We start from the raw sequence: 50,890 nt of genomic DNA, 5'->3' as shown, positions 1-50,890 counted from the left end.
TCCGGCCCTCCCAGCCCCGTGCGTGCGCGGCCCCGCCGCCTGCGTCACTAGGAAGCGCGCGCCCGCGCCGCCGCCGCCGCCGCCGCCGCCGCCGCCGAATCCCCAACAAGGAGCGAAGCCCGCGGCCGCAGCCGTCGGCCGCCGCCGCCGCAGCTCCCGACGCCGCCGCCCCCGCTGGGCGCCGGAGCAGGCCCGGCGCGGCCCCAGGTAAGCGGCGCCAGCGCGCCCGCGGCCCCCCCGCAGCGAGGCCTCTCGCTCCGCTCACGCGCCGCCGTCCAGTCAGGGGTCCCTGCGGAGCGTCAGGACGTTACGGCGGGGGGAGGGGAGGGCCGGGGGAGGGGCGGCCGCGCGGGCGGCGGCGTCAGGCGCGACGGCGGCGTCAGGCGGGCGGCGCGGGCGGCGGCGGGTGCGGGCGGCGGCGGCGGCGGCGCTTCCTGCCTCCATCTTGGCGCCGCGGGCGGGCGCGAGCTCGGGCTCCAGCGGCCTCCTTGGTGGACTCGTCCCGGGGGGACCACGCCGCAGGGGCCCGACCTGTAGGGGAACACCCGGCAGATACGTGACCCCCAGGGGCCGCCCCGCAGGGACCCGACCCCCAGGGACGCGACCCCCAGGGACCCGACCCCCAAGGACCGCCCCGCAGGGACCCGACCCCCAGGGACCGACCCCCAGGGACGCGACCCCCAGGGACCCGACCCCCAGGGACCGCCCCGCAGGGACCGCCCCACAGGCGGGACCTGGGTCTGTGCAGACCCCTCCCTGGTGGGGCGCTCCCCGCTGGTCGTCAGTCCTGACCTGTTCTGTTTGGTTATTTTGTAGAATTCATGCAGCAGACGGACTTTTCTGTTGAGCCAAAGTTCTCTTTCTTTGCTGACACTTCAGCTGCAACAGTTTCGATTACGTCAGTCTTGACCCGGCCGGTCAAGAATACTAGTTTTAAAATGTTTTCTTGGCCGGTCGCGGTGGCTCACACCTGCAGTCCCAGCACTTTGGGAGGCTGAGACGGGTGGATCCCAAGGTCAGACCAACATGGTGAAACCCCGTCTCTACTAGAAACACAAAATTAGCCGGGTGTCGTGGCGGGCGCCTGTAATCCCAGCTACTTGGGAGGCTGAGGCAGAAGAATCGCTTCAACTCGGGAGGCGGAGGTTGCCGTGAGCCGAGATCGCGCCACTGCACTCCAGCCTGGGCGACAGGGCGAGATTCCATCTCAAAAAACAGAAGAGGCCATGGAGAGAGGAGGGGCTGCCCGCCCTTGGGAAGGCAGTGGGGTGAGATGCTCCGTAGTGCTGCTTCTGTGTCTAAGAATCATTATCAGAGACTTGAGCTGTTTTCTGAGAGGTAACTTGTGTATATATTGTTTTGAACTTTGGTATGGTTGCCGTTGGAGAGGCTGGAATTCGGTTTTGTGCATTTACATGTGTGATACCTGCAAAACCCCGAAGCTCTGCTGAGGACCCTGGCTGCAGAGTGGCTCAGCCTCTTTGCAGCTTTTGGTGGAAGTGACTTCAGTTGCCCCTGCTGAGCTCACCTTATCCAAGTAGCTGCTCCTCAGTGAGAGTTAAACCCAAGAAGTCAGCATGGGAAATCAGGAGTATTTTAAGTGAATTATTTATTATTTTTATTTATTTATTTATTTATTTTGAGACAGAGTCTTGCTTTGTCGCCAGGCACCAGGCTGGAGTGCAGTGGCGCGAGCTCAGCTCACTGCAACCTCCGCCTTCCAGTTTCAAGCAATGCTCCTGCCTCAGCCTCCCAAGTAGCTGGGACTACAGAGGCGTGCGCCAGCACGCCCTGCTAATTTTTGTATTTTTTAGTAGAGACGGGGTTTCATTATGTTGGCCAGGATGGTCTCAATCTCTTGACCTTGTAATCCGCCCACCTCGGCCTCCCAAAGTGTTGGGATTACAGGTGTGAGCCACTGCGCCCGGCCTATTTTTTATTTTTTATATTTTATTTTTTTTGAGACCGAGTCTTGCTCTGTCGCCCAGACTGGAGTGCAGCGGTGCACTCTTGGCTCACTGCAACCTCCGCCTCCCAGGTTCAAGTGATTCTCCTGCCTCAGCCTCCCAAGTAGCTGGGATTACAGGTGCATACCACTACACCCGGCTAATTTTTTTTTGTATTTTTAAGTAAGTAGAGACTGGGTTTCACCACATTGGTCAGGCTGGTCTCAAATCCCTGACCTTGTGATCTGCCCGCCTCAGCCTCCCAAAGTGCTGGGATTACAGGCGTGAGCCACCACGCCCCACTGAAATTTTTATTTTTTAGTTATTATTGTTGAGACAGAGTCTTGCTCTGTCACCCAGGCTGTAGTGCAGTGCTGTGATCTTGGCTTGCTGCAACCTCCACCTCTGGGGTTCAAGAAATTCTCTTGCGTCTGCCTCCCAAGTAGGTGGGATTACAGGCACCTGCCACCATGCCTGGCTATTTTTTTTATTTTTATTTTTTTTTAATTTTTAGTAGAGTCAGGGTTTCATCATATTGGCCAGGCTGGTCTGGAACCCTTGACCTCAGCCTTCCAAAGTGCTGGGATTACAGGCGTGAGCCACTGTGCCTGGCCAAATTTTTTAATTTTTAATTTTTTTTTTGGAGACAGGGTCTTGCTCTGTCTCCCATGCTGGAGTGTAGTAGTGTGATCTTGGCTCACTGCAGCCTCTGTCTCCCGGTTCAAGCAGTTCTCCCACTTCAGCCTCCCGAGTAGCTGGGATTATGGGGCATGCCACCATGCCTGGCTAATTTCTGCATTTTTAGTAGAGTTGAGGTTTCATCAGGCTGGTCTCAAACTCCTGACCTTAGTGATCCACTCACCTCAGCCTCCCAAAGTGCTAGGATTACAGGCGTGAGCCACTGCACCTGGCCTAAGTGAAATTTTAAAGTGGCTTTTTTTCATGTTTGTTTAAAGTTCTTTATTTTGAAGCCTAAGTCTACAACACCAAAATTATGGTAGCGAAAAAAACATGTTTTAGAAATATGAAGGAAGTCTGTCAATGTAAATGAATTCATCATTGTAACTTTTCTGGCTGAAAAGCATCTGAAGACAGTTGTTGGAGACCCCCATGCCCTAATGGGAAGTGTGCTTGCCAGCAGCTGGAGGGGTTCCCCTGTGTGCCCACTTCCCCCACCGCCTGTGCACCCCTTCCCCCTCCGCCTGTGCGCCCCCTTCCCCCCTTAGGCGCTCTGTCCTGCTAGATGGCCACCATTTAAATTAGAGTGACGGTAAACGGCTCTTGTTCCAACTTTTTAAAATCTTTTTTTCCTTATTTAAAAAATACATTTTCCTTCCATCACTCGTTTTCCATACCCTCCTGAACAGGAAACGGGGAATATTTTCTTGTCTCCAGCCCCTAGTCTTTACTGCTTGTAGCGTTAGCGTGCAGTCCTAACTGGTGTTCTCTTGGCTCCGGGTGCTTGCTTTTCTTATACCAACCTACCGCAGCCCTCCTCACACTCACTGTGGGTTGCCCTCACTGCTCTCCCGGGCCAGGCTGGCGCCAGAACGCGTGCAGGGTCTTTGCTGCAGGTGGTGCCCAGCTCCCCATGGTTTCTTTTTGCTTCCTTTTCTTGAGAATGTGTCTTTCTCTCTCGGTGCTGAACCACCGTCTTTTCCGTTCAGATCACCTCTGGTTCTTGGTTCCTTGGATCTCTGGTCAAGGGTTAGTTCAGAGACTGGCTGCCATTTGCAATTGGTGGCCCTAGAAGTCATAGCTCTTTCTTTTCTCCCCTTTATCTTGCCTGTGGCCCTTTACCTTGGAGTTGTGTGGAGACCCATGCCCAGTTAGGAAGCAGTAGAGCCCACTGGTCCAGTGCATACCGAGACAAAAGGCAGCCTGTGGAATGGAGGAAAAGAAGCTAGGGTGGACTGAAGACCTTTTGTTCTCCTGCAAACTTCCTCTCCCTAGCAGACATTCAGAAAAATGCTCACATGCTAGATAATGTAGGTTGTGTGTGATTTAGCAAGAACCTTGAGTCCTGAAGGCACGTTTGTGCTTGGTGGCTTAGTTTGTGCTTGGTGAGTTAGTTCCGGCATTGAAGGGGTTGCAGAGGCTGGGCTGCGAATGCCTCCCCTTAGTGAGGGCAGGGCCAGCACTCTTTGCAGTGTGCCAGGTTGGGGTGGACCCATTCCTGTCCTTGGACACACTTCTTTGTTACAGTCCTAGGGACAGGTGATGTTATTTTTATATTGACAGTTATAATTTTTAAAGTTCTGGAAAATTTTCTTTTTTTGTGTGTGTGACAGGGTCTTGATCTGTTGCTCACGCTGGAGTGCAGTGGCACGACTATGGCTCACTGCAGCCTTGACCTGCTGGGCTCAAGCGACCTCCTGCCTCAGCCTCTAGAGTGGCTGTGACTATGGGCATGCACGCTACCTTGCCTGGCTGTTTTTTATTCTTTATTTATTTAGTAGAGATGGGGTGTGGCCGTGTTGCCCAGGCTGGTCTCAAACTCCTGAGCTCAACCAGTCCTCCCGCCTTGGCCTCCCAAAGTGCTGGGATTGCAGGTGTGAGACACTATGCCTGGACATGAAAAGTTGTCTTTCTTTAGAAAGTTTTTATAGTCTGTACTTTCTAGTCTATAGCTAATGCTAATAAGTCATTCTGTTGTAATAGCGTTACAGTATGTTTATTATGGTAAAATGTGCATAACATAAAATTTACCATTTTAGCTGGGCATGGTGGTGCGTGCCTGTAGTCCCAGCTACTCGGGAGGCTGAGGCAGGAGGATCGCTTGAGCCTACATAACATAAAATTTACCATTTTAGCTGGGCACGGTGGTGCGTGACTGCAGTCCCAGCTACTTGGGAGGCTGAGGCGGGAGAATCGCTTGAACCTACATAACATAAAATTTACCATTTTAGCTGGGCATGGTGGTGCGTGCCTGTAGTCCCAGCTACTTGGGAGGCTGAGGTGGGAGAATCGCTTGAGCCCAGGGGTTCTGGGCTGTAGTGAGCTATGCCGATCAGGTGCCCACACTAAGTTCAGCATCAGTATGGTGACCTCCTGGGAGCGGGGGACCACCAGGTTGCCTAAGGAGGGGTGAACTGGCCCAGGTCGGAAATGGAGCAGGTCAAAACTCCCGTGCTGATCAGTAGTGAGATCGCGCCTGTGAATAGCCACTGCACTCCACACTCCAGCCTGGGCAACATAGCAAGAGCCCGTCTCTTAAAAAAAAAATTTACAATTTTAACCTTTTTTTTGAGATGAATTTCACTCTTGTTGCTCAGGCTGAAGTGCAGTGGCGCTGTTTCAGCTCTCCGCAACCTCCGCCTCCCAGGTTTACGTGATTCTACTGTCTCAGGCTCCTGATTAGCTGGGATTACAGACGTCCAGTACCATACCTGGTTAATTTTTTGTATTTTTAGTAGAGATGGGGTTTCACCATGTTGGACAGGCTGGTCTTGAACTCCTGACCTGAGTTGATCCATCCGCCTCGACCTCCCGAAGTGGTGGGATTACAGGTGTGAGCCACTGCGGCTGGCCCCATTTTGACCATTTTTAAGTATGCAATTCACCAGCATTCAGGACACCCACAGTGATTGTGCAGCCATCACCACTGTCCATTCCCAGAACATGTCATCATCCCCAACAGAAATTCTGTACTCATTAAAGAATGACTCCCCATACTCCTCCCCAAGCCCCTGGTCACTTCTATCCTACTTTCTTTCTTCTTTTGAAATGGGTCTCACTCTGTTGCCCAGACTGGAGTGCAGTGGCGTGATCATGGCTCACTGCAGCCCTGGTCTCCTAGGCTCAAACGATCCTTTAACCCCAGCCTCCTGAGTAGCTGAGACTATCCCAGCTTTGTAGTTTTTCTTTTGGTTGTTGTAGTTTTTAATTTTCACATTTCCATTTGGTTATAACTCCTGTTTCTATACCAAGATTTTCTTTCCACTTGGTCGAGAATGTTTGGCTTTACTCTGGGAGCTCGTCCGATATCACCTGAGAGCCCCTGCATATCCCGCGTTCATCTCAGAGCCAGCTTCTTTTGTGTGTTTGTCCCTTTGCCAGGCAGTTTGATTGTTCTGGATGCTTTGACTATTATGCTATGGACTTTGCATCTTGTTTAAGTCTCACAGACAATGTAGAGTTTCTTTTTATAGCAAGAAATCGACTGGTTCAGGCTGCACGTTTTGGACCCTGTTCTTGTGTCCGTGTTCTTAGGCTGGTTTAGTTTAGAGACTTCCCAGTGCGCTGTGGATCTGCCCCACATGCGCCAGTGGGGCCCGTCTGAGACCTGGGCGGTGGTCTGTCCTGGAGGTCAGTTCTCTTCCCTTTGCCCTTTAGGGTCAGGACCACCTAAAGACTGTGTTGGGATGACCCAGGCGCTCATACACAGCTGTGTGCTGTCCTCTCTGCTCCCCTCTCCTCTCAGCGCCTCTAACACACGCCGACTCCAGGCTCCTTGTCCTCTGGCTGGAAACCAGGGGCTTTTGTGTTCCCTGTGCTGTGTAGAGGATGGAGAATGAGAGAGCAGCAGTGATTCCCCACACTCTTGGGCCGCCGTTCCTGTAGTCAGGAGGAAGATTCCCCTCTCTCCAAGCTATTTGGGCCTGCCAGGCCACTGCCACTATCACAGGGTTTTAGCCAGGGCTTGGGCTTGCTGCGGGCAGTGCCAGCAAAGACAAAATAATAATTTAAAAACCCAGGGCAGGTTGGGTGTGGTGGCTCACGCCTGTAATCCCAATACTTTGGGAGGCCAAGGCAGGTGGATCACCTGACATCAGGAGTTTGAGACCAGCGTGACCAACATGGCGAAACCCCATCTCCATTAAAAATACAAAAATTAGCTGGGCACGGTGGCAGGTGCCTGTCATCCCAGCTATTCAGGAGACTGAGGCAGGAGAATCGCTTGAACCCAGGAGGCAGAGGTTGCAGTGAGCTGAGATTGCACCTTTGCACTCCAGCCTGGGTGACAAGAGTGAAATTCCGTCTCAACCCCCCGCTCCCCACAAAACCCAGGGCATTTCACTTCTCTCTTTCTGTCTTGTATGGGTTTCCCTTCCCATTCCCCAGCAGAGAGAGGACTTCTTGGAGTGCTTTCTGCACCTGAAACTCAGTTCACAGATTGGGGCTGGCTTTGAGTTCAGGCCAGGAGAGATGGAAGACCTGGCAAGCAGGGAGTCTGCGTCCAGGGAAGTTGCTCGGAATTCTAGGCCCCTCCTGTCCTCCTGCTGTGGGCCCCATGTGGAGGGAGCGGCTCTGTGCCTTCTGCTCCAGGATTTTGGCTCATCCAGTGGGAAAGACGGGTGCAGTGCACTTACACCACCCTCGGAACCAGAGCCCGGAGTAACTCTTCTGTTACCACCTGTTTTTGTCAGGAGGTAGTAGTCTGAGATGTAAGGGTGGGTCTTTGGAGATGATTAGAGATGCCTTTTTGAGTATTGTGTTGTGCAGATGTGGAGATGACTCTGACCCTGGGCCCTGCCTTGCTTCCTCCAGGACTTGGGACCCTGGAGGACTGACGCTGCTGGCCTGGGCATCTCATCCTGCTGAGCCATGGCGACCCCCGACGTGAGCGTGCACATGGAGGAGGTGGTGGTGGTGACAACTCCGGACACTGCGGTGGATGGCAGCGGTGTGGAGGGGGTGAAGACCGTGTTGGTTACGACCAATTTGGCCCCTCACGGGTAAGCACGGGCCTCAGTGCCATTGAGGCTGATGGGGGCTCGGGTTGGGCTGTCCTTGGGGCAACTGGCATTAACGTGGGAAGGGCCGAGTGTCAGGATTTTCCTAGTTCCAGTTCTTCTGAGACTGGATTCAAATGTGTGCATAAGTAGAGAGCGAAGAAAAGCAGAAATGGCATGGGGAACAGAAGACCCAGCTGCAGCTGTGGGGAGGCCTTGCCCCCGGCACCCGCACGGCCACGGGCTCCACGTCCTGAAAGGCTGTGATTTCTCATGTGAGAGGGAGCAGTAGGGATGGCAGAGAGCTGGACTTGCAGAAATGGAGTTGAAGAGCCAGTGATTTTCTTGACATTCTTCATGAAACTGTGAGCGTTTTCTTTCTTATCTCTGTGCCAGGTGTCCGAATCAAATGTTAGTTGGCAAAAAAGCTAACATTGGCCCAAACTGCAGCTTTGTTTTGCCGCCTGTAGGTAGGACTGCTAGGAGGTGGCAGAGCTGCTCCTGCTGTGAGCTGGTATCACCCCTGCCCCTGCTGAGGGTAAGATAAAGGCACAGTCAGCCCTGGGCTACGATCCTCATTCTGCCTCCTTAGAGGGCTCTGGGGTTCTAGGGCTCTGGGGCTCGGGGGCTCGGGGGCTCGGGGGCTCGGGGGCTCTGGGCTGGGGCAGTCTTCCCGTTGGTCTCATCTTTGCTGTGTCTCATGCTTGGCACCTTCATGCTGACCTTAGCATATCACTGAGCGTGAGCTTTTGACTTTCTCACTGTTTGACAAAGGGCTTTTGAGAGGAAGACTTTAGGCTGTTGTTGACCCCTGCACGGTGCAGGTCAGGCCTCCCTTCGTGGACGGTGTGCAGGCAGCTGCCACCTGCCTGGCCCTGAGTTCCTTCCTGCCGTCCTTCCCTTGCTGTGGAGCCTGTTGGACCCGAGGCTTTAACCACCCTCCCTCCCGCATGTCAGGGTGGCGGAGCTTGATGCGATCGCAGAGCAGGACACAGACCTGTGTGGGTTCCTGGTGTGAAGTACCCAGTCTTCTCTGCCTCATCTGCAGAGCTCGTGGCCATGTCTGGAAATGCAGACATCTGAGTGGGGCCTCCCGGCTGGATGCTCACACCTCCGTCCTCCTTTTCCCTTTGTCGGCACCTTGGTTCACAGCTTCAGTGCTTCCCGGGCGTGTGTCCGTGGTGTTTCCTGGCCTCTCCCGCCCCACACACTCCATAGTGACCTCCCCAGTCTTGCCCAGAGAGGCAGTGCCCGTTTCCTCCCTTGGATTTGGGTTGGTCTGCAATGAGTACAGTGCGGCAGCGGTGACCCTTGGTCAGAGAGGGCCACATCACTTCCTCATGGTGCCCTCAGGCTGCTGCAAGGAGCCCAGGGTCATGCCTGACCTGGGGTGAGGCTGCTCTGGTCCTAGCCGAGCCCAGCTTTCGTGTCACCCACCCAGGCATCCTGGTGGAAGGGGCCTCCAGGTAGGTCCAGTCCAGTCCCATATCCAAGTCTCCTCACCTGCACCATGACACCGTGTCCGCGGTGGTGTGGTCCAGCACCAGGTTGGGACCTTCAGTATCCTCAGCTTTAGGCCTTTCTTCTTGATCTGGTCTGAGTCCCCAGACATGTGTCTTAGTCTGCTCGGGCTGCCATAGCAAAACGCCATAGACTGAGTGACCTCAGCAGGGGACATTTTTCCTTACCGTGGTGAAGGCTGGAAGTCCAAGGTCAGGGTCTGCCGGGTTCTGCTTTTGGGAGGACTGTCTGAGTTGCAGATGGCCGACTTCTTGCTGTGTCCTTGTGATGGAGAGGGAGGGAGGGAGAAAGAGCTTTCTCTTTAATTTCTTAGAAGGTCGCGGGGCCAGGCGTGGTGGCTCACGCCTGTACTCTCAGCACTTCGGGAGGCCGAGGGAGGCGGATCACTTGAGGTCAAGGAGTTTGAAACCAGCCTGGCCAACATGGTGAAACCCCATCTCTACTAAAAATACAAAACAATTATCCAGGCATGGTGGCACGTGCGCTAGTAATCCCAGCTACTTGGGAGGCTGAGGTGGGAGAACTGCTTAAATCCAGGACGTGGAGGTTGCGGTGAGCCAAGATCATGCCACTGCACTCCAGCTTGGGCAACAGAGCAAGACCCCATCTCAAAAAGAAAAAAAAAAGGTCACGGTTGGCCAGGCGTGGTGGCTCATGCCTGTAATCCCAGCACTGTGGGAGGATGAGGCAGACAGATTGCTTGAACCCAGTTCAGGACTAGCCTGGGCAACATGACAAAACCCCATCTCTATAAAAAGCACAACGCACCACCAGCTGGGCATGGTGGCGAGCACCTATAGTCTCAGCTACTCAGGAGGCTAAAGCACGATGATCGCCTGAGCCCAGGAGTTTGAGACAGCAGTGAGCCGTGACTGTGCCACTGCACTGCAGCCAGGGACAGAGTGACAGAGTGAGACCCTGTCTCAAAACACAACAAAAACCACCAGAAGGTCAAAGTGTTATTGGATTAGGGCCAACCGGTATAACCTCATTTTAGTTATTTCCTGACGACCCCATCTTTAAATACAGTCACATTGCGGGTAAGGCCTTCAACATGGGAATTTTATGGGGGACATGGTTCAGGACAGTCCCTTCCCCTAGCTCTCAGGTCCTGTAGGCAGGGGTCTGCCTCTGCTTCTCAGGGTCTTCTGTCACGTGGGGCTGAGGATAGCGTCTGGCTGGAGGGTGGAGTGGGACGTCTTTAGGTTGATCTGTCCCTTACACCTGCTGGCAGAGGCAGTTGATGCCCAGGCCTCTGGATTTAGGAGTTTGGGGTACACTGAGTGTTGGTCATCTCCCCACGGCCAGCCTCCGCCTCTCGGTCTGCGCCTTGCTGCTGATTGCATCTGCGTGCGCCCTCCCGCTCCTGGCTTCTGGGTTTATGCTTGGGAGCTTTTCCCTCTGCATTGTTGTGATGACTTCCATGAGGGGCCCATTCACCTGGGTGCTATTTTTATTTATTTATTTTTTTTTTTGAGATGGAGTCTCGCTCTGTCACCCAGGCTGGAGTGCAGTGCGCAGTGTCAGCTCACTGCAACCTCTGCCTCCTGGGTTCAAGCAGTTCTCCTGTCTAAGCCTCCTAAGTAGCTGGGGCTACATGTGTACACCACCACGTCCAGCTAATTTTTGTATATTTAGTAAAGACAAGGTTTCACCATGTTCACCAGACTGGTCTCCAACTCCTGACCTCAGGTGATCTGCCCACCTCAGCCTCCCAGAGTGCTGGGATTATAGGCATGAGCCACTGTGCCTGGCCCACATTTGTGTGTTTCATTTGCCATTTTATCAGGAAGTTTGTGCAGCTTTTAAAAAATTACACATAACTGACTGGGCGTGGTGACTCACACCTGTAATCCCAGCACTTTGGGAGGCCAAGGTGGGCGGATCACGAGGTCAAGAGATCGAAACCATCCTGGCCAACATGGTGAAACCCCTTCTCTACTAAAAAAATACAAAAATTGGCTGGGCATGGTGGCGCGCGCCTATAGTCCTGGCTACTTGGGAGGCTGATGCAGGAGAATTGCTTGAACCCAGGAGGTGGAGGTTGCAGTGGGCCAAGATCCCATCACTGAACTCTAGCTGGCGCCTGGAGATAGAGCAAGACTCTGTCTTAAAAAGAAAAAAATTACACGTAACTATTTTTATTACAAAATATATATGGTAGAAAATTACTTCATAGCTGGAATGATTTAGAAAGAAAAAAAGAAAGTACTGGTAAGCAAAAACAGAAACCATGTTGCTATTACCCAGAGACTCCTGCTGCCAGCGCCGAAGATCTTTCCAGATGTTCTGTTTATATAGGAACATATGACTTTTTCTTTCCTTAAACCTTTTTTTGAGATGGAGTCTTACTCTGTTGCCCAGGTTGGAGTGCAGTGGCATGATCTCGGCTCACTGCAGCCTCCACCTCCCAGGTTCAAGTAATTCTACTGCCTCAGCCTCCTGAGTAGCTGGGACTACAGGCGGGTGCCACCACGCCTGGCTAGTTTTTTGTATTTTTAGTACAGATGGGGTTTCATCATGTTAGCCAGGATAGTCTCGATCTGCTGACCTTGTGATCCACCTGCCTCGGCCTCCCAAAGTGCTGGGATTACAGGTGTGAGCCACCGCGCCCGGCCTCCTTAAACCTTTTTATTATTAAGTTCATGTACATGTAGAGAAGCACCCCAGGCACTCATGTTCAGCTGAATGAACCCCCGCTAAGGGAGCATGGGGCGTCGTGCCCTGGAGCCCTGCGCATGCCTCTCCTGTTCCCAACGTGAGACCCCACTGTGTGTGCAGCTTTCATTCTGGTTTGGCTTTAATGATCTTTGTCTTTCCATGTTGATGAATTTTCCTGTCTTTTAATCCTCAGTTCAAACTTAAATTTCTTCCTATGTTGGCCAGGCCTGATGGCTCCTGCCTGTAATCCGAGCACTTTGTGGGGCTGAGGTGGGAGGGTTGCTTGAGCCCAGGAGTTGAGACCAGCCTGAACAACAAAGCAAAACATCAGCTCTACAAAGAATACAAAAATTACTTGGGTGTGGTGGCGTGTACCTGTGGTCGCAGCTTCATGGGAGGCTGAGGCGGGAGGATTGCTCCAGCCTGAGAGAGGTTGAGGCTGCAGTGAGCCAGGGTCGTGCCACTGCACTCCAGCCTGGGTGACAGGGTGAGATCCTGTCTCAAAAGAAAGAAAAAAAGAAAGATTTCTTTTCCCCCAAAGTGGCTCTTATTGTAGGTTTGTCCCAACCAGAGACCATCCCATTTAGTCCTCGCATAGCCCATTTAGCGTGTCACTCAGGAAAGTCTCTTTCATGAACTGGCTTAACGAGGAGACAGGGCCAGGTGTCCTGCAGTTGCACCTCTGGGCTCAGAGGATCACAATTCACTACAGCAACTGAGTGGCGCCTGGGCTCCAGTCTCCAAAGCCTAGGTCCATCTGATGGAGAGGGTGTTTTCCCAGTGTGACAGGTGCAGGGTGGCTTTCACGTCCTAGGAGAAACCTGCACTCTTTCCTCCCCCTCCTGCCCAGACCACCCACATTCTAGACTCTCACACCCTAGAGAGGTCTCATGAGCACTGTCACAGGAGCATCAAGGACACTGGGGTTACCCATTTGAAATGTGGAGGTTTCAACATCAAGTACATCTTTATTGAAAAACAAAAATGAGCTGGGTATGGTGGCTTACGCCTGTAATCCCAGCACTTTGGGAGGCCGATGCAGGCAGATCACTTGAGGTCAGAAATTTGAGACCAGTCTGGCTCTTTAGTAGAGCCAACCTGTCTCTACTAAAAGTACAAAAATTAGTCGGGTGTGGTGGCAGGCGCCTGTAATCCAGCTACTCGGGAGACTGAGGCAGGAGAATTGCTCTGGGAGGGGGTTGGAGGTTGCAGTGAGCTGAGATTGCACCACTGCACTCCAGTGTGTGTGACAGAGTGAGACTCAGTCTCAAAAAAAAAAAAAAGAAAACAAAAATGTTATTAGTAATAAAAATCTCCCTGAAGCTTTCTCCCTCTCGTGCAGTTATCTTCACACACAATCGTGGGCTTAGAGCTGTCCTCTGTGGGTGTCTTGCCGGCTGGTGGCAGTGACGGACCAGGGCAGTCACAGGCACAGAAGCACCGCTGGTGGCTGGTGCAGTGCCCTGGAGGCTGGTGTCCCATTTGCTGCCTTGGTTTCCTGTGGTTACTATGGAAGGTGGCTCCTGTGGGTTAGCTTTGATTTATGAATGGTGAATATGAGCTTTTTTTCTAGATTGTTAAAAGAATTTGCTCACATCTTATGCTTAAGTTAACTCTTTTAAGAACAGTGAGAAGTATAGAGGAAGTAGTTGCCGAGTTCTCTTGCTTGCTCTGTTTATGATTGTGTCAGTTTTCTTTTCCTGTTTAAGAAACTACCCAAAACTTAGTAGCTTAAGACAAGACATAGTTATGGTTTCTTTTAATTCTGTTTGTTGGTTGGTAGTTCTACTGGTCTGGGCTGGCCCCACCAACCGCTGTCGTCAGCTGACAGCACAACAAGGACCTGCTGGTCTGGGTAGCCTCGGCCACAGGGGTCTCTGGAAGGAGGCGGTCTGGGGCATAGGTAGGCTTGGCTGGGTGGCTCTCCTCTGCTTTGCCAGGTCTGTGACTTCCACCTGGAGGCCTGGATTTTTTTGCCTGGTGAGCCAAGGGTTGCAGAGGAAAGCGGGCCTCCTGCTCACTCCTGTTGCCTTGACTGACGCAAGCAGCATCACAAGGCTCTGGTTCGAGTCTGTAGCTAAGACTTCCTCTTGGCAGGAAGTTATAAAATGTTGTGACCATTTCTGTGGCCACAGAATGACATTTCCACTCATCCGTCTCCTGCCTTTTCCTGGGCCTTCCCAGCTCACCCCATGCAGGTAACATAGGGTCTGGGTGTGGCTGGGACTTCTTGCTTATGGCACCCCTTGATCCAGAGACTGGTTTTAACCTCAAGACTTCCCCTCCTCTCTTGAGCTTTCACTGGGACAGGACAGGACCAGCTCTGGGGCAGGTGCAGGGTGGCCCTTTGGCCAGATGCGTTCAGAAAGCTGTCTAGGGTGTGAGGGAAGAGTGACAACCATGGCGCTGCTTGTTCTTTGTTCTGAGGCTCTTTGTTACATTTTCTATTTTTTATGGTTTTCCCTTTCTTAGATTTCTGTGGGTCAGAACCATTTCTTACCTTGACAGTCTTTTGCCAGTAGAGAAACTGGGGACATGAAATGATTTTTTGTTTTTGGAGACAGAGTCTTGCTCTGTCGCACAGGCTGGAGTGCAGTCCCACAGTCGTGGCTCATGGCAGCCTGGACCTCCTGGGTTCAAGGAATCCTCCCGCCTCAGGCTCCTGAGTAGCTGGGACTGTGGGCATGTACCAGCACACCTGGCTGATTTTTTGATTTTGCGGAGATGGGGTCTCGCTATGTTGCCCAAGCTTGTCTTGAACTCCTGGAGTCAAGCAGTCCTCCTACCTCAGCCTCACAGAGCGCTGGGGTTACAGGTGTGAGCCACCACATCCGGCTGATGCAAAACAATTTGATCCCCTGGGGATTCCTAGTTTGAAGAAAACTGTCCAGCTCCACTGTGTCTGGAGTGCTCCTTGTGAGGTCACACTAGTCAGGCAGTCTGGAGTGCTCCACGTGAGGTCACACTAGTCAGGCAGTCTGGAGTGCTCCATGTGAGGTCACACTAGTCAGGCACTGTGTCTGGAGTGCTCCTTGTGAGGTCACACTAATCAGGCAGTGTCTGGAGTGCTCCATGTGGGGTCACACTAGTCAGGCACTGTGTCTGGAGTGCTCCACGTGAGGTCACACTAGTCAGGCACTGTGTCTGGAGTGCTCCATGTGAGGTCACACTAGTCAGGCACTGTGTCTGGAGTGCTCCATGTGAGGTCACACTAGTCAGGCACTGTGTCTGGAGTGCTCCATGTGAGGTCACACTAGTCAGGCACTGTCTGGAGTGCTCCATGTGAGGTCACACTAGTCAGGCACTGTCTGGAGTGCTCCACGTGAGGTCACACTAGTCAGGCACTGTGTCAGGAGTGCTCCATGTGAGGTCACACTAGTCAGGCACTGTCTGGAGTGCTCCTTGTGAGGTCACACTAGTCAGGCAGTGTCTGGAGTGCTCCATGTGAGGTCACACTAGTCAGGCACTGTATCTGGAGTGCTCCACGTGAGGTCACACTAGTCAGACACTGTGTCAGGACTGCTCCACGTGAGGTCACACTAGTCAGGCACTGTCTGGAGGGCTCCATGTGAGGTCACACTAGTCAGGCAGTGTCTGGAGTGCTCCATGTGGGGTCACACTAGTCAGGCAGTGTCTGGAGTGCTCCATGTGGGGTCACACTAGTCAGGCACTGTCTGGAGTGCTCCTTGTGAGGTCACACTAGTCAGGCAGTGTCTGGAGTGCTCCATGTGAGGTCACACTAGTCAGGCACTGTATCTGGAGTGCTCCATGTGAGGTCACACTAGTCAGGCACTGTGTCAGGAGTGCTCCATGTGGGGTCACACTAGTCAGGCAGTGTCTGGAGTGCTCCATGTGAGGTCACACTAGTCAGGCACTGTCTGGAGTGCTCCATGTGAGGTCACACCAGTCAGGCAGTGTCTGGAGTGCTCCACGTGGGGTCACATTAGTCAGGCACTGTGTCTGGAGTGCTCCACGTGAGGTCACACTAGTCAGGCATTGTGTCTGGAGTGCTCCACGTGAGGTCACACTAGTCAGGCAGTGTCTGGAGTGCTCCATGTGAGGTCACACTAGTCAGGCACTGTGTCTGGAGTGCTCCATGTGGGGTCACACTAGTCAGGCACTGTCTGGTGTGGGCCATGTGAGGTCACACTAGTCATGTGTGTTTCCTGTCTTTTTTTTTTTTTTTTGAGACCAAGTCTTTGTCACATAGGCTGGTGTGCAGTGTCTCGATCTCAGGTCACTGCAGCAGCCTCTACCTCCTGGGTTCAAGTAAGTCTCCTACTTCAGCCTCCTGAGTAGCTGGGATTACAGGCGTCCACCACCATGTCTGGCTAAATTTTGTATGCTTAATAGATACAGGATTTCACCATATTGACCTTGCTGATCTCAAACTTCTGACCTCAAGTGATCCACCCACCTCGGTGTGAGCCACCGTGCCTGGCTGACACTGGTGATTTCTTAAGGTTTTTGTGTCTGGGCTGGTGCTGCTGGGCCTTGCCGGGGAGGGGGAGGTCCAGGCTGGACTCACTCACATATCTGGGCATTGGTGGGCTGGCCGAGGCTCTGCCAGGACACCTGCCTGGGTGTGCTTAGTAGGAGGAGAGCCACAGTCCCCGTAGGGCCTCGTCAGAGCATCTCGGTCAAAGCTTGTCAAAGGTTGGCCTAAAGTCAAGTAGAAGAGGTGGGAAGCCCCCGGTCTTGATGGAGGGAGCCATAAAGGACCAGAGGGCTTTTTTCAGTCTTAGATTCCTTTGCCAGGATGCCAAGGTGCTGCCCTCATGGGACAGTCACGTATGGAGCAGCGGAGAGGCTGCATGTGCCCTCTCCTGAGAAGAGGGCATCGGTGAGTCAGGGCTGTCTTGAAGGACTTAAAGATCCTCTTCTTTCTTGTGGAGAATTATAGGTATTATTCTACCAGCTGAAAGTTGAGATTTCCTCTTGCTGCCTGTTTTTTTAAAAGTTGGGGGAGTAGAAGCTAGTTAACAGCTTGATGGGTGCTGATTCCTCTCCCAGTTGAATATTTTGGGGGGATCTTAGGAGTGCTCCTTACTTATGAAGCCTGGTGGGGCTGCCTTGCTCTCGGCCACACTGTGGCAATGACCATATGTTGCAGAGGACTGGCATCCGGTAGGTAGCCAGCAGCTTGCACAAACATTTACTTTAAGCAAAGTGGGCATTTTTCAGATAAAGTTTGAACTGCAAATGCCAGTTCAACCACATCTCAGCACTGTGGAAGGCTCTGTTGTCCTGCAGGGAGAGGGTCCCTCTTACAGTCTGTGTTCAGTGCAGCAGGCGCGTCTGCAGGTGCAACAGGGGCGCCTCTGAAGCTTGGGGCGGGGGCCTCACAGGGCCCCATCTGCACACCTCTTTGGCCCCACAGGCCATCTCCGTGGAGAATTCCTGGCTGTGTTTGTATGTGGCCTGGGTGGGGTTTGCTGTGTGACTGTGACCCTTGCTTGTCAGGGGCTCCCCTGCCTCCCTCCCTCCCACTCTTGGGGCTGAGTCCTGGCCAGCAGTCATGTGAAGGGCACGTGGTCCTGTTCTGTCATCCTCTCCACCGTCCAGAGTTCTGACTCGAGAGGTCGTCGTCCTCTTTGGAGCTCAGGCGCCCTCCTCGGAGCTTGTCTTCTTCACATGGGAGTCATTCTTAATATGTCCCAGAGACCAGGCTCCATCTTGATAGTTTTAATCAACTCTCATTTCTCACACTGTTATGTGAGGTGAAATATAACTTTGAGAACTAGAGAGTGGTGAATTCTCTGGGCAGGAGAATTTATTTGTTCTTCAGGAGCTCCAGAGCAGAGATGACAAGTGAGCAGGAGGAACAGAACAGTGGCTCCCCTCCCCTCCCCGGGGTTTGTGTTTGCCTGCGCTCGGGCACTGGCTCTGAGCTCCGCCAGTTCAGGCCTTCCAGGAAGCAGATGCTAGGGCTGACTGGGAGAAGGCTGGATGGAGGCTGTGCCCCAGCTCTGACCACGAGAGGGGCCGGGTAGGCAGACCTCAGGTGCAGTACAGGAAAGGGGCCACCCGGGTAGACATGGCTTAGCGAGGTGCCGCAGTGTTTAAGGCCAGACCCACGGCCCCACAGCCCCTTCTCCCTGCCATCTTGCAAAGCCCATTCTCCTTCCAACGCCTCCAAGCTGAGCCTTTGCGTTCGCAGCCTCCTCTTCCCTCATCCCCAGCTCCTTCTCAGTGCCCCCCGCCCTGTCTTCTCCGGGGGGATGCGGCAGATCTGTGGCTGTTTTCCAGCCACATTCTGCACTGTCAGCCGCCCTTGCTGTTTCCTGAGGCCTCTCACGGCTTCCTCCTGGGACCTTGCTGTCTCTGCTGCTGCTTGGATGGTCAGGCCGCCTCTTCTCACAGGGGATCCCTTGCTCAACCAAGTCTTCGCCAACAATTCCTACATCTGGGCTAGAGCCCCCTGCTGCCTCTTTGCTGAGCTGCAGACGCCTCTGAAAGATACAGACTGTGGGGCTTTCACAGAGCAGAACACTGCAGGCTGCAGGAAGGAAGCAGCGATGACCTTCACAGCAGCAGCAGCTGTCAAGGCCTGTGGAGCAGAAGTGTCACGGGTGCGGTGCCTCACACCAGGAATCCCAGCACTTTGGGAGGCTGAGGTGGGTGGTTCACTTGAAGCCAGGAGTTCAAGACCAGCCTGGGCGACAAAATGAGACCTACAAAAAAATACAGAAAAAAATTATCTGGGCCTGGTGGCATGTGCCTGTGGTCCCAGCTACTCAGGAGGCCAAGGTGGGAGAATTACTCGGAGCCCAGGAGGTCAAGGGCTAAATCCTGAGTTGTGATTTAGCCACTGCACAGGGGAGACCCTGTCTCAAAAAAAAAAGCCAGACTGAAAAGAGGGCACAGCCGATACTTTTATTTATATAACATTAAAAAGTAGCAAACCTAGTTGGCCAGTGGCTGCCCTTGGAGGGAGAGCCCAGAGGGGCCAACAGAGGAGGGACAGCTGTGGGCATCTGGATAGGTGCTCAGCGCCCTTTCCTGAGGGCCTTCTGGCGCCTGAGCGCTTCTGTGTGCAGGTTACACTTGGGCCAAGATGACCCCACCAGACACCAGCTGGTGTCCCACAGTCAACCCAGATTCTTCCTGTCCTGGGCAGCTCTGCTCATTGTCTTCCAAGCCAGCAGGCGAGCCAGCAGGTCTCCAGGTACCTCCCCGTCCAGGGTTGCTGTCTCCTTGACCCTTGGTCCCCTCTCTGTGGGCTTCTCACCCAAGTGCTTTCTCAAACTCTGGGCTCAAGCAGTCCTCCTGCCTTAGCCTACTGCGTAACTGAGACCACAGGCTTCCGCCAGTGCACTTGGCCTCCTGGCCTCCTGTCTCAGCCTCACTTCCTGCCCCTAAAATCTGTGGTCCACTTCAATGTTCTTTCTTTCTTTTTTTGAGAGAGAGTCTCCTCTGTCACCCAGAGTGCAGTAGTGAGATCTCAGTTCACTGCAACCTCTGCCTCCTGGGTTCAAGAGATTCTCCTGCCTCAGCCTCCCAAGTAGCTGGGACTACAGGCATGTGTCACCACACCCGGGTAATTTTGTTTTATATTTTTAGTAGAGATGGGGTTTCACTGGGTTAGGCAGATTGGTCTTGATCTCCTGACCTCGTGATCTGCCCACTTCCGCCTCCTAAAATGTTGAGATTACAAGTGTGAGTCACCTTGCCCAGCCTTTTTTTTTAATTTTTATTTTGAAATGAAGTCTCGGCCTGTCTCCCAGGCTGGAGTGCAGTGCTGTGATCTTGGCTGACTGCAACCTCCGCCCCCCAGGTTCAAGAGATTCTCCCACCTTAGCCTGTAAGTAGCTGGGATTACAGGCACCCAACACCACACCTGGTTACTTTTTGTATTTTTAGTAGAGTTGGGGTTTCACCATGTTGGTCAGGCTGGTCTTGAACCCCTGACCTCAAGTGATCCCCCTGCCTTGGCATCCCAAAGTCCTGGAATTACAGGCATGAGCCACTACGCCCAGCCACTCTGGTGTTCTTTCTAAAAGTACAAATCTGACCAGATCAATCCTCTGTTTAAGGATCCAAAGGGCGTGGCAGGGCACCGTGGCTCATGCCTGTAATTCCAACACTTTGGGAGGCTGGGGCAGGAGGGTCACTTGAGCCTGGGAATTCAAGACCAGTTCGGGCAACGTAGTGAAACCTCATCTCTACTAAAAATAAAAAAAATTAGCCAGGTACGGTGGCATGTGCTTGTAGTCCCAGCTACTCAGGGGGCCTAGGAAGGAGGCTCACTGGGAGCTCTGCAGTGAGCTGTGATTGCCCCACTATATTCCAGCTTTGGCAACGGGAGTGAGACCCTGTCTCAAAAAAAAAAAAAAAAAAAGGATCCAAAGGGCTCTCTGACTTCCCTTCACTTTTAGCTTGCAATGAGGCTCTGCCTGCAGGCACATCCTGCCCCACGCCCCTGGCGCCCTGCTCTCAGCCCGTGCAAGCCACCCCCACGCCCAGCTCTTGGCTCTCGGCATTTCCAGGTTCAGCGCAAGAGTCACCTCCCCAGAGCTGGCTTCCCTCAGAACAGGTGTTCCCCTTGGCTCTAACTGCTTTGGCTGGTGTCCCTGTTTGTCCAGGTCGTGAGTGAGCGATGGGAATTCAAAGTTGTGCACCCCAGACGCCAGTCCTGAGATACGGGCACCATCAGGCCTCTATGTGCTGGGCACCTGTGCTGTGCTGAGACTGAGGCATGGAGTCTTGAAGGCGAGAGAACAGGGAGGGTGCCCATGAGCCCTCCTGAGACTGAGTGTATTTTTTTTTTTTTTTTTGAGACAGAGTTTCGCTCTCGTTACCCAGGCTGGAGTGCAATGGCGCGATCTTGGCTCACCGCAACCTCCGCCTCCTGGGTTCAGGCAATTCTCCTGCCTCAGCCTCCTGAGTAGCTGGGATTACAGGCACGCACCACTGTGCCCAGCTAATTTTTTGTATTTTTAGTAGAGACGGGGTTTCACCATGTTGACCAGGATGATCTTGATCTCTTAACCTCGTGATCCATCCGCCTCAGCCTGCCAAAGTGCTGGGATTACAGGCGTGAGCCACTGTTTTTGTTTTTGTTTTTGAGACGGAGTCTTCCTCTGTTGCCCAGGCTGGAGTGCAGTGGTGCAGTCTTGGCTCACTGCAACCTCCACCTCTCGGGTTCAAGCAGTTCTCCTGTCTCAGCCTCCAAGTAGCTGAGACTACGGCGTCTTCCCCCAACGCCTGGCTAGTTTTTGTATTTTTAGTTGAGACGGGGTTTTACCATGTTGGCCAGGCTGGTCTCAAACTCCTGACCTCAGGTGATCTGCCTGCCTCAGCCTCCCAAAGTGCTGCGATTACAAGTGTGAGCCATCTTGCCCGGCCCTTGAGTGTGTTTTTAAGCAAACTTCTGGAAGTTTAGAAGTGCACACATTATACCGTTGGCTGTTATGAGGTGCACAGCTGGGAGGCCCACCCAGACCTCTCCCAGCTTGTCCACATCATCTCCCCTGAGGCAACTGCTCTCACAGGTTCCGGAAACTGGAGACTGGTTCCCTGTTTCAGACAACCCTCATGCAAGTGTGGGAACACCGTGTCTGCAGGATTAATTTCTAGAAATGGAGGTGTGGGTCAGAAGGGCGTGTTTCTAGGCTGCGGGTGGACTTTCATTGAAGATGGCTTTGGAGTCCTGCTTCCCACACCGGCACCACCATGCCGAGACCCTCCCCTCCGCGTGGTGGCGCTGGTTCCTTCCCGTGGGCGGGCTGTCTGGGGAAAAGCAGCATTTCATGCTGTTTCTGTTCGCATTCCTTGTGAGTGTCTTTCTAGGGCTTCTCCAGAGCCTTGCTTGTGCCTTTCCATTGCCCTGTTGTGCTGTGACATTGGTCTGTGGGACCTCTTTGTCATATCAGGAAATTAGCAGTTTGTTGTCCTTATGTTTTAAGTGTTTTACCACCAAGTTTTTTTTCTTTTCTTAAAAAATTGTGGCTGGGCTTGGTGGCTTATGCCTGTAATCCCAGCACTTTGGGAGGCTGAGGTGGGTGAATCATGAGGTCAGGAGTTTGAGCCCAGCCTGGCCAACATAGTGAAACCCCATCTCTACAAAAAAAAAATTGTTAGTGGTGTTAGTTTTTCCTAGCACTGAAAGTGTTTGTTTTTATTTTTAAAGACAAAGTTGTCTTTTTTTATTTCTTGGTTTTGTATTGTATGAGAAAACCCTTTGTCACTTAGAAACTAGTAAAAAACCCTTTTTTTCCTTCTAATACTTTGATGGTTTCATCTTTTACCTTTACATTTTTATTTGTCTACAATTTATTTTGTTATGAGGTTGGGCCATGGTGATTTTTCTTATAAAATTTTATAATTTCTGATAGTTTCTATAGCTGTATGAAGTGATTATCGTGGAAATTAAATACTTTGTTGAAGACAGAAATGGAAGTGTAGAATCTCTACCGGAGCACCCGCTGCCTCCACGACTCCTTCTGGTTTCACCTCTGTTTTTTATTTTTTATTTTTTGAGACAGAGTCTCTCACTGTGTCACCTAGGCTGGAGTGCAGTGGTGCGATCTCAGCTCACTGCAGCCTCTGCTTCCTGGGTTCAAGCGATTCTCCTTTCGCGGCCTCCTGAGTAGCTGGGATTATAGGTGTGTACCACCATGCCCAGCTCATTTTTGTATTTTGCATAGAGACTGGGTTTCACCACGTTGGCCAGGCTGGTCTTGAATTCCTGACCTCAAGTGATTCGCCCATCTTGGCTTCCCAAAGTGCTGGAATTACAGGCGTGAACCACTGCTCCTGGCCTCACCTGCTGGTTTTACCTGCTAGGTGCTGTTCTGGGTGCTCCTCACTGTAAACCAAACAGAAAATGTGTGTTCCTGAGGCCAGCTTGGCGCCCGTCAGTGCTCAGTCCTCGGACCTACACAGGCTCTGCCATTTCTTTTTTTTCTTTTTTAATTTTGACAGAGTCTTGCTCTGTCGCCCAGACTGGAGTGCAGTGGCGCAGTTCCCACTCACTGCAGCCTCTGCCTTCTAGGTTCAAGTGATTCTCCTGCCTCAGCCTCCTGAGTAGCTGGGATTACAGGCTCGAGCCACCACCCAGCTAATTTTTGTATTTTTAGTAGAGATATGGTTTTACCATGTTGGTCAGGCTGGTCTCAAACTTCTAACCTCAGGTGATCCTCCCGCCTCGGCCTCCCAAAGTGCTGGGATTACAGGCGTGAGCCACCGCACTGGCCTTTTTTTTTTTTTGAGATAGAGTCTTGCTCCATCACCCAGGCTGGAGTGCAGTGGTGTGATCTTGGCTTACTACAATCTCCGCCTCCCGGGTTCAAGCGATTCTCCTATCCCAGCTTAAACAGGCATGTACCACCATGTCCAGCTAAGTTTTGTATTTTTTTTTTTTTTTAGTAGAGACGGGGTTTCACCATGTTGGCTGGGCTGGTCTTGAACTCCTGATCTCAAGTGATCCACCCACCTCAACCTCCCAAAGTGCTGGTATTACAGGTGTGAGCCACCTCACCTGGCCTCTGCCATTTCTGAATGAAATGAGAAAAGTGTACCAGGTCAGCCAAGCGCCATCAGGAAGAAAGTGCCCTGCAGGTTGTGCCTCTGGGAACTTGAGGTTCTTCTCTCTTTCCTTCACTTCACCAGGGCTGACCTGACAGAAGATAACATGGAGACAGAAAATGCAGCGGCAGCAGCTGCTGCTGCCTTCACAGCCTCCTCCCAGCTCAAGGAAGCCGTGTTAGGTAGGGAGCCGCCCTGGGTGGGAAGCCTGCCTTCTTGCCGCAGCCGGGACAGGACGGTCCTGCGCTCAAAATGGGGAATAGCCAGAGATACACAAGGTCTTCGTTCGGCTGATTCCCAAGCCGTGTGCCCTTAGGAGTGAGGGCCAGGCGCCAGGGCCCCCCAGGGGTGGGGCCTGCCGTGTGTCTGTAGTGACGGCCCTTTCTCTGCCCATGGCTAATAGGAGAGCAGAGTCACTTAGCCCCAAGTTTGCAGCTCTCTTCTCTTTTGGAGTTTGTTTTCTTCTGTTTCAGTACCATTGTTTTCCTGTATCTGTTTATTACAACTATCAGTGAATGGTAGTAAAAAAAAAAAAAAAAATGTTTTTTTTGAGACAGGGTCTTGCTCTGTTGCCCAGGCTAGAGTGCTGTGGCACGACCACTGGTCACTGCAGCCTTGACCTCCTAGGCTCAGATGATCCTCCTGCCTCAGCCTCCTGAGTAGCTGGGACTACAGGCATCTGCCACCATGCCCAGCTAATTAAAAAACGCTTTTTTTTAAGAAATAGGGTCCCACTGTTGCCCAGGCTGGTCTCCAACTCCTGGCCTCACATGATCCTCTAGCCTCAGCCTCCCAAAGTATTGGGATTACAGGTGTGAGCCACTAAGCCTGGCCAGTAAAAATTCTGTTTTTTTTTTTTTTGGGAGAGGGAGTCTCACTCCGTTGCTCAGTGGCATGATCTCGGCTCACTGCAACCTCTGCCTCCCACAGGGCTCAAGCGATTCTCCTGCCTCAGCTTCCCAAGTAGCTGGGATTACAGGCGCATGCCACCACACTCAGCTAATCTTTGTATTTTTAGTAGAGATGGGGTTTTGCCATGTTGACCAGCCTGTTCTCAAACTCCTGACCTCGGGTGATTCACCCACTTGGGCCTCCCAAAGTGCTGGGATTACAGGCATGAGCCACCTTGCCTGGCCCAGTAAAAATTCTTTATGACACTCTTAATATTTTTCTTTTGCCTGAGATTACAGGCCCTGAACCTTTAAAACCTTAGGTTTCCCTAGAATTGTTTCAATTAAAGTTTGATTTTATTTCCTTAAGTGGCTCTTCAGTTTAACCATAGTTTAATGGAATTCTGTTAATGTAACTATATTTAAATCGTTTAGTGAGTTTAACCCTGAAACTCAAAATAACAGGGTACCCATGAGCATGCCCTGCCTACCTTGGCTCTGTCTCAGGCCTTCCTGGATTTTAATTTTTGATTTCCAGGTTGGTAGCTGTTTTCTGCATTTTCAGGAAATGCTTTGGAGAGGTTGTAACTGATTTTCTGTTTTTACCCTTTCCTGTCAATGCGCCTGTGAGAAGTGAAGATGGCTGAAGAGGGAGAGAACCTGGAGGCTGAGATTGTGTACCCCATCACCTGTGGGGACAGCAGAGCCAACCTCATCTGGAGGAAGTTTGTGTGTCCTGGCATCAATGTGAAATGTGTTCAGGTGAGCATAGGCTGCGTTCAGGGCCCGGGAGAGAGGCCTCATGGCATCTGTGCCTGCTCTGGGGGTGCAGCTGTGCCAAATGCATCCTGAGGCAGGGTCTTCAGGGCTGGAGGGAGTGTAGGAGGTGCGGGAAGAACCTTCAGGAAGAGGAACTCGCTGTGGCCGCAGTGTGCTATGGCAGGGAAGCTGGGAGGCCCCCCTGCTGTGTGGAGGAGGCTGCCCCTCCTGGGCAAGGAGCTGTACCCAGCAGATCCAGTGAGATCTGCTCCAGAAAGGCTCGCTCCTTGGTAAGGAGCAGGACGAATGGGGAAGGTCTTCTCTCTCTGGCAACATTGACAGATGAGATACCCAGGCTCACCTGTGCTGGAACAGCCGAAAATGCCAGGGAAGATAGTTTCATAAAGCATCTTGTAGATGCTGCCTCACACTGGCTAAGAAAGAGGGAAGTGCTGAGGCCTGGGGACCTAATAGTGACAGAATTGAGAGACAGATGGGGTGCTGTGTCCAGCTTTTGCCCTGAGAGCCTCGACCTGAGCTTGGTTATCTCAGCCTTGCAGGGCTGGAGATCAGAAGACAAAGCCCAGGGCCTCCTCGAGGCGTGTGTGCTGGGTGGGAGGTGGGGACTGTCCCCTCCAAAACTGGCACCTCCCAGGGCGAATCCACCGCATACTCCCTTACCTCCTGTCCCCGGCACCCACACCGATAAGGGGTGAATCCACCCACACTTCCTCTCCCCGGCACCGGGACTCCCACATCTCCTGTTCCCGGCACCGGGAAGGGGACACCTTCTGTAGGATTCATAGGTGGCCTTGTTGGTCTGAAAGCCTCAAGCTGAGTTTAGTTATCAGTACCTTCCAGCTGGCAGTTCCCCCAGGAGTCTGACAGAAGCAAACAAAAAATACTTTTTGGAAGAATTCACCTTTATCTCAGGTTTCAAGTAATTTCTGTGGAACCCTGGACACATAAGCAGCGCTCCTGGAGCATGCACAGAAGCCGCAGGCAGCAGGGTTGGCCTTGCAGCAGCTCAGCTGTTGGGGTTTTAAAGCTTAGAAGATAAAATTGTTAATATTTAGTAATTTATTTTAAGAAATAAAAAAGGCTGGGTACCATGGCTTACACCTAACCCTAACACTTTGGGTGGCTGAGGCGGGAGGATTGCTTGAGCCCAGGAATTCAAGAGCAGCCTGGGTAACATAGTAAATTAAAAAAAAAAAAAAAAAGAAAGAGGTCGGGTGTGGTGATCACGCCTGTAATCCCAGTACTCTGGGAGGCCGAGGCAGGCGGATCACAAGGTCAGGAGTTCGAGACCATCCTGGCCAACATGGTGAAACCCTGTCTCTCTACTAAAAATGCAAAAAAAATTAGCTGAGTGTTGTGGTGGGTGCCTGTAATCCCAGCTACTTGGGAGGCTGAGGCAGGAGAATTGCTTGAACTCAGGAGGTGGAGGTTGCAGTGAGCCAAGATCATGCCACTGCACTCCAGCCTGGGTGACAGAGCAAGACTCCATCTAAAAAAAAAAAAAAAAAAAAAAATTGATGTATTCAGGAACCATGAGAGTCTCACACATCTATTAGAGTTCTGGAAGGAGGAGAGAGGCTGAGAGCTTTCATAATTGAGGACAGAGCCATCCACAGTGAGTGCGAGGGCACTGACAGACCCCAGCCTGCATGAAGACCCCACTGCCTACGTCCAAGTAGAGAGTGATCGTCGTGAGTTATCACTCAAGTCAAATAAGACTTGTAAGTCCACACCTATCTCGATATATTTAGTGGTATTTGTTTATGTTAAATAAATGCATAGAGAGAAATAAAGCTCTTAAGATACCAGCTAACAAGTGTGGGAGGAATGATGGAGTCAGAGTCATAAGCAGGTGCTCAGATTAGTTTCAGGGCATCCCGGTAAACCACGCAGCCATTACAGAGGGAAGTCGTAGCTGCGGCGGGGAAGCTGGCAGGTGCCTCCTTAACTCAGCGATCCATCTTCACATCATCAGGCTCGGGACAGACCTACCCCTGGAGCCTCCTGATGGAGTGAGCAGGAGTTCCGTGGTATTCTTCCGGCAGTTCATAGCATCCTCTATTCATGAGAAAGCAGGCACACACGGAGAACAGCCTACATAGTACCTGACCCACAATCTCCAGGAACATCAAGGCAAACTTAAACACAGGCTGAGAAGCTGCTCTGTCTTTTTTTTTTTTTTTTTTTGAGACAGAGTCTCACTCTGTCGCCCAGGTTGGAGTGCAGTGGCATGATCTTGGCTCACTGCTATATCTACCTCCTGGATTCAAGTGATTGTTGCGCTTCAACTTCCTGAGTAGCTGCGACTATAGGCGCCCACCACCCTCCGTGGCTAATTTTTGTATTTTTAGTAGAGACGGGGTTTCGCCATGTTGGCCAGGCTGACCCTGAACTCCTAACCTCAGGTGACTCGCCCGCCTTGGCCTCCCAGAGTGTTGGGATTACAGACATGAGCCACCACACTCGGCCTGCTGCTCTGTCTTAATGGTGACAGTCACTGAAGAGCAAGACAGTTGTATGTACCACAGTCTTGGGCTGGATCTTGCATCAGAAGAAAATGTAGGCCCTGTGTGGTGGCTTACGCCTGTAATCCTAGTACTCTGGGAGCCTTAGGTGGGCAGATCACCTCAGATCAGGAGTTCAAGACCAGGCCAGCCAACGTGGCGAAACTCCATCTTTATGAAAAATTAACTGGGCATGGTGGCATGCGCCTGTACTCCCAGCTACTCGGGAGGCTGAAGCAAGAGAATTCCTTGAACCTGGGAGTTGGAGGTTGCAGTGAGCCAAGATTGCACCACTGCACTCCAGCCTGGGCAACAGTGAGACTCCATCTCAAAAAAAAAAAAAAACCACAATAATTTACAATAAAGGCTATCATTGAGACAATTCATGAATTTGAATGTGGACAAGGGATTAGAGAATAAAATATGAATGATAACTTCCTGATGTGAGTTATTCTGTGGCTCTATAAGAGAACCTTGTTCTTAGGAAATGTACGAAAGTGCTGAGGGCCCAGGGGCCGGCGTCTCTGCCTCGCTCTCAGTAGCTGCACATGCACAGCTCTAGCTGGGGGCAAGGGAGCAAGGGGCAGACGGGAGCAGCCAGTGGGTCTGGGAACGCACATTCGAGAGCTTCCTGGACTATGCTGGCAGTTCACCTGAGTTTGAAATTATATCAGAATTAGAAGTTGGAAACACAAAAGAAGTATACCATAGGTGACATCATAATGAAATTCCAGAATGACAGGGACAGAGAGGACCACAAATCTAGCCAGAGAGGAGAGATGGTTCACTCAGGAGCGAGACTCCCGCCAGCCGTGAGCTCCTGAAAACAGCCCAGGAGCAGAAGTGGTGGTGCCAGAGCCTCGCTATGCAGGGAGTGCTGACGCTGTGAGGTTGTCTTTAAAATTAAGCTGGAAAAAAGACATTTTCAGAAAAAAACACGGGTGTTCTGAATGTGCATTTCAGGTGGAGGCAAGGGGACTCCAGGTGGAAGTGTGGTGATGTGAGAAGGTATGAAGAGTCGGGAGAAATGTGGGTAAATCCGATCAGTCCGTTCTGTTCAGCATCGATAGAGACGCCCCAGCAGGGCCTCAGAGCTGAGAGCAGGGCCACATGGGCGTGGTCTCGAGAGTCAGGAGCAGGCAGTGTTATCTCTAGGCTCTGGCAGCCCAGGTAAATGTGACACTTAAGCGCCTGGAGCCACTCAGGAGAGGACAGCATGTAGCTTCCTCGCTGTGAGAGGAAAACCTGGACGAGAAGAGTAACAGGAGAGGAAAGAGGCGGGCATAGGAGGGTAGGGAGGTGAGGCTGGCTGAGTCTAGGGCTCTAGGGAGGACCAGGCTCACTGAGTGCAGTTGAGTTTCCTACGTGTGAGCCGGGTGGGCAGAGGTGATGGCCGGAGGGGTCTTCAGCCTCCATCACAGCTGGTGCAGGCTTCCTGTCAGGCTCAGGCAGTGGCCGGAGGGGTCTTCTGGACTCTACCTGCCTGGGCTTCTGTCTGGTCTCCCTGATTAGCTACATGGGGGAGAGCTAGAGACTGACTGGGCTCAGTGTTCTCGTCTGCGGCGTGGGGGTCATGTGTGGGTGTGCAGATGCTCAGAGATTGGGAGCATCGCTTCTTTCAGCAAGCTAGACCTGAGCACGGCCCCAGGGCAGAGATGGCTCCTGTGCCTGGGTCCAGCGGCCGAGACCCCATGACTCCTCCATCCCCAGCCTGCTTGTTTTCTAAGTAAATGCAGTTTTATTTCCACCCACTTTTTGGTTTCAGTAATTGCCTTTGTAACAAGATTAAATAGGATATTTTACCTTCTCAGGTTCTCTGAGCTCCCACATGGGTGGAGTTGGCAAGCAGGAGGGTTCCCTGGCTTAGAAACAGATGTGTGTGTGTGTCACAGTGAGAGCAGGTGCCGGCGCTTGCTGCGTGGGGCAAGGTGGTATCAGGAGGGGCCTGAGGAAGGCATCGTTCACAGCTCGGTCCATGCTCTGGCATCTGTTGCCGTCTCTGATGTAATATATGCAATGATGTGTATTTAAAATACATTGCACAGAAGCCGTCTGCTTAGTCTGCCTGGAGGAAGAGAAGGCCACACACCTTCTGCCTGGTGTGGTCAGCCCAGCCCTGCCTAGCCCTAGGCACACAGCATCTCAGCCCCCTCAGGGCTGGAGGACATGGCCACTCCCCACTGCAGCCACAGTGCCTGTGGAGCGTGTTCTCATTTCACCTGGACGCTCTGTAGAAGACCTGCGGTGATCAGAGCTGCGCCATGGCGCTCTTCCCGCCACGCGCTCCTGACTCAGGGTCAGGTAGGAGAGGAGGGCAGCCTGTGCGGTGTCTTCGCCCTGACCCCCACGGCTGTGTCCCCCACAGTATGACGAGCACGTGATCAGCCCAAAGGAGTTCGTGCACCTGGCCGGGAAGTCCACCCTGAAGGACTGGAAGAGAGCCATCCGCATGAATGGCATCATGCTCAGGTGGGCGCTGCGCCGGGGTCAGCCTCGGTGGAAGGGCCTGGCAGCTGCTGTTTTCTCGTGGGGTTTTGGGATTTTGAAGATGAGGCGTATTTTAGATGTGCTGAGTGCCGACAGCCTCCTGGGTGGCTGCACCTGCTCGTACCCAAAACAGTAAACTCGCGTCCCACACTCGTACCAACAGGGCACTGTCAGATTTTTAGGATTGTTTTGTCAGTATCATTTTAATTTCTACCAGTTCTTTACCTGAAGGCACTTGTGGCTGTTTCACTGTTAGAAAATAAAGGTTGGCTGGGCACGGTGGCTCACACCTATAATCTCAGCACTTTAGGAGGCTGAGGCAGGAGGATCACTTGAGGCCAGGAGTTCGAGACCAGCCTGGGCAACATAGTGAGACCTCATCTCTACTAAAAATAAAAAAATTATCTGGATTTAGTGGCATATGCCTGTGGTCACAGCTACTCAACAGGCTGAGATACAAGAATCACTGGAGCCTGGAAGTCAAGGCTGCAGGGAGCTGTCATTATGCCATTGCAATGCAGCTTAGGTTACGGAGTGAGACTCTGTCTCAGAAAAAAAAAAAAAAAAAACAAGAAAAAAAGAGAAACAAAAGGTCCTGTTCCAGTAATGAATTCTGAAAATATAAAAAAAAGAAATATATGATCTGGCATTTGTGCATCAGATTGGCAGCCAAATTTAATCTCTTAGCATAGCCTTTTATGTTATTCTTTATTTCTGTCCAATCACTTTTTTTTTCTTTTTTTTTGAGACAGAGTCTTGTTCTGTTGCCCAGGCTGGAGTACAGTGGCGCCATCTCCGCTCCTGAGTTCAAGTGATTTTCCTCCTCAGCCTCCCGAGTAGCTGGGATTAGAGGCACACACCACCACACCCAGCTAATTTTTGTATTTTTAGTAGAGACGGGATTTCGCCGTGTCGGTCAGGTTGGTCTTGAACTCCTGACCTCAGGCGATCCACTTGCCTCAGCCTCTCAAAGTGCTGGGATTCCAGGCGTGAGCTACTGCACCTGGCCTTCACTTTATCTGTGAATCATGAGCCGCAGTCTTGGTCTGTGTGGGCCTGGCCTCCACCTGCTTCTTAAGGAGGGCCCTTGCTTTGTGCTGGAATCAGAGTTTGAGGCCTCATGGGTGACTGGCTCTGGGTCCTTTCCCATGGCTCAGGCCCTGTCCTGCTGAGCTGGCCTCTGATTTTCTGGAATATGGCTGGTGGCACAGCTGTGGGGGCCACCAACCAGGTGGGCATGTCCTGAGCTGACCACGGAAGCATCAGCCTGTGTGTGCCTGAAGTCGGTGCCGCCCAAAGATTGAGTGAGGCTGGAGCCTCTGACCTTTGCTTCATGGGTTGAGGCAGCCTCGTTGAGACACACAGGGCTGAGACCCTGGACCTCCGGAGAGGCAGAAGAGAAGGCCGTGGGAGGGCAGGGCTCAGCCGTGTGGGCCGTGCGAAGCCTTCCTGGTAAAGATGAGGATGAGAGGCAGCTGTGGCTGCTGGCGCTCTCCTGTGCCCACATCACACTCCTTTGCTGTCTCTGTGCCTTTAGAAGGAGGAAGCCTTCTCCTGGAAGTGATTTCCCACCTTCCTCTGCTTCAGAATGAGTCACACACATGCAGGTGGGCCGGGCCCACCTTTGTTAGCTGTGGGCCACTCCCTTGGGGCTGTGGTAGTGGCATGTTCCAGAAAGGCCCAGACCCCCAGAGTCTTGACAGGTATCTCCAGGACACCTGCTGGCCAGTGCTCGCCTCCTTCCTGGGGACAGGGCCTCGGTGTGGGGCTGGGCCGGCTGCTTCCTCCGCAGCAGGGTCTTGCACGCCGAGCTTGCACGGAGAGGGAAACGGAGCCCACCCTGCCCTGTGGAGCTGCCAGGGCCTTTGCTAGGACTGCCCCACGCAGGTGGACGGCCCAGGTCAGGGCGGGCGGGCCAGGTGCCTTCAGCTCTGGGGCCGACCTGGACGTTCCATGCCACCCTCTGCCACAGGAAGATCATGGACTCTGGGGAACTGGACTTCTACCAGCACGACAAGGTCTGCTCCAACACCTGCCGCAGCACCAAGATCGACCTCTCAGGAGCCCGAGTGTCCCTGAGCAGCCCCACGTCAGCCGAGTACATCCCCCTCACACCCGCCTCGGCCGACGGTAGGTGCCCAGGGCTGCTCGTCCAGACCCAGCCCCGCTCTGGGACGGCCACAGAGGGTGACATGCCCCTGCTTACTCCAGGGCCGCTGGTCTCCTGCGTGTGGCCCCAAAGCATCTGGGATCAGCCTCCTCTTCCCTCACAGGAGATCTGGCGAATTGCTGCTTTCATTGACAAGGAAGCTTGAAGCACTTTTCTTTTCAAGCCGTTTTCATTGTAATATAATAACTCACATGTGGGGAAGGGTACAGCGAGTAACAGAGAGTGGATGGGCCCCCACCCGGCCCCCCACCCCCACGGCCCAGCCCCAAATCTGGACCCGCCTCCTCCTCACCCACGGAGGCCTTCCCTGCTCAGCGTCCTGCTGCAGGCATTCCTGCCACTTGGGTTTTTGGGTGATGGTTTAGATATTCCATGTTGGTGTCTGTAGCTATAAATTGTGGAAAGGTTATTCCCTAGAATTATTTCCAGCTTTATGAATAGAGAAATTTTTCTTAAAACTAAAATTGGACTGGGCATGGTGGCTCATGCCTGTAATCCCAGCACTTTGGGAGGCCGAGGTGGGCGGATCACTTGAGACCAGGAGTTTGAGACCAGCCTGGCCAACATGGTGAAACCCTGTCTCTACTAAAAGTACAAAAATTAGCTGGGTGTGGTGGCGCACGCCTGTAATCCCAGCTACTCGGGAGGCTGAGGCAGGAGAATCGCTTGAACCTGGGAGGCAGAGGTTGCAGTGAGCTGAGATCGTGGCACTGCACTCCAGCCCGGGCGACAGAGCAAGACTCCATCTCACAACAAAAACGAAACAAAAAACACACTAAAGGTAAAGTGAAGTTAGGTCCTCGGATCCCTGGTCACGTCACTGGGTGGTCTTTGGTGATGTCGTGTTTCCAGCAATGTCACGTGCATTGTCCCTAAGCTGTCACTCGGCAGTGCTGGCCAGAGCGTGTTCCTGTGTGCCGGGGACATCTTGTTGCTGGCCCAGATGGGGCTCGGTTGAGTCCTACCCTGTCCCTGCTGGGTAAGAGAGTGAGGCCAGGGCAGCAGGGAGGCCTCACCTTTCTCCTGGGCCCTTTTCCACGTCCTGCCGGAGCAGGCTGGCAGGTTCAGTGCTGAGTCCTCAGAAGCCCAGGACACTTGGGCTGCTGTGGGAGGGGCCGGCCTTTGCCTGCCCTTTCCTTAGTCAGTGCTTAGTATGCAGTGATCGGGCGTGGCGTAACTTAGCTCCTACCTGGTCCAAGGCTACAGGCAGGGCACCGGGTGGTCAGGGCATGGCCCCTCCTGGGGACTCAGGGAGCGCAGGGCTGTGTGGGGAGGGGTGGCGGGCACTGCTGGGGGCTGGCACAGGGTGGAGCCCAGCCTCCTATCTGTCCTCCTCGGGGCCTCCCCAGCAGCTCCATTGTGTTAGCATTGGCTCCATGAAACTGCCTACTGGGGAAGGGACTGGGCCTTCCATACCCTGGAGTCAGTGCCTCACAGCCAGGCTGAGGCTCAGCTCTTCCGAGGATGATTCGGGTTCTTTAACCTGAAATCTCTGGAAACCACTGATTCGGCTACTGTGCAGTTAGTAAAAGATGGTGTATCAGCCCAAACCAGGAAAAACATTCACGCCCCAAAGAATTCCAGGTGTACAGTATTAATGAATAGTCTTCACCGCTGCCATGTCTTTGATGAGTGTGGAAAAGGCCAGCATAATATTGAAAAGCTTACCAAAATAGTAAACTGCTTCTGGGTTTCTTTTGTAAGCTGGATCTGTGTATAAAGTCTCCATCAGAAACTGCCAGAAATGACCAGATACGAGCCACACGCCTGGTTGTGTCCTGCCAGCACCAGAGGGACACGCACAGGAAGAGCCAGGGCAGGTCCTGTCCCTCAGAGCCCCACCTGTTCAGGGTTAGCAGAATGGAAGCATGGTAGCTACTGAGATTTATGGGGACGTCAGTGAAGCGTCACAAGTAGAGGCGAGGTGAGGGCGGCCCCACGGGCGACAGGTCCGGCCGCAGAGCAGGATTCCAGGCTCTCGTCAGGCAGAAGAATCGCCTTGTCTCGGTCCTGAGGGTCGAGTGGAAAGTGCTTGTTGAGGAGAGTCGTAGATGGACAAGAACAGTAGATTGTTGATCATTGGAACCGGGTGACGGGTTCGAGGGGTTTCTTTTTGCCGCCTTTCTCCTTTGACAACGTCTGTGACTGAAATAGATGTAAAATACAAGGCAGGTGCCTGCTGTGGCTGTGTTAGTGTATGTCCTGTGTTTGTCAGCTTTGTGAAGACAGATGGACAGGTTCAGAAGGTGGTGTGAGGAGGGCGGGCAGGGCATGTGGGGTGTGGGGCTGCGGTCAGCAGCACTCACCAAGCTTCCGTTTCGGCTGCAGTGAATGGGTCTCCTGCGACCATCACCATAGAGACCTGTGAAGACCCTGGCGACTGGACTGCGGCCATCGGAGGTACAAGGTTCCTCCTCACGGGCTTCTCACAAGTCCTGGCGGGGTGGTGGGGTCTCTGCCTGCCTGAGGCCACACAGGGGCTTCAGGAATCCAGATGTGGCCAGTGGGGTCTTTACGGAGAAAGGTCTGGCCGCCGCCACCGTTGTCCTGGGCGCTCTGAGGCTGAGCTCTGGCTGCCCTGCCAGATTTTGGCACTGTGGATGTGTCTGGGCAGTGCAAGCCCAGCTTAGTGCCAGGCGCTGCCGCCTCCAGTGTGGTCCTCGTGGCCGCCCTGTGTGGCAGCGCTTTCCCTGCCCACTGAGCCCACTCCTTCCCTCACAGATGACACGTTTACCTTCTGGCGGGGGCTGAAGGATGCTGGCCTGCTAGACGAGGTCATCCAGGAGTTCCACCAGGAGCTGATGGAGACCATGAGAGGCCTGCAGCAGCGGGCCCAGGACCCTCCCCTGCAGCTTCGAGGTGAGGAGCTGCCTCTTCCCTCTGCCAGCTCCTTGGCCCCGGAGTGTCTCCACTCCTGTGCTGCTGGGGTGGAGGCTGGATCTGGGCTTGGGAACCCTGCTGTGCTGAGACTGAACTTGGGGTAGTGGGAGGATGGCCTCGGTGTGTCTGAGTCCTTGCCCTCTGAGCCGGGCTCCTGGCTGGCCGGGTTTCTGAGGAACTGCCCCCGTGGTGGCCTTCTGGCTCTCTGGGAAGGGACCGGGTTCTCACTGAGTGTGCGCGTTGCCCTTTAAGATGCCGTACTCCTCAACAACATTGTGCAGAACTTCGGCATGCTGGACCTGGTGAAGAAGGTGCTGGCCAGCCACAAGTGCCAGATGGACCGCTCGAGGGAGCAGTACGCCCGGGACCTGGCAGGTACGCCCCTGCCCCCGTCCCCGCCCAGTTCCTGCCCCCGGGCGGCAGGCTGAGGACCTGAGAGCCCCTGGTTCACCCGGCTGAGGACCTGGGAGCCCCCAGTTCGCCCCCCGGCTGCGTCCACTGCACTTCCTTGAGTAACAGCCGCCATGGCCAGCCTGTCTCCGTAGCTGTTGCGCAAGGAAAACACCCCAAGCTTATGTGATGTGGTCAGGCCTCGCCATCACACAAAGCCCTGGTTCTTACATTTAGCGACATTTCTGTGATAAACCAAGTAGTTATTTAAGAGAAGATGACAGAGGCCGGGTGCGGTGGCTCACGCCTGTAATCCCAGCACTTTGGGAGGCCGAGGCGGGTGGATTACTTGAGGCCAGGAGTTCGAGACCAGCCTGGCTAACATGGTGAAATTGAAACCCTGTCTCAACTAAAAATACAAAAAATTAGCCAGGTGTGGTGGTGCAAGCCTGTAATCCCAGCTACTCCTGAGGCTGAGGCGGGAGAATTGCTTGAGCCTGGGAGGCAGAAGTTGCAGTGAGCTGAGATCACACCATTGCACTCCAGCCTGGGTGACAGAGCAACGCTCTATCTCAAAAAAAAAAGAGAAGATGACAGAATGGGAAGGGCTGGTCCTGACCGCGCTTGGAGCTCAAACCCCTGACGTTGCTGCATTTCCTCCACGCTCCTCTTGGGGTCTGTGTTTACTGTATGTTCACTGTGTGTGTGTTCACTGTGGGTGTTTTCACTGTGTGTTCACCGTGTGTGTCTTCACTGTATGTGTTCACCGTGTGTGTGTTCACTCTCTGTGTGCACTGTGTTCACTGTGTGTGTGTATTCACGTGTTCACCGTGTGTGTGTTCACCGTGTGTGTATTCAGTGTCTGTGTGTGTTCACTGTGTGTTCATCGTGTGTGTATTCACTGTGTGTTCAACGTGTGTGTTCACCGTGTGTGTATTCAGTGTCTGTGTGTTCACCGTGTTCACTGTGTTCACCGTGTGTGTATTCACTGTGTGTTCACCGTGTGTGTCTTCACTGTATGTGTTCACCGTGTGTGTGTTCACCCTGTGTGTGCACTGTGTTCACTGTGTGTGTATTCACATGTTCACCATGTGTGTATTCAGTGTGTGTGTTCACCGTGTGTTCACTGTGTTCACCGTGTGTGTATTCAGTGTGTGTGTTCACTGTGTGTTCACCGTGTGTGTTCACCGTGTGTGTTTTGAGTGTCTGTGTGTTCACCGTGTGTTCACCGTGTGTGTATTCAGTGTCTGTGTGTTCACCGTGTGTTCACTGTGTTCACCGTGTGTGTATTCACTGTGTGTTCACCGTGTGTGTATTCACTGTGTTCACCGTGTGTGTGCACCGTGTGTGTCTCTGCATGTTTATGTTTAGACGCATGTGTCATATGTGCTGTTTTTCCTCCTCTTGATCTTAATATGTCACAAGAGCAACTTTCCACATCGGGTGTGTGAGAGCTTATGGGGGGTCTGACAGCCTTGCTGTGCTTGCACGCAGGCCTGGGTCTGCACGGGTCCTGGTCGGCACGGGCTGGTATCTACCCAAGGACTGTCTTGGGCCCCGCCTCCCACAGACCTCACCTTTGGTGGGTGGCCGCGTGGTCATCTGGGTTTAGTGACGGAGTGGTACGTCTGCCCCTGTCCCGTGTGACGCCGTCCGTGCCCCTGCGCCTGCCCCTGCGGTGACACTGTTCCTCCTACCTCCCCGCAGCCCTGGAACAGCAGTGTGACGAGCATCGCCGCCGGGCAAAGGAGCTCAAGCACAAGTCTCAGCACCTCAGCAACGTGCTCATGACGCTGACGCCGGTCTCTCTGCCACCGCCCGTGAAGCGGCCCCGGCTTGCGCGGGCCACATCGGGACCGGCCGCCATGGCCTCGCAGGTGCTCACCCAGTCTGCCCAGCTGGCGCTTGGCCCGGGCATGACCGTCCCTCAGCTGACCAGCGTGCCCCTTGGTAAAGTGGTGTCCACGCTGCCGTCCACTGCCCTGGGCAAGGGTTCCCTTCAGGCTCCTCCCGCCAGCTCGCCAGCCTCCCCGCTGCTCGGGGGCTACACAGTCTTAGCCTCCTCGGGCTCCACCTACCCGAGCGCAGTGGAGGTCCACCCGGACGCGTCCAGCCTCACGGTCCTGAGCACGGCCGCCGTGCAGGATGGCAGCACGGTGTTCAAGGTGGTCAGCCCGCTGCAGCTGCTCACCTTGCCCGGCCTGGGCCCCGCCCTGCAGAATGTGGCCCAGGCCTCGCCGGGCACCAGCACAATTGTGACAGTACCCACAGGGGCTGCCCCTGGGCCCGAGGAGCACACGGCCACCATCGAGGTGGCTGCCATGGCAGAGGACCATGAGCGGAAGTAGCCGACGGCAGGGCAAGGCCCCCGGGATGGATGGGGCTGGCTGCCTCTCAGCCGTGGCGGCAGGGAGTGGCAGAGGCCTCAGGGCTGGTTCGGGCAGGTGGGTCACGTGGGCTGCAGAACCAAAGAGAGGAATCGCCAAAACAAATCACGAGAAGAGAGAAGGGGACGGAACGAGAGCAACCTGGAAAATTGGCCTTCAGGTCCCACGTTTCCTCCCCCTTTTTTCTTGGGAAATATATTTTTCCATCTGTTGCTTATTAATACTGTTTACACATTGGGCCTTGATCAGGAGCCAGGTGGGCGGGGACAAGGGGGAGCCCGGGTGCGGCCAGGGCGGAGTGAGCGCGACCCTGCGGGTGCTGGAGGTGGTGCAGCAGGTCACGAGGTCCCTGTGTCTGCGCCCAGCCAGGCCCCTGGGGACGTTACTAACACATGACTTGGGAACTGTGCCCAAGGGTGAAACCTATGGATCCTATGGATTTGCGTTCTTCCCACAGTTTTCTGTAGGTTTAGTGTGGCTGGCATCCTGTTCCCCTGCCTGTGTGGGAACACGCACCCAGAGCTCAGGTGCAGATCCTAGGCGGGTGCCCGCCTCCCCCGCCCCCACTGGTGCTCAGGAGGCCTGGGGGCCGCAGACGAGGCGTGGTCCAGGCATTGTTGCACGTGTACTGAGGGTGTGTTTAAGTGAATTGCTTAGTAGGCTTCTAAGAAGAGTCAGATTTAAAGCATTTTCAACCAAAACCATGCTGAGTGCCTAGGCTTCCTGAGTCAGCTCTGGGGGTGGCCCCTGAGCACTGTGAGTGCACCTGACTGGGTGCGAGGTCCTAGGCAGCCCCTCCCTGAGCCAGCCCCTCCCAGGGGTCTGAGATCCGTGAGGTGTGTCCCTAGGGCTTCGGTCCTGGGCGGGGGTGTAAACAACCGGTCGCTGTAGAGGTGGAGGATTCGCGTGGGGGGCCTTCAGCTTGGGCTGCTTGGCCACAGGACAGCCCTTGACTCCCCGGCCCCCTGTCCCCATGCAGTCCCAGGCTGGCCCTCGGTGATTTCTGTCCAAGGGAGAGCCCCTGGGTGTTTAGGAGGCTGCCCGGGGTGGGCTGGTCAGGGCACCTGCCGAAGGCGGAACCCAGAGCGTGTCTGGAGGGACTGTCCGTGGCTGTCCGCAGACCTGGCCTTGGACTCAAAAGACCAGACCGCGGCCCCTCCAGGCCAGAGCCGCTGGGGCAGACATCTCAGGGAGCATTCAGCTCAGGCCTCTTGCCGTCTCCGGCAGGACGTGTCCCGGGAGGACCCTGAGGGCCAGATGCCCATGGATGCTCCTGCTGATTCTCTCAGCAGCTGAAGGCCCATCTGAGACCCCACAATGCGAGGGTCCCATGTCCCACTTCACTACTCTGAAGGGAACTGGCTGTTGTCCGTCCAGCGAGCGGCCCAGACCCCACCTCTGCGCTGTTGTCACCAGGACCTGTCCTGCCTGCCCCCACCCATGTCAAGCTACTGAGGCTGCGTCTTGTTTGTTCTGTTACATTTCGTTTGCCGTTGTCACAGTCAGCTGGTTTGGGCGTGACGTTTACGTTAATGTACATACTCCATTCTGAGACTCATTTCCGCTCTAGCCGAGTCCTGCTACATGCAGCAGTATGACCCTGTGGGCGCCAGGAGGGCCCTGCAGCCCCACCCCACCAGCTCAGACCCTGGAACTAATACAGCTGCCCGTGACCCTCCAGCGGCTTTCCTTTGTCAAAGTCACAAGCCCGTCTGCCTTTCCAGCCCTTGCTGAATGCAACTTTCAGTGGGTTGTGGGTTCATTTCCTTTCTCTTTAAGAACAAGGTTGGGACCTTTTCTGCCCCTGCCCCTTTAGCTACTGAGGCATTGGGAGAGGAAGTTAATTTCAGAGCCATACAAAAATAAGCCACGACCGTCTTTAGAATTAATGCCCAATCCCCCATTCCACCAGTGCTGGGAGCCCATTCCCAATGCTCCCCAAGGCCCTTGGGGACATCTGCTGCCCACCCAGTTGCTTCCCTCAAGGGAACCGCCCTGCAGTGGGCAGGGGAGGTTTGGTCAGCACCGCCCCCGGCTCCTCCAGGTCCTGCTGGGTCCTGCTGGCTCCTCAGGGGCAGGGTTTTCTGGGCCTCCCAGGTCTGCTCCTTGAGGCTGACCAGTACTCAGAGAGGAAGAACTTAACCACGTGCAGAACATGGGTTTTCATGCTGCCTTTGAGAAGATAGGATTGGATTGGATTTTGCAGAGGACGAGAACTCTCTGTGCCTGCTCAGGCACCCTGGGGGAGGGCCGTGTTTGAGTTTTGCTTTGTATGTTGTTTTGCAAGTATCTGCCTGGTACTTTGATTTCAAATAAAAACATTTTTCATAGTTTGAATATCTTTCTCTTGGAACGAAGTGTGGGGAGAATCAAATCTATAAACAAGCCCAAGGCAAACGTGCTGGTCCGGGCCCCACCCCCACTCACACGCACATGCTTAGTCCTTCCAGGTGTGGCCTGGGGGCTTCCGGGGCCTTCTAGGGTGTCCCGAGGTCAAAGCCGTTTTCATCACGGCAGGTGCCCTCTCCGCAGCAGCCCGCATTGGGAGTTTTCCAGGGGCCTGGTGGGAGGAGCATGGCTGTTTTAGTCGTTAGCGCTACTGTGACAAGATACCGCAGGCTGGGGGCTTGCGAGCCGCAGAGATTTGCTTCTGTACTGCCCGCTGGCGAGTCCGGGATCAAGAGCATCAGCAGATTCGAGGCCTGGTGAGGGTTTTGAGGGTGTCATGCAAACCGCTTGGAGGACGATAGTGAGAACAGCCTTGGCCCCACCTTGACCTGAGGCTGGCATCGGAGGCAGCTCCACTATCCGGCAGGGAGAGGTCATGGCCGCACAGGAGCTCGGCAGACTCAACCTTCAGGCGGGCCGCTGCCTCCCCTCTCCAAGGGCTCAGTCCTAGAGCCTTCTTGTCACCAGTGCTGTTCCCCACCCTGCTGACACGGTCCACGCAAGGCCAGAGGAACCTGCGCACGAGCCACCGGCCGGCCTCCCAGACTCACGGCCGAGCAAGAGGCAGACAGAAATCCAAGCTGCGTGGCACCACTTAGGAAAGTCGGACACCCTTCAAGGCAGAATAGCATCAAAAACCGGGTCACTAGGTGCCCTCTGGGGCAGTGGCTGAGGGGCACGGGACGCTGGTTACAAGAGGTCAGTCTGAAACCTGCCCTTCTGCTCTGGCTGCTTTTCTACATGTGCCCTGTTGCAGCCCAGAGCGACAAATGCATGGCATGTCCTTCTGGCACACATTGGCACGGGACCACCCTCCCCACATCTGCCAGCTCAGATTCGGTGCATACGAGACAGCGCTCCTGCTTCGTTTTCCCCACCATGCTCTGTAACGTCTGACCCCGTGGGGAGGGGGAGCATCAGCACCCACCCACTCGCTCAGCCCACCTTCCTGCAACCTCACATCCACGATGCGTTCCCTTCCTGTCTGGCCAGGTCCCCTCCATCTCTCGGGTCGATGTACCTACCTGGCTCCCACCTCTGGCCATTCCAACCCTCCTGCTCCCTCCGAAGCTCGAGGCTACACTGTGGCCCTTCCCATTTGCTCACATGGCCTGGGCACCCCCATCGTCCCCTCTGCCCCTGGAGGGGGCTGTACCCCTCAATGTTCTACGTGATACCTCCTCCTCTTGATACTTTTTGGGGTTTCGGAGGCCACAAGATAAAAACCTACAGGGAGTCATGTCTTGTGCCCACTGAGTGTCCCCAGGGGCAGGTTCCAGCATTGGCCACTCGTCAGCTGAGGACACAGTGGGGAGTGGCCGTGGCCTGTCCAGCCCAGGCTCACAGCTCTCCGGAGAGCAGCGTCCCCACAGAGGGTGGAGTTCTGCGTGACGTCCCGGTGTTTGGATGGCCACAGTGTGCCATTCAGCTAGAGGGACATCTTGGTTGCTCCCAAGTTTTGGCAATTATGAGTAAAGCTGCTGTTAAAAAACCTCGTGCAAGTTTTTGTGTGGATATAAGCTTTCAACTCATTTGGGCAAATACCAAGGGGTGAAACCGCTAGATTGTGTGGTGAGAATATATTCAGTTTTATAAGAAACAGCTCAAGTGTCTTCCACCAGGGGCCCAGCGTTCAGCATCCCAGCAGCAGTGAGGGAGGCCTCCTGCCGCTTCACGTCGTCGCCAGCAGATGGCGCTGTCAGTGTTGTGGGTTTGGGACATTCTTTATTTTTATTTTGTTTCGAGATGGAGTCTTGCTCTGTCACCCAGGCTGGAGTGCAGTGGCACCATCTCCACTTACTGCAACCTCTGACCCCTGGGTTCAAGTGATTCTCCTGCCTCAGCCTCCCGAGTAGTGTGGGACTACAGGTGCCCACCACACCTGGCTAATTTTTGTATTTTTAGTAGAGACGGGGTTTCACCGTGTTGGCCAGGCTGGTCTCGAACTCCCGACCTCAGGTGATCTGCCTACCTTGGCCTCCCAAAGTGCTGGGATTACAGGTGTGAGCCACTGCACCCGGCCCGGCTGATTTTTAAAAAATATTTTCATAGAGACGGGGTCTTACTATGTTGCCCAGGCTGGTCTCGAACTCCTAGGCTCACGTGATCCTCTGGCCTTGTCCTCCCAGAGCGTTTGGATTACAGCCGTGAGCCCCTGTGCCTGGCCCTGCCCACTCGCATAGGTTCATGGCCGTCACTGTTTTAGTTTGCAGATTGCTAACGGCACATGAGGGGAAGCATCTTTTCCTGGCTGCTGCTTTGCCTTCTCCCTGTCTCCTTTGGTGAGGTGACTCTTCCCATCTTTTGTTTGCTTAAAAAACCAGGTTGTTCATTATTGTTGAGTTTTAAGAGTTCTTTGCATATTTTGGATAATAATCCTTCATCAGACGTGTTTGGTTTTGTTTTGAGATGGAATCTCATTCTTGTCACCCAGGCTGGAGTGCAATGGTGCAATCTCAGCTCACTGCCACCTCTGTTTCCCGGGTTCAAGTGATTCTCCTGCTTCAGCCTCCCAAGTGGCTGGGATTACAGGCTTGAGCCACCATGCCCAGCTAATTTTCGTATTTTTAGTAGAGACAGGGTTTCACCATGTTAGTGAAGTGCTGCAAAGAAAAATCAGCACTGAGCAAAACGTCTCTCAGCAAGGCAATCTCTACTTCCTGCAGAAAGGGTACCCTTGCCAGCGGCCTTGCCACGAGAGTACAACCAACCAAGGAAAAGCAGACGTGTTTATCCCTTATGCATTTGGGGTCATCTTTCCTGCTGTGTCTGATCTCTGTTGGCTGGAGCTAGACCTCACAGTCGAAAACTGAATTCAATTGGCTAAGAACTTAAAACTTTTCTAAACAGGTAAAAGCGACGGAGAACAAAAAGGAAGCCCAAATAAGGAAGGGGCCTAGGCTGCGAGCCGGGACCTGCCTGAGAGCATGCACAGCACAGATCTCTTGGTTAAAGCACAAGGACATGGACGTTCTACGTGCCCGTGAGCACGTCTAACAGCTACGTAGGATAGGGCTTAACAAAGAGCTACTGGCGAAAATCAAGAAGGCTTTGAAGAAAGTCTTTAAAGAGACGATCATTTCTAACATTTATTATTATTATTAACAAGAAAGGAAGCTTTGAAGAGGAACTCCTCTGCTTCCCACAGGGACTCATGGTGTTCCAGATGTGCTCCTCTGTTCGGCTCCAAACAGAGGTTTGTCATGTGTTTGTGCAGAATTCTGATATCCACCGCTGGCCTGGGTGGTGGGTGGGGTGGGCTTTCTACCAGCCTTGTTGGGTCCTCACAGGCCTTCGTCCCTGCCTTGGCAGCCCCCATCTGGCTGTGGTTCCTGACCCCATGAAAGGTGGGGGTGGTGGTGCCTCGGGCCCCCCAGACCAGCTAGAGGACAGTCCCCAGCTCACAAGGCACATATGAGGCCCGGAGCTCACCAACCACTGGGGTTCTTGGCCACTTGCGGCTCCTCTGGTCCTTGACGTCTGGTGACAGCAGGTTTGTGCCTGAGTTATGAGATATAGCAGTTGCATTTGGATCAAGCCCCCCGATATGTTCATTTTCTTGAGTAAGATAATGAAATGTGAGAACTTCAGTGGGCTGTTGGATGAGTTTTATTTATTTACTTATTTATTATTATTTTGAGACAGAGTCTCACTCTGTCTCCCAGGCTGGAGTGCAATGGCTCGATCTTGGCTCAACAAAGTCTCCGCCTCCCAGGTTCAAGTGATTCTTGTGCCTCAACCTCCCGAGTAGCTGGGATTACAGGCATGCGCCACCACGCCTGGCTAATTTTTTGTATTTTTAGTAGAGATGGGTTTTCACCATGTTGGCCAGGCTGGTCTCAAACTCCTGACCTCAAGTGATCTGCCAGCCTCGGCCTCCCAGAGTGTTGGGATTACAGGCGTGAGCCACTGTGCCAGGCCTGTTTTTTTTTTTCTTTTAGGTCTGATACAGGAGATAGAAATTATTTAGGCATATAGTGAGGGCAGAAGAGTCCTGGTAGACAGAACACCCCTTCTAACAAAAAGCAGCCCAAGAAATCATTTCTTTTCTAATAAAGAACAGCCTGGAAGATGGAGCTGCAAACATAGATAAGGAAGCTGGAAGCTTGCATGGGGGGGCGCCAGCAGCTGCACAGATAGACAGGGCTACCTGAGTTTTCAGATTAAAAAACATCTGCCTTCTAGGAGTAGTGGTTCATGCCTGTAGTCCCAACAGTTTGGGAGGCCGAGGCAGGAGGATCACTTGAGGCCAGAAGTTCAAGGTCAGCCTGGGCCACATAGTGAGACCCCATCTCTACAAAAACTTTGAAAATTAGCTGAGGGTGTTGGCGCATGCCTCTAGTCCCAGCTACTTTGGACGCTGTGGTAGGAGGACCGTCTGAGCCCAGGGGTCCAGGCTTCAGTGAGCTGTGATCACACCTCTGCACGCCGGCCTGGGCAACAGAGCAACGCTCTGTCTCAAAACATAATAACAGTAATAATAAAGATGAAAACATTTTCAGTTTGCACACAGTTCATCGTCTGTATTGTGAATATTTTTCTCTCTGCTAATAGCTTGGCTTTTCGTTTTTCCCCAGTACAGACGTTTTTGACTTGTATGACATTGTTTCTTGACTTGCATGACATTGTTTTTGACTTTTTCTTTTATATTTGTGCTTTTTATGTCCCTTTAAATAAATACATGCCTGGCTGGGCTCGGTGGCTCACGCCTGTAATCCCAGCACTTTGGGAGGCAGAGGCAGGTGGATCAGGAGGTCAGGAGATCAAGACTATCCTGGTTAACATGGTGAAACTGCATCTAAAATACAAAAAAATTAGCTGGGCCTGGTGGTGGGTGCCTGTAATCCCAGCTACTCATGAGGCTGAGGCAGAAGAATCGCTTGAACCCGGGAGGCGGAGGTTGTAGTGAGCCAATATCTCACCACTGCACTCCAGCCTGGGTAACAGAGCGAGACTCCAACTCAAAAAAAAAAAAAAAAAAGTATATGCCTACCCTAAGATTGTGAAAATTTCTTCTGTTTTCTTCTAGAACCTTCACAGTTTAGCTTTGATGCTTAGATGATCCATCTTGAATTGATGTTTGTGTGTGGTGAGGAGGGGCTGAGCTTCATTTCCTACACTTACGTCCCACGCCACTTGTTAAAGACTTTCCCTGCCTCAGGTCCTTTGGAGATCAGCAGGCTGCATTCCTGGGTCCGTCCCAGGCTCCCTTCTGCCCTGGCCTTGTCTGTCTTCCTAATGTATGCAATAATGTTCTGGACTTCAACCTCTGGGCGTTAGGAGCAAGCCACGTTCCTGTATTTCCAGGGAGGAGCAGGGATACAGGAAGGCTGGGGTGGAGAAGGCCCAGGCCTTTGAGAGCAGCCTTGCACAAAGACCTTCGGCTCCCTCCTCCGGGCAGCCGGGCTGGGCACAGCTACCCAACGGGTGCACAAGGCATCTGGTGGCACAAGGCACTCTGAGGCAGCCACGTGGCTGGTGAACGCTGGGGGCCGGCGGGGACCAGGAAGCTCCCTGCCAGGAGACCTCAGGGGGTCTGACCGAGCCTCAAGCTTTGGGGGTGCCGTGGGGGGTGGGCAGAGAAAGGCACAGCCCCTGGCCAGGCTCTCTGTTGCCTCTGGGAGGCCCTTTAGACCCTGCCGCACCCACCCCTAGGCCTCCTGCTCAGGGCCTGGCCTGAGGGCTCCAGCAGGCTTCAGTTGGGGTAGAGATGAGGAGAGTGAGAAGGTGGTTCATCGCCTCTAATGATGTCAGAAAAAGCAGACGTCATCAGTTGTGGGCGTGTGAGAGTCAGTTTCTCCTGCACAATCAACACAGCTCACTGCTGAGCCAGATGCTGGGGGTTCCACTCCAATAGCAGATCAGCCAGGTTTTCAGCCAGTGCCAGTTGGGTGCGCTCCAGTTTAATTCTGATACCATCTACCCAAAGACACCATCTACCTAGAGACACCGTCCACATCTGGAGACGCCCTCAGCCGGACGCGCCGTCTGTCCTCAGGCATCGCCCTCCACCTGGCCCACTCCCAGCGCCAATCGCAAGCCCCAGGCCGTGTCTTGCAATTGGGTGAGGTTCTTGCAGAACTCAGGTAAACACGTTCACCCATTTGTTATAAAGTGTTATAAAGGACATTACAAAGGACAGAGATTAGGAGATGCGCAGGGGAGAGCACAGAGCTTTCGCCCGCCAGTACCCTGCACAGCTCGAGCCCTTCCTCTCGCGATGCCGCGGAGGCTTCATCACACAGGCATGACCTATTACATCACTGGCCCCTGGTGATGACCACCTTCGGCCCCCTCTCCCCTCCCCTGCCTGGAGGTTGGGATGAGGCTGAAAGTCTCACCTTTAATCCTGCCGAGGTCTTTCTAAGGACCAGCTGTGTCCCGAGGTGCCCTGCAGGCTGCCAGCCTTCGGTCAATATCAGTGCACAAAAAGGCACTTGCCACTTTGGTGATTCCAGGGATTTTAGGGGTTTGTGCCAGGAAACAGGACGAAACCGAACGTATAAATGTATAAATCACAATATCGCACAGCCCATGGTGGTGTGTGCAGAGCGGGCTGGGAGGCCCCGGGGGGCGTAGACCTGTCCCGGGACTGAACCCCCATCAGATCCTTCTGGTGTCCCCGCAAAGAGCAGGTGTGGCCCCCTGACCTTCTCCCAGGGGCTCATCTTGAAGGAGGCCCCCCAGCTGTGCTGTGCCCACAAGGCCAAGAGGCAGAGATGTGGAATCCACGCCATTCACCCCCACTGAGACCCCGGCACTGCCTCTACTCAGGGTGTGAGCTTTTGGCTGGTGGGAGGGTCCCCGGGAAGACGGGAACCAGGTGTTAAAGACCTGCTTAGGTGAGTGTTATACTCAGAGGCTGCCGGTTCTTGCCCGAGAGCACGTGGCCCACAGTCACAGGTAAACTGAGGCCTGGCTCTAACCCTGGGGGCCTGCACCTGCACTGTGACGGTGGGAGGGTGCGTGTGTTTCCCGAAGGGTGCGGGTGATGGTGGGCGGCAGAGGGCAGCAGACGGCAGGCTGATGCTGGAGGGGCCACAGAACCCACTGGCAGGGACGCTGGGTGAGGAGGGCCTGGGGGACCGGGATGAGACAGCTAAGCGTGGGTCACACAGATATTGCCTAGTTTGTAATTTGATATAGGAAATCTAAGCAAGTGTACACAAAGGTTGCATGTGCCCTGCCCAGACTCACCTGCGTCGTTCCGGCCCACGGGCCGCTTCTGTACAAGCCCGTAGTTGTGGGTGTGTGACAGTAAGACACGATTGCCCTTCACCCGTCACTTCGGCTGTGCAACCTCAGAACACGACGCTGTCCACTACAGAACCAGGAAATCTGACCCTGATACAACAGTGCTACTGAGATTCAGCCCCCGTCAGCGTGCTGACTGACTGGCGTGCGTGTGTCACTGTCTCCCGTATCCTCACACTCAGCCCGTGTTAGGGTCGTTCTGGCCTGAGCACAGCTCCGGAGCCAGGGAGCCACCACGGCAACCTGCGGGTTTTCAGTGCTCTGCGGACTCCAGGTGGCTCCTTTTCTGTCTGTTTTGAGCTAAGAAGACGTGTGCAGATGTGAAAGATGGGCGGGAACAGGGCGTCCCCTCCTGTCCTGGCCACACAGTCCTCGTCTGTCTCCCAGGCTGGAGTACAGTGGGACCATCACAGCTCACGGAGCCTTGAACTCCTGGGCTCAAGGGATCCTCCTGTCTCAGCGTCCCAAAGTGCCGGGATTACAGGTGTGAGCCACCGCGCCTGGCCAACCTTCTGATTTGTAATGGCCTTAGAGTGTTTAATGGCACAGGGTGGAGACTGCCCATTGCGTAGCGGGCCCTGGGCATCCCAGTCCACTGGGTTTAGAAGCACGCTGCCGGGAGCCACGGACAGGCGCAGGTGTCCTCTGTGAGGAGCCTCTGCAGAGCCACTGGGGAAGGCGGGGAAGGCGCGTGTCCTGTGCTCCCGGCCTGCCCGGTTTCCGGGCGGTGCTGCCAAGTTAGATTTTGTGGCCGAGTGCCCGCAGTGTCAGAGAGGTGGACAGGTTATCGTCTGGGTCTAGTGTGCATTTTCCTGAGGAGGAGGTTGAACATTTCACTCTGTTTACAGTAATTTCTATTTCCACATTTTGTGAAATATTGATTTGCATCCTTTGCCCATTTTTCTTTTAGATTATAAATCTTTTTCTCAATTTATAGGATCTTTAAAATATACACTAGAGAGATTAGACTTTTAGCTTTGATATGAGTTGAATTTTGTTTTTAGTTTGTGGAAAGTAGGAAAGTTCCTTTTTAAAGTTTCCTTTCTTGTTAAAGAATAGTGTGCTAATAACTTTGTGAAGCCCTGTCCTCTGTAGCAGTTAGACATGCCATGCTTACAGGCACGTAGTACATTCCGTGTCCTTGTACTTTAACCAAGATACCTGTGCTAAACCTGCTCACAGGCATGTCCCAGCGTTCCACTGCTTTTATCTGTTTAAAAAAGTTTTAAGTTGTCAGCCAACCAAGTTTTAGTTAAATTGTGAGGTCTGGCTCCAGCCAATGAAAATCAAACACAGCAGTAAGAACGGCCACAAATGCGTAAGGAGTAAATTCATCTGTTTTCCTTTATTCATTGTGCTCTTGTGGCAAAATGGCTAGTGAGAGTAACCGTCCGCAGTCCAGAAAGTAAGAATTCGTTGCTGAAAGATCCTTTGTCTCCTGCTGATTTTTCCTTGAGTCAGCGAGCATCGATTCCAACAAGCTCAAGTTTGGGTTTTGACTCCTCTGATGGTGTTTTTTTCTCCATGTGAAATTGTTTCACTTTTGTGTCATTGAATTTATCACTGTTGTGCTGGTAGATGTTTAATTAGTTCTCTAAGAAGAAGAAAAAAACCCAGCACTCCAGACGACAGGTTTTGTGATTTCCGAGGTGTGCGTTTGCCCCTTGTGGCCTGTGTGAAGCCACCAGCCCTGTCCTTGAGCCTGGATGGAGAGCAGAGGCTCCGGCCCCACCTGCCGGGACTGGGCCTCACTACAAAGGCCTTTCCCATCTCTAGACTCCTGATGATCGGACACCCCTGCCCTGCGTTCTCCTGGTGCCTCTGCGGCTGGCGTTCTCGTGTGCATCTTTGTTTCATGTGGTGTAAGATGCTGGGTGGAGGCCACCCCTCCCACTTTTGTTCCCAGATGTTGCTAACTAGTTCTGATAATTTGTTGAAGGAATTGTCTTTCCCCTGATGTGTGAGAGCTGATCTTTCTTTTCTTTCTTTCTTTTTTGGAAACAGAGTCTCATTCTGTCTCCCAGGCTGGAGTGCAATGGCTCAATCTCAGCTCATTGCAACCTCCGCTCACTCCTCTTACCTGGGTTCAAGGGATTCTCCTGCCTCAGACTCCTGTGTAGCTGGGACTATAGGCTCGTGCCACCACGTCCAGCTATATATATATACATTTTTTAGTAGAGATGGGGTTTCACCACGTTGGCCAGGCTGGTCTCAAATTCCTGACCTCAGGTGATCTGCCTGCCTTGACCTCCCACAGTGCTGGGATTACAGGCATGAGCCACTGCATCCGGCCAAGAGTCGATCTTTCATCCCTCACCAGACTCCTGTGTGTGATTCTATGTCCGGACTCTGTTCGGCCCTGGGCCTGCGCGTCCACACTGGGTTCGGTGTCTTTTCAGGGTGTTGTGGTGTTTAGTAAGCTGGGCCAGCACCTGCCATGACTGCTTCTTAGTAATCATCCTCGGCTGGGCGTCGGGATTCAGCCTCTGTAATCCAGCACTCAAGGGGGCCGAGGGGGGTGATTTGCTTGCGCCCAGGAGTTCAAGAGCAGCCGGGGCAACACTGAGAAACCCCGTCTTGGAAAAACAGAAAAGACTGCAGATTAGCTGAGTGTGGTGGTGTGCCCCTGTGGTCCCAGCTACTCAGGAGACTGAGGTGGAAAGACTGCTTGAGCCAGAGGTGGAGGCTGCAGCAACCTGTGACCCCTCACTCCGCTCCCGCAAGCAGGCCCACAGTGTTCCCTGGTGATGTGATGCTTCTCTACATGAACTTGAAAGCCAGCGTGTTCACCCTGCGATCGCAGGTTAACTTAGGAAGAATTACATCTTTTTTTTTTTCTTTTTTTTTTTTGAGACGGAGTTTCACTCTTGTTACCCAGGCTGGAGTGCAATGGCGCGATCTCGGCTCACCGCAACCTCCGCCTCCCGGGTTCAGGCAATTCTCCTGCCTCAGTCTCCCAAGTCGCTGGGATTACAGGCGTGCGCCACCATGCTCAGCTTATTTTTGTATTTTTTTAGTAGAGACGGGGTTTCACCTTGTTGACCAGGATGGTCTCGATCGCTTGACCTCATGATCCACCCGCCTCGGCCTCCCAAAGTGCTGGGATTACAGGCTGGAGACACCGCACTCGGCCAGAATTACATCTTTGTGTGACGCTAAGCCTCTCCGTCCAGGAATACGGTGTTCTGCACGGATTCTCACAGTGTGCATTCTGCGCACACAAAGCCTGCTTAGCCGGGCCCCTGGGGGCTGCCATGGGTGGGCCACCCTCTCTGAGGAGCTTGAACGTGACTGGTCTGCAGAGAGGCCCCCTCATCGCATACGGGGCACCCAGACGACCTCCCAAGGGAGCGGTGAGCCCCGCCCGG

The 50,890-nt window shown here is 53.5% G+C and overlaps 1 protein-coding gene across 6 annotated transcripts; it reads left to right on the top strand.

Moving 5' to 3' along the window:
• The first annotated feature begins 807 nt into the window (after positions 1-807).
• Positions 808-40,150, top strand: GMEB2 (glucocorticoid modulatory element binding protein 2). Of its 6 annotated transcripts, none has more exons than XM_012440479.2 (10): positions 808-1,268; positions 7,437-7,624; positions 23,417-23,514; positions 24,857-24,984; positions 29,872-29,975; positions 31,966-32,123; positions 34,492-34,563; positions 34,885-35,022; positions 35,296-35,418; positions 37,141-40,150. In XM_012440479.2, exons 2-10 carry the CDS (start codon positions 7,494-7,496, stop codon positions 37,779-37,781), a joined length of 1,593 nt encoding a protein of 530 aa, XP_012295902.1. In that variant the 5' UTR covers positions 808-1,268; positions 7,437-7,493; the 3' UTR covers positions 37,782-40,150. The 6 variants fall into 6 exon arrangements, with proteins under 6 accessions (XP_012295902.1, XP_012295901.1, XP_012295903.1 ...); XM_012440478.2 differs by having other exon boundaries at positions 808-1,338; XM_012440480.2 differs by lacking the exon at positions 808-1,268 and adding an exon at positions 6,838-7,318.
• The last annotated feature ends 10,740 nt before the right edge of the window (positions 40,151-50,890 follow it).

The sequence above is a fragment of the Aotus nancymaae genome, unplaced genomic scaffold (genome assembly GCF_030222135.1).
Source record: "Aotus nancymaae isolate 86718 unplaced genomic scaffold, 86718_ANA_hifiasm-v0.15.2.pri h1tg000029l, whole genome shotgun sequence".
NCBI classification, from domain to species: domain Eukaryota; kingdom Metazoa; phylum Chordata; class Mammalia; order Primates; family Aotidae; genus Aotus; species Aotus nancymaae.
The sequence above is the reverse complement of the archived record's forward strand: the minus strand, read 5'-3'. Positions and strand labels throughout refer to the sequence as shown.

Coding starts and splice junctions, on each gene's coding strand:
- GMEB2 (XM_012440479.2), top strand. CDS start 7,494: ATGGCGACCCCCGACGTGAGCGTGCACATGGAGGAGGTGGTGGTGGTG. Junction 7,625..23,416: donor ACCAATTTGGCCCCTCACGG/GTAAGCACGGGC, acceptor TCACTTCACCAG/GGCTGACCTGACAGAAGATA. Junction 32,124..34,491: donor CACACCCGCCTCGGCCGACG/GTAGGTGCCCAG, acceptor TTTCGGCTGCAG/TGAATGGGTCTCCTGCGACC.